Source organism: Mus caroli, unplaced genomic scaffold (assembly GCF_978045245.1).
Source record: "Mus caroli unplaced genomic scaffold, Mus_caroli_1 scaffold_14, whole genome shotgun sequence".
NCBI lineage: Eukaryota > Metazoa > Chordata > Mammalia > Rodentia > Muridae > Mus > Mus caroli.
In genome coordinates, this window is record NW_028227269.1 from 93,393,797 (window position 1) to 93,465,885 (window position 72,089).

At 37.6% G+C, this 72,089-nt stretch overlaps 1 non-coding gene across 1 annotated transcript; it reads right to left on the reverse strand.

Annotated features, from left to right (window-relative positions):
• Window positions 1-70,606: 70,606 nt before the first annotated feature.
• Window positions 70,607-70,713, reverse strand: LOC115032905 (U6 spliceosomal RNA). Its single transcript, XR_003838552.1, has one exon. It is a non-coding gene; the product is annotated as a U6 spliceosomal RNA (small nuclear RNA).
• Between the last annotated feature and the right edge of the window lie 1,376 nt (window positions 70,714-72,089).

Below are 72,089 nucleotides of genomic sequence, written 5' to 3' on the forward strand. Positions count from 1 at the left end.
GTGTAGAAAAATATAGAGACGCATATGTGAACAGAGATCTCATACCATACAACGGAGAGCATAAATTAGCATATATACTTGAGAAAACTTTGGCAAAGACCCCTAAAGTTGAGTATATGCATGCCTTCTGAACTAGGAAATCCCAATTTTTCTGTGTGATAGATATTCTGAACAAGTGTTTCTGTATCTTTATAGAGATATATATGACATGTAGAATTATTTGTAATTAATACCTAAACATTGGAAGTGATAGGTAGAAGTAGTGAAAGTTTCACAGATTTAAAACCACACAAAATAATAAAAATGAATAAACCATATGCAAACCACAGTATGGCAAACTGTGGATTAATCTCAGAAATTACTGAGGTGTAAATGTCTGTACTATATAAACCTATTTAATGTAAAGTCCACCATTTATTAGAATACTGTAAGGAATTGAGAATATAGGCATAGTAATACTGAAACTGTTAGTTATATACCTTCTACCTAGGGCTTCAGATCCCAGTGCCATTCTGTTACCTACTACAGGTACAATCACATAGAAAAATCATTATTTTAAACATCACTTAGGATCCTAAACATATTTAGGATTGCATACCACACTATGATACAGTTTGTATTAAAGAAAATCATGTTTGTATATCTTCAGAAAATTGTAATAAGCATTTTAGTTACTGTCATTATTTTTCAATGTCTCCTTAGGATTTGGGAGGCAAAGTTAAAAAAAAAAGTTGGGCAGCTCTGTATTCTTGGGATTCTATCCCAGAGAAATAAAGAATTATGTTCATACCGAAACCTGCATGAAATGTTTATAACACCATTAACTCTCATAGCATCCCCAGACTGCCAACAATGGATATAACACAGATACTTTTTTTTTCAAACAATGAATAATTAAGTGAACAGCAGAGTCTTTACACCATGGGACACCATCCAGCAGTAAAAATGAATTATTATTAATGCAACAATTGCATGTTTCTTAAGGGAATTATACATAAACAAGTAATAGGAAAAACAAGCCTAATCTTAAAATGTGAGAAGGTTTCTTGTGTAACAAACAGCCTTAATGTGAAAGCATCATACAAGTGAAGATCAGATGAGAGACTTCCATAAACCACAGATGGATGCACAGGGACAAGAATGAGGTAGGTGTGTGAGTGGAAGGGCAACATGAGGCGATTCTGTGATGACAGATGAAACTGTATTTTGTTGGCATGGGGTATGCATGGACCTTCACTTGTGATAAATATGCACAGAGTTGAACATATGTAGATGCATAAGTACAATTGAGACTATATGGACTAACTGTTCTTCTCTATGTCTTTTAACAAAATAAAACTAAAAGCATCAGTATATTAACCTGTCTTCTTTTCATTAAAGGTAGCAATTCATTAGTGTTTTCCATTCTGTTGATTCTATTTTGCGATGTTTTACATTTTAATCTTTCTAAACATGGAGGCTTTTAGCTCTTCACTTTATTTGTAACGAAATTCTATTCTTGAACTTCTACTTGCATTTTTGGTACTTTCTGAAGAACGAGAGACTTAAATTTGAGCAGAGAAATTATTTTGTTATGTTACTTCTGATTACGCAGTCGTCCCTCAGCCTTATTTCAGCTGTTTAGTCCAACTTAGACACAGTTGCTTTGATAGCATTTGTTCCATGTTACATGTAATTTGCCAATGTTTATGTGTGACATTTGGAATGTTTAATTAAAAACTTCAAGAGCCTTAAAAGTGTTATTTATAAATAATGACTTATCATTCTGTATCTACTTCCTGGCTGTTATGCAATGATTTCATTTATTTATTTATTTATTTTTACTTTTGTAAATAGCTAATTTTGTCTATCTATTTTTGTTTAAGTACTGATAAACTTATAATTTCACTGCAAGTATTTGTAACTTATGGCTGTGTGGTCACGTATGCACCAGTTATGATGCATAAAAATGGTTCTCTTGAGTTCTCAATCAACATTTCTCTAAATAAGTCCTAAATTTGTATTGTCAAGTCCAAAAACACCATGTTATGATTTTACTAGATTTGCATAAAATCTAAAAAGGGAAAATTAGTTTATCATATTCAGTTTCCCATCTGTGGACTTGATATGTCTCTCCATTTTAAGTTCTCTTCTGCATGTCTCAGCAAAATAAACCACATTAGTTTAGTTAGAAAATGATTTTTTCCAAGCATTTTTGTTGATGATTCTGAGTGGACCTCTTTACCATGTACGATATTCAGTTTTTATCACTGGTAATATAATTGATGTTTCAGTTCTATAACCTTGCTATCTATGTAGATAAAGCTAAATTAATATCTTAGCTCCAATAGAATTTACTTCTTAGACTTTCAAAGAAGAAATTGTATGATAGACAAACATTTCATATCTTCCTTGAGACTGATCTGCCATATTATGCCAGTTTTCTTATTGTGTTGCTACATAACTTATGTAATAATGATATACATCCCTTGTCTGATTATAATGGAATTTTAGAGATATACTCAAAATTATATATGAGATTATATGCTGACTTTAGTGATTGCATTGAAATTCATCTCGTATTTTTCTCTGCTCTGGTAAGATGATAAATCCTGGAAATCAATATAATGCTCAATCCTAGAAAAACATACCTTAAATGTTCCTTAGTCTTCTACTGTTAAAAAGCCTTTCAGATACTTGGTCCTTAGATAATAGATATATGCTGACCTCTTTGCTTACATAGGTTGGTCTTCATTAGACGCTTTCTGCCTGCCATGCAGACTACACTCTACCAAATATTTTCTAGAAAGCTTTCATAGATAGGTCATGTTCATGGTGTATTCCACAAATCCCTAGATGTTCTTTAATGTAATACATTATGAATAAATCTAACAATGAACTACACTACAGTTCACAATCTTAAATTATTCTGCCCACCTGCTTCAGAAACATTTTCAAAAGAAAGGAACTGCAGGTTATCCACAGTGCCTAGTCAAACATTTTACAACCATTTCAAACAAATTACCATCCTGACACTAATCCATTAGAATTATGGCGATAAATCATCAATGCCATGTCCCATTTGCCATGTGTCTCCTTCATTTACTTATAATTTATCTATTTGTGGACACGTTGTGTTATTACATTATTTCTTACATTTATAAAGTATGCTTATAATAGTTTAATGCAACATATGAAGTGTTTTCGGAACGATAATAATACTCATAATAAAAATGACAACACAGACTTTAATGACTTTAATGTGATAAATACAGAAAGTGAGTAAGATGTTCTGTGTAAGTTAGAAAAGTGACGGTTGAACTCATGACTTTAATGTTATAGATATAGAAATTGACTCATGTTTTGTTGAACTCATACCTTAAAGAATAATTTTTAATTGTGAACTTAAAATAAATTTAAATTACCTGTATAACGTCTAGATTGTGAGCATATCTATGGAAGGATTGTCTTGACTACATTAGTTGGTGTAGGAAGAACCTACCTAAGTCAGAGTGTCAGCATTACTGGGATGGGTCCTAGATTACAAGTAGAACTTTGACCTGTGTCTGTTCTCTCTATGCTCTGAACTTTGGATGTGAATAGTTGCCACATTTCCTTACTGCCTTGTTTTCTCTGCTATGATGTACTATATGGAATTATAAGCTAAAATTAACCCTCTCCCTGCTAAGTTGTTTTGTCTTAATATTTTATCACACAATCATAAATTAAACTAAGACATGGTTCTTTGTGAACTAATGTTGAAGTTTTAACTCCTCTCTGCTGTATCCTCTCCGACTTGAAAGGAACTGTTTTTACTTTACAAGGGACTGTTTCACATTCTACATAATAGGTTAGAGATGTCACCACAGTCTAGCAAAAACTTTTCAAGTATCTGGCCTTTGAAAGTTCACAAGTCATTGACAAAAGGTATTCATGTGGAAGATATTCTTTGGTGTTTTATAGAAATGATCATATCCTTGGCTCCATGAAAAAATATCTGAAATAATGTGAAATAAAGTTTAGTTAGAAATATGCTATACAAACTTTCATCCATGAAGGTAAATATTGCCTCAGATACTTAAAAAAAACAAACAAGTATATGTACATTGACATAAAATTAATTTTAGCATCTTTCTAAAACCTAAATTAGAAAGTCTCACTAGATCCTTCAAGATCACTGTTTCTATTGTGTGAGATTACCTGCTGATTCAGAAATAGTTCAGAATTAACATATGTAATTTGGGTTTGAGACAGACTATATCAATCTGAATAAATCTATCCCAATCTCTTACCTGTAACTAATCTGGGAATGCCTAAATTACCAGTAAGAATGCTTTCTTATTTCCCTTGATCTTCAGACATTAGTAGTCTCAAATAGTCTCATTTATTTTCGATATCCTGAATCTTTTGAGAGCAAGTGGAATTTTCTGTCAATTGGATGATCAACTTAAAATTCCTGAAATACTAATTTTCCAACACGGTACTTTATGCTTCCATTTATAGTTTGATACTGCATTTTTTCCTTTACTGCTTTGCTCTGGCACTTCCAAGGCTTTGGCTGAATTTAGCTGGAATTTCAAATCTTTCTCAGATGTATCATCCTACCTACTATTTTTAAAATGATGAATATACCGATGCTCTTGAGGCCAATTCTCATCATATCTCTCCAATGTGCAGTGCTCTGTTTCACACGAGATACCTTTCCAGCACTTCACTGCTGCACTCAGACTTCATCTAAGATCTCACGACCTGTGTAGTTATTACCCTTGACCCGCCAGAGAAACCTCTGAGGAACAAAAGATGTGTCGTGCTGGAACACACTCATGCTCAACAGCAGTCAGCTTTGTTTCTCTCAGTGGAGCTCAATGATACTTTATGTAGAGAAATGTGAGGCTCTGGCAGTACAGGAGATCTTTAAGTCTATATTTTGAGTATTCTCCTTCATGATTTTTCAGAGATGTTTAGATTGAGAGTTATAAGGAGCCAATTTTTAACAAATAATATAAGCAGAACAAGAACTTTAAAATTTTAGTGTTCTGGAGGCTGGAGAGATGGGTCAGCAGTTAACACTTGTGGCTTTTGCAGGAAATTTGAGCTGAATTTTTAGCATCCGTACTGGGTTTGGTGATTCATAGCTGCCCACTTCTTACCTCCTCAGACACCCACATATAATATGGCATGTGCATACATGTGCATGCGCGCGCGCACACACACACACACACAAGCACAAATAAATAAATCAATTTAAATAAAATGGACATACTAAGTAGTAAACTAAAACAAGTGATTAAAAACATATCACTAATTTTTGGAGACCAGATCTCATCAATGTTTGCATGTAAGTTATGTGGGTATATGAACATGGCCAGGACATCGGCCCAGTTCTCCTTTCTGCTTGTCCATCTTTACCCCATCTCCTCTAATTGCACATCAGATCTCTCCATGCTACAAAGTACATGGTTGCTCCAAGCCCAAGCTCATTTCAGCAGTGAGACACTTTCTTTGTATCCATCTCTAGGTGTCCTTCCAGAAAAAGATCTCAAGATTTTCCTTGTTCTGTAGTTCAGCCCCTGTATCAGTTGGTGCTGGTACTGGTCCATCCCTGTAGCTCTGCAGAAGTGAAACCTGACTGAAAGGCTTCCAAGGTCATGCTTCATACGATGAGAGCTTCACGCACCAATGCAGAGTGATCAGGGTAGTGTCATTTCCACATTTCACCTAGAAAAAAAAATTCTCCAAAACTTCATTTAAATTTGATTACTCTTTCAGGACAGCCACAGTCACTTGGGAGTCCTAACATGATTCTGTATGGCCTACCCTTCATTGCTTAGTACAAGGAAACATATGCATTCCTTGCACACCAGATGCCAGTTGCTACCTGGAATATTCAATACTACTTATTGAAAACATTTTCTCTCCATAAGAATTACCATACTTAATGGATTCAAACTTATCTTGTAGCTCCATTCCATCTCTTCTTCTCTGTGTGTTTTATACAAGCTGAATGATGGCCTGAGATTGAGAGCTTATCTTTAAAACCCTGAGTTTCATTTACCATGTTTATACACACAGACTCTTGGCCAGTAGAGGATCACAAACCCCAGGATTTGATGGCTGTGGTGTTCTCCAACAGGAAATATAGCCTGTTGCTTCCAAATGAGTCAATGATTAATCAAGACATGACACTATTTGTGTCCATTTAAGCATTTTGGCTGTCGTTTCCTGACTAAAGAATTGGAAATGACTCCGTTCAAAAGCTTGACTTAGACATCCAAGCGTTTCTGGTAAGGGGCCAATCTGAATGACTGACAAAATAGTCAGGAGAGCCATAAAGACACCTGCAAAGAGTACTCAGCAATGAAGATTTTGATTGACTGGTTTTGAAAGCACCACTAAAGGGGATATTTTGGAAGAAAATTCCAATTACTTTTTGGTGAAAAGTGCCAAACTTCTGTATTTAAGAAGAACCACAACACGTGTCAAGAGTCTCAAAGGTATCAAGGAGACATTCACTGTATGGAGTGGGGGTGGATTCTTTTATTTTTATGACTGATAAGGGTGTCTGTAAAATCCAAGGAGGTTATGAATATAAAACGTTAATTGCATGGGTATCATGATGTGTTTACTGTTTTAATCCACTTTCTAAATAAAAATTGGTGAATCCATTAAAATCTTACCTTCTAGTCCTAGGCATTGACAAATACATAAATCCTGCTCATTTTTATTCTCAGTATTCACTAATATGTTTGCTGCCAGCATTGGATGGGACAGTCTGGAATAAGTCGAGATTCATGTATGGATTTTTGTTTATTTCTGAGTTTGTTAACTTTTAAAAAGTTTTAATAATTAGCATTTGTCCTTTGGGAAAGGGCACATATCCCAGAGTCAGCATTATTATTGTGTGAAAAGTTTAGCAATATAATTCGGAATGTGATAATGACTATGGACTCTGACTATATAAGGAAGAATTTTTGTTCTTAACATTTTTTAAAGTGTAAACTTAGTATCTTTTAAGAACTGTAATATTCCCCAAGGAGCCTTAGCATTTCACTTATTGTTCATAGTTCTGAGCCTCTGAAAATAACTTTAAAACCCATTGAGAATAGTCATACACAAAATCCGATAAATGATCAGTCTCTTCGAATTTTGCACTGATGTGGCCCAGGTTACCCAAGTCTTCTCCTGTCTATTGTATAGTAACTGGAAAGTCCCAGGAGAGGTGGCTTTTGCAAAGATCGTAACACAGTCGACATCAAAGCTGCCAGATACAGTTTCTGTGATTGTAAGTTTTCACCCTAACAGAATAACAGCTCGATTCACTCTCTCAGATGTGTGGAGGGCTTGAAGGAGCAGTGTGGCTGATGTCAGACCCTCTGGCCTGTGAGTGACTAGAAGCCCCTGTGTAGCCCATGGTTCACCCTCTGCTATTTGAACGATAGTTTTGAATTTTCATATGATGTTGAAAGTCTGATAACCTCTGACACCAAAGGAAGACTCTGAAAGTTTCTATTAACTAACAGTTCCTAAAAACCTAAAGAAAAATTTCTCCACTTTTTAGGATCAACCTAAACTTACATGACTGCTCTCTTCTGATGAAGATATAGCTAACTGAATTCAGATACATAAAATATTGCTGGTAACTGACAAAACTTCTGTGGTCTACAGAAAATAGAACAGTATGTATACATGTTTTGTATATATGAAAATAAGGAACTGATGGTTCATTTATGAAAGTTATCAAAGCCAACACCTACAGAGTGAGTTGGCAAGGAAATTAATTTCAGTATATAGATCAACTGGCTATCGTCATGGTGAAAGTGCTGATTTGTAATTCAATTCAGATTTCAAGGTAGACAAAAGGCAGTGTCTTAATCACAAGAACTCAAGTAGGAGAACATCCCTCATAATTCTATTCAACTCCTCAACTTAATGAATGAGGATCATCCATACTAGGAAAAGCATCTTGCTTTACTCAGATTTAAATATCACATCCAAAATACTTTTATTAAAATACTCAGAATATCTAGATGCTCTATACTCTATTTAAGGTGACACAAAAAATAAGCATTTTACCTTTTCAGTATTCCAGTCTAAATACACACACACACACACACACACACACACACATTCACATACACACACACTCACATACACACACACTCACATACACACACACTCACATACAAACACCACATTTATTGTTTTACTTTCCCTTCTTACTACAGTCACGTGCAGTTTATATTTTCTTCCTTTTTTCCTTGTGCTCTATTGCAATTCATCTTTGTGAGAATTTACCCAAATTGTCATGTCACTTGAATTTTGATGAGAATTTGGGATGTCTAAAATTTTTGCTACCACATTTCTTTTAGCATCCTATAGATGTTTACTAGACATATTCTTAAAAAATGTAATTGCTGGGTTGTAAGATGAACTATAGGTCAGCACTGGCATCTCTTCTGTGTACAGAAGGTCAAAGATATTTCCATATTGGAAGATGAATGGAACTTTCAGTGAGTCTAATGTTTTATGCTTCCCAGCATTTCATCAAAGAAAATATGTACATATGCATAATCTCAAGAGGTATATAACCAAAGTGTTCATCTCTCTGGACTCACTACTTCTTCCTAAAGTCATAAGATTCTGAGAACAATGGACTAACATACTCATTTGGAAGCTACTAGGCAGTGTACTTGTGTATTTATGCAAAAATACTACTGACTTAAGGCTCATTTTCTTTGCTGATTACTGGTTTAGTTGTGACCTATCTCCTGAAAGGTTCCCATGTTGGAGGATTGGTCCCTAGTTGGGTGATATAAGAGATGAATGATACTTAAGTTGGGTACATTAGTAGTGCTCTTTGAGTCCAGATCAGAGAAAAGATTAGGTGACCTAACATACGGATTCAAATTTGTGTGGTGACATGATTGATTTCTCATATATATGCCTACAGGATAATGACATCTCTGTATTTCTCATTAAAAGGCACACCAATGTGTGCAAGGCTTGATTTTTGCTTACATTTAGAAAGGAATCCTTTCTGGAGACAAAGGGATAGAACCCTATAGAGAATGAATGGGGCAGGAGTAGGAGCATGACTAACCACATAGCATCAACAATGATGAAGGAGATAATACTCATCCATGTTATACTCAGTCTACACTCTCTTTTTAGCTCAGTTCAGTACCACTAACCATGAAATGGTGCTGCCTAAATTCACGGTGGGTGTTTCTTCTTCCATTAACCTACTGTAGATAATTCCTCACAGGCAATTTCTCACAGACATATCCAGAAGCTTGTCCCTTCAGTCATCTATACCCTATCAAGTTGAGAACATTAACCATTACTTGAATTGTGAGAAGCTAAGTGTCAAGCAAGATAACAAGAAAAATGTTTAAGTCTAGTGAGCCATGGAAGAGAGAGAAATGGGCCCTTGAGGTAAACTATCAATATTTAAGGAAAATGAGTTTGCTTGAAGCATGACAACAAACAATACAATATATAGTTGGTCCCTGAGTGTAGGTAACTCTTAATTTTTATTTCTGTGACATCAGTTTAATTTCTTTGGTTGATCAGATATCAAACAAGGAGAAGACAAATATGATCCATGTTAGGAGATTATTTCTTAGTTGAAGTTCTGACACAAGATTCTTTGAGCATCTTATTCAGCATATAAGTGTGTCAAGTTTGAGGTGGCATGTACTGGACTCCCTTCACAATTGAATACACAAATCTGGGTAAGATACAGTGTAGCCTCATGGGAGCAGGCACATTGTGGAATCTGAAGTGTGTTTCAAAAATTATGAGCTTTTGTTTTAAGCTGGGTACAATTGTTGCATATGAAAAGTATGTCTATGGTACATAGGCAGGGTTTTGTCTTATATGACAGCTATCCCATACTATAGCATTACACTTCTCCATGGTCATTCGTTGCTTCTGATCACTTAGTAATGTAGAAGGCAGAACCTGTTTGCTCCAATGAGTAACAGTGATTTAATGCTGCCTGAAAACTAGTCCTACCAACCATGCCTTGATTCAAGCAATGAGTAGACATCTCCTAATGACAAGGTGTAATTAAATGCCTCAAATTTGCTTAATAAAATGAATATCTAGATAAGAAGCAACAAAGCAAAATAGTGGATCTTCAGTTTAGGAGGAATATTGAAATCATTACATTAGTTAACAAATGATGGAACTATCATCTTTATACATGAGAAAACCTATTTTTAAAACACTTTTTGTTTTTTAAGTGTTATGTCAAGTGCTATTTCCAACAATACAGTATTATTCTATTATAATCAACTCTATTTTATAACAAGATTGTTTAGTCCAACTTTGTTTCCTAGCCAAATAAAACCAAGGTCGACATAATTTTGAACATTATTTTTACTGATGAAATGAGAACAGTAAGACAAGATGAAAGCAATTCTCAAATTTATATTGAATTGTCTAATTTTCTATGAGTGTTTTTAAGAGCAATTTTAATAAAAATATTTTAAACACATTGTCTTGATATGTAAAGGGTTTAACATCTATTTTATTGTCTATTGGATGAATAACCTACTTCCAGATTTTCAATACAGCACACATTATAGATGTTGTAGGTTTGGTTTCATATCAGCAATAAAGAAGGCATTGCAATAAAGTAAGCCCACATGAATTTTTTAGTTCTTCAGTGTGTATAAAAGTAATGCTTATATTCCAGTGTAGTCTAAAACTGTGCAGTAACATCAGATCTAAAACAGTAATGTACATGCCATAATTCAAGTACTTTATTGTTAAAAACTAGTAATAATAGTCTGAACTTTTTTGTGAGTTACATTGTGGCGGTCAGGGTCTTGATCAGTGTTGGTATCCTTTAAGTAAGGTGGGTCTTATGATATGTTCTCTGTTTATTTGTAAATAAATTCTTCTTTCATACAATACACCCTGGCCACAATTTCCCCTGCCTCCACTCCTTCAAGCTTCCTGTCAACTTACTCTCCCTGAGAGCCACTGCCCCTTTGTTTTTCTTCAGAGAGACCTTCCAAGAGATAACAACTGAAAAGTACAAAACAAGATAAAACAGGACGAAATGAAAGCCCTTACATGGGGCTGGAAAAGGTAATTCAATAGAAGGAAAGGAGAAACAAGAGCAGGCCACAGAGCCAGAGACACACCTGCCCCCACTGTTAGGAGTCCCACAAATGAAACGTAATATCCAGAACATATAACCGAGGACCTAGCATACAATCAAGCCTATCCTGCATGGGTTGCAGGTTTAATCTCAGAGCTTTGGTGAGCCCTGCTTAGTTTATTCAGTGGACCATGTTCTCTTGGTGTCCTTTATCTTCTCTGATGCCCACATTTTTTTTCTCAGATTCTTCTGCTGGGCTCCTGGAGCTCCAGCGGAAGACAAGGGGAAGGACCAGATGGAGACCTCCGATTCCGACTCTCTCTTCATAACATCTGTCTGTGGGTTGCTGCATTCACTTCCATCTTCTACTGGAGGAAGGTATCTTTTTATGAGTATAGCAGACTACCATTTGGAAACATATCCTTGATTTTTTTCCCAGTTGCATTTGGATTTTCCTCAGGTCTCTGAGGCATCCAGTCTCCCTCAGATTCCAGCCTATCTAAGCAATATAAACCATAGGATCCCTCTCAAAACTTTGTGAGCTGAGCTTCTATAATTGTATTGGTGCCTGGATTGCTCTCTTTATACATTGATGAATATCTTCTCAGACAAAAACTACTAGAACGTAGGGTTGAAGGCTCCATGTAGGCATCAGCTAGAGCCCTTTACACTCAAAAGCTGTGAGGATATTGGCCTTAGCAACTGGGCCCCACTGCCAATTTTCAGAAAGCAAATTTCTGTTCTAGTGTCTGTCTGGGTTGTTTAGGGATCTTTAAGGCACCTCCTCAACCAAAAACTCAATCAAACGTCAATCAGTTCCATCACTGGAAACCTTGCCTGGGTACAAAATTTGGCAATACCCATCTCCATAGCCACCATTACTAGGAGTCCCCACTAGAGTCTCCCTCATAGATTCTAGAAGGTTACACAACACTGTTTCCACAGCGCCCACCATCTGGCAACAAAGAAGTTTGTCACAGCATTCTTGAAAGATTCAGTAGTATTTTGTTGTGGTGCTGATTGTGTTGGTGTTAATACTGCTTGTTGGTTTGTTTGGGACAGGCCCTCACTCTGTCACCTGTGCTGACCCCAAACTCATAGTAATCCTCTACTGAATCCTTCCATGTTAGGGTGACATACAGGAGCCATCATAACCAGGACTCTTATTTTGTAGTGTTTCATACTCTGTGTTAGCATTTTGCACAAGTAGAAGTCTCAGAATTAAAATCTGTCCTCTCTAAACACTTGCTGCTGTGTCAGCTGAGCTTCTATAATGCCAAAGACTTTGACACCACCTTCATTGGAAGCCCATGCCATCTGAACATAACTTCCTTTGCTCTTCTGTCAGAATGGATTCCTAGTCTGTAATCCTGTTTCCACACAGGCAGAAGTTCAGTCCCATTTTCAAAATTCAGCTGTAAATTTTGTTCTTCTATTGCCCGCACTCTCTACCTGCTCTTTCTCTAATGAAGTTTTGAACTCCCATTGATTACCCAAAAGAGCTGAAATCTACTTCTGCAAACTCCTGTTCATATTGACTTTTGTCCCTCATGCTGTCAATTACAAACAATCTCAATGACAACAAGAATATGTGCTAAGGATCAAACCCAGGTTGACAGGGTTTGACAGAAAAATCTCTACTCAGAGAACTCTCTCAGCTCCCTTTAAAGCTTTACCATTTAAAGAATACTTGTTACCTGGTTCTGTATTAAGAGTTTTAAACCTAATATCTTTCCCTTCATTCCCATCAATTGTTAGAAAAAGGCTTCAGAATCTCATTTAAGACACTGAACAACAAGGTGTAGTTGTGCACACCTTTAATCTAAGCACTTGAGAAGAATAGGTGGGTGGATGTCTGGGCGTATCAGGCCAGCCTAATGCACTACAGGACAGCCAGGGCTATGCGGAAAGGCCCTTACAAAACTAAATAGACACTGCTCAGAACTTCATACTGTGCTCTAATCAATATAACCTGAGGAATCACAAGGCTCAGACTAACATAGAAGCCTGCACAGTTGCTTTAACAATGAAGTCAAGCTGCAAGGAAGAATGAAATCTCCGTATGCTATAAGTTTTGGAAGACTACTTCAGAATGATTATGTTTAGGCATGATTTCCTGAAAATCAATGGCCAAAACTGAGTCTGGAAGAGTATGTAGCAGCAGATGAGATCTGTAGCAGCTCAGAGTAGGACAGTCAAAAAGTGGGACTGCGGGAAACCAGAATAAACTATCCCAAAACCATGCCTATGTGCCATAAGGATTATTTTGAGCTCATTATTTTAAGAAAGTACAGAAACAGGAAATGTTCTGAATCTAAGTAGAACTTGTCCTTTCTAAATGGACTTGGCAATCTTAGAAAAGAGCTCTCTTTATAAATCTTTCCTCTTGTACTGTGAAACAAGGCTGAGAAATCACTGGAGGAAGCAGAATGGCAGAAGCACTGAAGACTGGAGTTAGCCAAACTAACCACCCCCACCCCTTTTCTGTGCCTTTCCTAGGCAGCTCCCCTCTATTGCCTTCCTAACACCCTTATTCCTTTCAGGAGAAATCTGCATTGAAGCCAAAAATCACCTCCTGTACTAGTTACTCATGCTAGAGTTACATTTCTTCCTGTAGCAACTCAACACAGGAAGGGCTTATTTTGGTTTGCAGGCACTGGTAGGGATACTATCCAAGATAGAAGAGAAGATGGCTTGCAGGAGCTTGATGCAGCTAGTAACATTGCATTCATAGTAAGCATAAAGAAATGGATCTTGTTGTTATTGTTTGTTTCCTGGTCTGTCTTTTTTATTTTTTCTGCTTTAATTCAGTCCAGGGTCACAGCCCATGGAATCAAGACACCCATTTTAAGAGTATATCTTCCCATCTCAGGTAACTTAACTCAGAAACATACAGAGATTCCCAGAAGCTTGTCTTCTAGATGATTATAGACCCTGGTAAATTGACTTTCAACATTAACCACTTAACCTTCCATAACTTTACTCATCTCTCTAAGTATCTACAGAATACACATGAAGTACCAAAGCTTCATACATATGTGTGGTTTTCTCTTGTTATTCCAATGTTCTGTACAAAATTAAATCACCCTGACTAATTCATCTCAGTTAAGAATTAGAAAGTGTATACAGGTAAAATTATTTTCTTGTTCTATCGTTGGCAGCACCTAGCCACAAGTCAAAGAACAAAAGAGTAAGCATTCTGAGGAACCAAATGTTGGTGTAATTTGGCTTATGGTTCAAAAGGATAGAATTCAACATGGTGGAGGAAGCAGGGGAACAGAATAGAGATGCCTCTGGACTTGTTATATACATAGTTGAGAAAACTAAAGAATAAGAAATGGAATCAGGCCTTCATCAGTGTTCCACTTCCTCAAGTGAAAATCCACCTTCTAAATGTTCCACCACCTTGTTAAAAATAGCCATCAGTAGGGATCAAGTATTTCACCCCATCAATCTTGGGAAGAACCTTATATATCCAAACCATAGACTGACCAAAGAAGAAAGACTTGCAAGGGAAAATATCAAGAGAGTAGAATGGTCTCTCAAATGAGAGACTATAAAGGTAAATTCTAAATATAAGAATGATAAGAACCTTCAATAAATTCAGATAGAAGAACCATTAGTTTCAGGGTTATTTTAAAAAAATAGAAACACGGTGCAAATAATTGGATTTTGTATATATTGTCTGTTCCCATAGCAACATACCAGCATTGCTACAAAATTTACAAAAGCCCCCAATGGATTTATGTTGTAAACTTGGAATTCTCTCCTACTACCAAACACTGCTTACCAGCTGTTCCCACTTACTAGCATGTATCAGAATTACTGGGGAGATATTGTGACAGCTTGCTGGCCTTGACTCAAGAATTTCTGGTTGGGTAAATCTGAGGTATTGGCCAGACAATCTTTCTCATTAATCCAGGTAGTAAAGATGCTGCTAGAATAGGAGTCACAGGAACTATATATTAAATAAAATGGAATAAAATCATCATCACTATCAATGAAATGTGGAGAATATGGAGATCTAATAAAAGAATGTTTTTTCTCCCCAAAATTTATTAATTAAGGTGTAGTTTTGTGTTTGCCTGTGTGTGCATGTGTGTGTGTTTGAGAGAGAGAGAGAAGGAGAGAGAGAGCATAAAAGATTAAAATGGTATAAATGTATAACTGTAACACAATTGTGAGGAGGAGATATTACTCCTATAATAATTTTCTGACATATTTATCATTTTCTTTATACATAATATATTCATTTCTAGTATCTCAATAAATATAACTCAATGGAGTCTAAAGTAGTTATTTCTACAATTGATTCAGGATAAACTCTAGGGCTGATGGTATATTTTGTCTGGGAAAGAAAGACAAACATCTGTCATCATCATCATTAGCACGTCAGGAAACAGAAAAGCCATGGTTATTGATAAAGTATTGCCCCAAAGGAGAGATTGCAAATCTATCCTTATTATCTACTACTTTAGGGACACAGAAAGTTCAGAGCCTACCAGTAAATCCTTTGGGGATTATTTGAGCTTTCTTTTTTTAAATTTTTAAAATTTTTATTAGATATTTCCTTTATATACATTTCAAATGCCATCCTGAAAGTTCCCTATACCCTCCCTCTGCCCTGCTTAGCTACCCATCCACTCCTGCTTCTTGGCCCTGGTGTTCCCCTGTACTGGGGCATATAAAGTTTGCAAGACCAAGGGGCCTCTCTGCCCAGTGATGGCCGACTAGGCCATCTTCTGCTATATATGCAGCTACAGATACAAGCTCTGGGGGTATTGATTAGTTCATATTGTTGTTCCACCTATAGAGTTGCAGACCCCTTCAGCTCCTTGGGTGCTATCTCTAGTTTCTCCATTGGGTGAGCTTTCACCTATGCATCAAGATAAAGATACCCTGGGGATTATGAAAGATACTCAAACTAAGTCCATGCTTGTGTTATATAACCATGGAGAAACTCCCTTAATGTCCAGGCAAAAGACACTCAAACACAAGGTATTTCAAACCTGTCTCCATGAAGAGAAAATGGAAGCCTGGGAGGCAGAAGAAGGCAAGGACAAGTTAAAAAGTCCTGTGGGAGATTAAAGGTTCCTGTGACACTTCAAATTATGTTAGCCTTATTTCCACACAGGATTGAAGTTAGCTGAAAAAAAAATGAATCCACTATTGCTTTCTTTCTCTTTTTCCAAAATAACATTAAATTTATTTCAACAGGCTGTTGGAGCTACTCCGGTTTGTTATGAGCAGATGAAAATCCATCATCAGCCAATGACAGACCCTGCCTTTTCCTCACTCCAATTTAAGGTGTGAGTACAAGCAGCTGCAGTATTCCTGTCAAAACTTAGGCATTTCAATGGCAAGTCTCCCTCTACAAAGATTGAAAGTTGGCCCCTGTTCCTATATCTCCAAGTCACCTATCAGAAAACCTGTTTCCTTATCACCTTCCTGAATGCAGAGACATTCATTATATCATAGAGGGACAGCGATACCCTTAAGCCAGATACACTGGGCTTCTGATCTCATCTGTCCCCAGAGGTTAATCAGACCTAGGCTTGAAGTGATTTTTCACTGAAGAGCTATGGGAACCGTCTATTGCTGCCTATGACTCATTATCTGAGTTGAGCACGCCTTTTCATATAATCAGAACTTCAGCACGATTTTTGCAGAATGCTCTGTCTTTTCTCCCATTACCATCACCCTATGGCATTAGGGGATTATGCATTTCTAAATCTGTAGAGAAATGAAGTGTTTGCACCACCAGCTATAGGAATAGGAAATGGATTGATCTGGTAATAGAGCTTCACTCTCTTCTCAGATAGAGTGTATTACACACAGGTATAGTCTCTGAAGATGAACCTGAGCACAGAGAAATTGAACATATCCCATGTAATCCTGAAATGATTTCTAACTCCTGTTGAGAACTGTTTAAGAGTTTGGATGCCCAATACCAATTATTCAGCTTGATGTTTCATATAAATTTGGATTAATTGGCTGTATTGATAGCTTTAGTCCTCATGAATAAAGTCACAGAAATATGTGCTAGGGAAATGACTCAGTTGATAAAGTAGATATCTAGGAACTATAAGGATGTAAGAGTAACTCCCGGGAATGAGTATAGAAGGAGCCACATGTTTTGTTTTAGAGCTAGAACCCTACATCTAGAGACATGGAGTAGGAAGGATTCAGAGGACTGCATGACTAGATAGTGTAATCTAATGGGCGAGCTTCAGGTTTATGGGCACGCTTGAGAGACCCTGTCTCAAAAGAATAAGGTGAGTACCAAGAGAAGAAGACACCTGGCAGCCACCACTGGTTTGTACAATTGTAAATCTGTATCTGTAAATAGATGCATATGCATGCATGCACACACACACACACACACACACACACACACACACATACAGAAACAAAACAACAATAGGGCTAGCAATAGTTCAATTTTAACTAAATAGGTGGCATTTACATATATGTATATTGCTGTAGTACTATTTACTGTTTATTGAGGCAATAATATCATTCATGAAATAAACTATAGAAATGATCCCAGAGTGTATAATTCTTGTGTATATGGTAAGTTGATGAAGAAACTATGAATGCCAGAATAAATATGAAATGAAATAAAGTCTCACATATATACAATTTACAGGTAATATTAATCTTTAATACATTGTTTAAAAAAAAATCTGCCTGATGCTCCCATTGTAAAATGACTCCTTTCTTTCTGTCCAGACTTTATTGTTTCTAAATTCAGAAAACTTTTCTTTAGGCATTTAATGCTGCAAGAAACTTTACTCAATTGCACTCATCTAAAGTTCCACAAAGAATGGGTTAAATACAATCTTATAGGTCAAATTATTGTTGTAAAGATAGTTTCTCACAATACTTTAGTTTCAATGGCATCTTCTCTGCCCTGTCATTGTTAATTTCAGACAAACCACTTCCTGGCCTTGATGAGACTTGCAGAAGTATAAAACATTGTCAATCTTAAGGCTGCCTTACTTCTTACAATCAACTCTTGTAAGATAACAAGTTCTTCCTGTTAAGCCCTTTGTCGAGACACAATCGTGAACCTCCATCACAATACTTGTTGTGGGTGTAATGCTGCCAGACATCACCTGCCTAGGTCATTGAAATAGATTAAGCTGTTAAGGAAGAACTGAAAAACATTCACAGAAACCCAAATCTAAACAATTTCACCATGCATGTGACACAGTCTTAGTCCTAGCCTTGGCACTGAGTTGTGAAGCAAGTTTATCAGCTTTGTGACTTTTCATTTATCATATGCTCAATTTTGTTTTAAAGGTTTTGTACTAAGTCTGTGCTTCTAAAACTTTGGAGTGGCTCAGAACGATGTGGAGGCTTTTTTCAAGCAAATTGCTGGGGCATAAATCCGAACTTTTGATTCAGTTATCGTGGACTGTGCTGCAGTAACTGTAGTAACAGCACTTTCCAAGGTGTTCACTATTTGTGCTACTTGAGGAAAGGCTCCTGTTTATTCATCTTGTTTTTGTTGGACTGTGTTTGTTTTGTATTTTGATAACCATTCTATTAGACAAATCTTATATTATGGCTTTTTATTTGAAAAAACAAAAATGCTTATTTAATTGTTTTTAATCTCTCTGTCTCTCTCTCTGTCTCTCTCTCTGTCTCTCTCCCCCCCTTCTCTCTCCCTCACACACACACACACACACACACACACACACAAACACACACACACACAAACACACACACACACACAAACATACACACACAGTCATACACAAAGGATAAACATTCTCTTTCTATATGTTAATAATGCCTTTGTGTGCATGCTAAAAGTCAGCAGCTCATTATTAACTTGGGACCGCCCTTAGGGCTGATCCAGCCTGAGGTTATTGTGGGATTAGCTTGAACCTTGGTTGCATGTGTTCTGCTTTCCAACCCACACTACTCTTGCTTCTCCTCCTTTCTTCATCATCCACAAACATTGGACTCCACAGGAGATTTTAATAAACAAACTGCTTGAAAATGTTCACCTTAGACTTCTTAGCTGAGGAATAAAACCCAATTACCAATCACCTCTTGAGTTTGTAATAACAGCTTTGTATATGTTTATTGATTTATTTATTTTGCTTGTTTGTTATACAAACAGGATGCTGAGATATTGTCTCCTTGAAAGGCAGTAATTGATTTCCATCAGTTACAGCCTAAATGCTAAAATGAATGCCCCCCCCAAAAGCCTAGTTTCAGCCAAAAGAGACAAAGTCAGACTATTGGGTGGCAAGATTATTCTCACCCATTTTAGACTTTCTTAAAGACATAAATAAGTAAGTTGGTAGATAGATAGATAGATAGATAGATAGATAGATAGATAGATAGATAGATAGATAGATAGCAAAATATGAATTACTCCTTTCTGTTGATTTATTTATAAAAATTAATAGCTTCCATTTTAAAAGAATGTTTTTGGAAAATGCTTAAATAGCAAACTAGGAAAGTATATAATTTTTTAAAAATATAAACAGTATTTTTGATATCTGAAACAACTCAGTATATGAATGCATCCTCTTGGTACATACCAGTAGCAGTTCATCTAGCCGGGAACTTTCAGTGTGTTTTTTAATTGCATTCATATTCATACCTAGACTTGCAAAGTCATCTCAGTCTATTAAATTTCTGCCTTGTACACCAGACACTGTGACCTGTGTGTGACCACACACCTCCTGAGAGAAGAAGCTCCTTGCACTTGTCTTTCATCTTTCCTCATTTGTTTGCTGGAAGCAGGTGTCATGTCTGTCACTTCTTGGCCCATGAGACTGTGCTAATTAACTTATAAATTATGTCCATGTGGCCTTGCTTCTCTCCTGTGAGCCAGTGGTATTTGTTTTTTATGCTGTCTGAACAGGGTTAAAAAGGGCCACCAGTTCTGCATAAACACCGACCTAATTGTTTGAACACTAGAAAGCTTGTATTGTGTTTCTTTTAATTCCCTGCTGTTGGTTTCTATGCTGAGGACCCGTGTGTACTCATTGAATGATCTGAAAAGTCAACGGAGATCTCTCTGAATACATCATCTAGGGCAGTTTGGGAGACAAAGAGGTCAACTTCATGACCATGAGAAACATGAAGATGAAGGAGCTGAGAACAGAAACTTAACTCTGGGTTTCTGTGCCTTTGCCACCAAACTCTGAATACCCTTGGACCTATCTTTCAATATTTTGCTCTCAATTGGGTAACAGGGATCATAGGTAAGATTTCAAGGTTAGCAATTAATATGTGAGAATCATTAATATATTTCCTTCTCAAAGGAACAGATGTAAATCATGGCTATGAGAAAGTCATGAGAACGTGGATTTAATTCTATTTTCTGATCTATTCCGGACAAGATTCATTTATAAGCTTTTATGATGCACTCAAATCAACTCTCTGATAGCAATCCTTAAGTAGTCTATATAGATGGCCACTGACTCTGGGAAGTTGTCCTCCTGGGAAAAAGAAGGTAACACTTACATAAATCCTGATATACATGATAGACTTGCTTTAAAATGTATGAAGCTTGGCTACTTTCTCCAAATTGTTCTCAGTGCTATTACATGGTCAAAAATAGGAATATTGAAATTCCAGTGAAAGACAAATACTGAATCTTCTACAATGTGACTATTTTTTAATATAACTTGAAAGCAGTTCCTAAAAATTGATATCCTAGAGTCTAAGACACATATTGGAAAAACGATATTTAAGTGGAACAAGACGAGATTTTCTGTAGCAGAAAAAAATGGAAACTGGTGATTTTTGTTTCAAATATTTTTCTTGATTATTTCTGAATTTTACCTCATGTAGCCTAACACTCAGTTTCAGCCCTCCCAAATATGCTTCCTCGACCTTTTGCCTACCCCATACCTACAAAGCAGAAGGTGGGGGAGAACAAGAAAGAAGAACAGGACAAAGAAAAAGAGGAGGGGAAGAAGAAGTGAAAGATGAAGAAGAAGGAAGGGGAGTACGAGGAGGGGAGAAAGGTAGAGGAGGAAGAGGGGGAGAATAAGAAGAGAAGAAGGAGAGAAGGAAAAGGAGGAGGATGAAGAGAAGAAGAAGAAGAAGAAGAAGAAGAAGAAGAAGAAGAAGAAGAAGAAGAAGAAGAAGAAGAAGAGGAGGAGGAGGAGGAGGAGGAGGAGGAGGAGGAGGAGGAGGAGGAGGAGGAGGAGGAGGAGGAGGAGGAGGAGGAGGAGGAGGAAGAAGAAGAAGAAGAAGAAGAAGAAGAAGAAGAAGAAGAAGAAGAAGAAGAAGAAGAAGAAGAAGAAGAAGAAAAAGAAGAAGCAGCAGCAGCAGCAGCAGCAGCAGCAGCATGGTGACACTCCCAATAGCCAAGCCCCTTAAAGAAAACTAACAGAAGTGGATGCTCACAGTCAGCTCTTGGATGGATCACTGGGCCCCCAATGGAGGAGCTAGAGAAAGTACCTAAGGAGCTAAAGGGTTCTGCAATCCTATAGGTGGAACAAAAATGTGAACTAACCAGTACCCCCCTGGAGCTCCTGTCTCTAGCTGCATATGAATCAGAAAATGGCCTAGTCGGCCATCAGTGGAAAGAGAGGCCGATTGGTCATGCAAACTTTATATGCCTCAGTACAGGGGAATGACAGGGCCAAGAAGTGGGAGTAGGTGGGTGGGGGAGTGGGTGGGGGAGCGTGTGGGGGACTTTTGGGATAGCATTGGAAATGTAAATGAAATAAATACCCAATTTAAAAAAAAAAAAGAAGAAAACTAACATGTGCTTTGTACTATCCAAAGCATGGCAATGAATATCACAGAAATATCACTGGTAGTTTAAATACAAAGAGTCTAAGATCCTACATAAATATGCAAGGATTTAATTATATTTTAATTGAGAAGCAATTGTTTCTGCTTCTTTGATAATCCCAATGCTAGTTAAATGAACCTTCTTTATACTAACACAAAACAAATAGCACACAGAAAACAGAGAGTCCCTTTTGTGTTGGATATCTACTCTGGCATGTTGTCGAATCTGGAGCATGGTTGATATATCCAGTGACATTGTATTGGAGAAAATTAATTTTAAATAAAAATTTTAATTTTTAAAAATTTATAATATCTATCTCTATCTCTATCTCTACCATCTCTATCTCTATCATCTCTATATCTATATCCCCAAATACAAACAATGTAAATGTAATGGAAATTTCACTAAGGAAATTTCACTAGAGTAAAATCTGAGTTTGATCAGAAATATGGTTTAAGAATTATGGAAAACTCAAAGAGATAAAGGTTTATTTTCTTTTCAAATTGGGAATAATAATAGCTGTACATTCATTTATTTATTCTGAGAAGTTAATATAATACATTATTTTACATTTAAGGACTATATGTACGAAATAATGACAAATCACTGCTAACCAATCAATGCTGTAGAATTTTCTTCAAATTAGATAATTTAACCTCTAACATATACACCTTCTGAGAACTTCTCATTTTTAGACACTTAAAAGGCACAGTATTTTTATTCCTGTTTCTGTACTGTAAACACTGTCCATCCTTTTGAATAAATGACTTCATAATTGTGATGAATTAATAGTAAACAAGGCTATCAGGTTTGATTGCCAATAATAACTAAATAGCTTTATATTAATCTCATTGAAAAAACTATGTAAATCTAAGTGCTCTAAATATTTTAATACACTGATGACACTGAAAGCATGGTATTGAATCTATTTAAATTATTTGACTTTATAGTATGTCCCAATGATGATACTTATGATAAAATGTGAAATGTTAGTATGGGTTTCAGATTATAAGCACTTCAAAATGGACAGTTTATAAAATTAAGCAAAATCTCAAACATCTTAAACACATTTACATTGTGAAAATATCAGTACAAACTGGAAGGAGATCATAAATCATTAAATATGTGTGCAAAGTAACACTATACTGTGAAAGGGAGAATTCATTGACTTAAAGATGTTCTTAAGTAGACTTTTGCAACAACCATTATTTATCATTTAGAAGTGATGCTGCATTTACCAGATTATCAAAGGAAGCTACCCGTGATGAGAGAACAAACAATCACACTTATTCTGTTATTTAAAACATGTGTTTCTGCTGTGGAAAGCAAGCAGGTGGTGGAATGATAAGAGAGAAAGAGGAATGGAAATTGGAGGACAGATGAAAGATGAAAGGAAGGTATGTAATCTGTGGTTTATGTGCTATGAGAAAAGGTTGAACTGGAGATAGGTAGTCAGTTGCTGTTCTTGCTCTTGGGGAATGGTGAATTACACTGTCCATCAAGTGAGGCAGTAACTAAAACATATAAGTGCCATTGGGCCTATGCCTTCTTCCTTGAAAAATCTTAACACTGTGTGAGTTGCTGTGAATCACAGATCTGCATCTTAACCCAGGAAGAAGAGTGGTCCCAGCAGAGTAGAGACTCACAATGACTGGATATGTCCTCCTTGTTTAATTCTCATCACTGGCTTATTTGCTAATCTCTCTAATTGGTTGTGGTGATGGTTCAACCATGAGACTGGACAACTCTATGATAAATTACAGTTTGTCTGTGCTGTGCTTAAATTTGGCCAGAGATTTATCTTCTTTGGAAACTTTCGGTTAGACAAACATTTAAACACCATACCTTTCAAAAGAAGAGACATATAGTGGCACTATAACGAGTAAGTGCATGATGGAGAGATGAGAGAAAGAGAGAAACAGAATAGCTTGTGCATCATGAAGAGAGGCAGAACTGGAGACATGAGACTGGTGAGGAGAAGCCTTATGCAAATAGCCTGCACTGCTGCCTGAGACTATTGTCCATCTTCAGGCAAAGATGCAGCCAATGGTCATGTCTTTGTCTGGGTTCATGACCCTGAAGCAGCAGGGATCAATGTTGATGTCTTTGGTCCAAGATAGTTTCAAAAGCCATGAGCAGTCCTGATTTGTGTTGTGCCCTGGGACCCTGTAGATGTCTAAGGTTAAGCAAATGGGGCTCCACTCCTCACGTGGGAATACTATTCTGGAAAGCAGAAGAGCTGCCTCTGAGCATTGCTGCCTTCAGCATTGAGTATCTGCACTGTACCTGGGCAGCACTGTAGAGCTGTCCCTGGTGGCATGAGTGGTGAGTGGTCTGAGTAATCCACAAATGCTAGAGAATAAGAGAGCTGTCCCTAATGACCTGGGTATGGGAGAGCTGTCCCCACTCTTGCAGACTACTAGAAACAGGAATGCTGGCCCTTCCTATCATTAAGCAAAGAGGGAGAACTGACCCTGATTCTGTGGGTGCAGGATTGCTGATGAGCAAAGTAATTTACCACCAAGATCCAGATCCAGGACTTTGAGCTTGCCCACCCCAACAAATAACCAATCTATGAATTTCTGGAGTAGGTGAAGGGGCCAGTTCTATTAAACTAAAGCTACAGAATCTCCATGACATAGGGTAAGAAGAGAATATCAGAGAGGAGTCCCAGTGGGGAACCAGTACTGAAAGTGTAGCAGAAGCCATTGAGCCAGACAAGTGACTCACAGCAATGAACTTTTGCTAGTGAAGCTGCTTGGACAAAAGGGTATATTAGGTAACACTCTGTGACATGCATCTCCACAGTGAGATGTTTGTTTGTGGTTTTGTTTTGTATTTTTGGAGAGTGGATGTAACAGTGGAGGGTGAATATGTGGGGATGGGGAAATGAGTGGGATTAGGGTGCATAATGTGAAATTCACAAAGAATCAATAAAATTATTTAAAAATATGCTTCTTGACAAAAGCAAATGGAAAAAATGTAGATAAAATTGAACAGGGGAGGTATTAAAAATAATATAAGATTAGATAGTTGACTAACAAATTTCTTGTAGTAAATGATTGAGATTTGAACACAGGTGAGACAGGGACTCTTTATTTATTTATTTTTTGTCTTTCACTTTATCCACTCTTGTTCTGGCTTCTTTTCTTTGCTCAAACAGTGATGATAATGAAAATCTTTTGCCATCATCCTAATGACTGAAAGTGGCACTTACAGTATGGGGGAATGGAATTATGGTCCAGGGAACAAGTCATGGCCCAGTCCCTATTGATGTTCTATACAGTGATCCTTACTGCTTGGTACTAGAAAGTTGACTTGGACAGACACGGTAAGGGAAGGATGAAAGGACACATGCCAGGTTGGTTGTTCACACCAACTACACAAAAAAGAACCTCAGTGTGCTTATTATGTATAACATAAAGCAGGAGTGTCTAGCTAGTCTCTGTAAAACATCTCTGTAGGCAAGAAGTCCCATTCTGTGAATATTCAGAAAGGAGACTTAGTTGCTAGTTTTGTACATGCAGATCAATTACTTGCAAACACTCATACTTTCCCACGTTGTCAACATTCCCATTCTACCAGAAGAAAGCGTTAACATCCTTCCGAGCCTCACCCCAGTGAGGTGGGAGGAATTGGTGCTTGATGTGACCATGCCCATGTCAGAAGAAGAAGGAGGAGGAGGAGGAGGAGGAGGAGGAGGAGGAGGAGGGGAGGAGGAGGAGGAGGGGGGTAAGGGAAAGAGGAGAGAAGAGGAAGAAGAACAACAAAAACAAGGAAGGAAGGAAGGAAGGAAGGAAGGAAGGAAGGAAGGAAGGAAGGAAGGAAGGAAGGAAGGAAGATGTTTGTTGGTAACTTCATCCTCTCTTTAAAAATGCATCAAGGGTTTTTCCACTCCTTATACTAGCATACACTTTTTTTTTTTAGATAACTGTCTGGAAAACAAAAACTATAAAAACCCAATTTATTATTCATTCTATAAGCAGATGCCACCTATCTAAGAACTGGAGATGAATTTTCTTTGTGGAGAGGAGTGAAAAGGAGAGTGAAGTAGATCTCAATCCTTGGAAGAAGTCTAGATGGTATAAAGGTAACCAGTGAAGCTAATGAGATCCCTTGTGCTAATCCAGGTAATACTGTTCCTTGTTTTTGGAGGGCTTGTTCAAAGATACCCAGAGAGAACTGAATATGAACAATCTCCAAGTGAAAATGTAAAGCTACATAGAACACAGGAAGGACAATTACATTGTGGCCCATTTTAGAGGATTTTCTTTCTCTTGGGCTGGGTTCAGCAAAATGCTAAGAATCCTGGAAAGATAAACATCTATTCAGGACACAAAAAGGTGCATGTTTTTTCCATTATATCCTTGATAATATCTTGATATTGGCTATGGATGGGCTAATGCTGCTCTGGGCTTCTCAAGAAGATGACAAGCTTGTCACCTAGACCTCAGAAAAACCATGGTGGCCTAATCAGTGAAAGCTACATTTAAAAATATAAATTGAATATTCTTATAAAGATACAGCAATGTGCAGGGCTGTGGTGGCGCACGCCTTTAATCCCAGCACTTGGGAGGCAGAGGCAGGCGGATTTCTGAGTTCGAGGCCAGCCTGGTCTACAAAGTGAATTCCAGGACAGCCAGAGCTATACATAGAAGCCCTGTCTCGAAAACAAAACAAAACAAAACAAAACAAAACAAAACAAAACAAAACAAAACAAAACAAAACAAAAACAACAAGAAAGATACAGCAATGCGTTACACAACTTGAATTCATTTTCCCAACTCAATTTCCCCAGATTACTAAGCAAGTGAGATCTATCTGCAGGATGTCTTTGCACATGTCTCTGATGGTCTCAGCTCTGAGGATGCTTGCGAATGCTTCGAGTGCTGCTCATATGAGGTTTTTATTGTACTCAAAATGAACCCCTGCATTGAAGGGTGGGAATCCCATCATTTGTATGGAGCATTGCTGCTTAAGTCTTTATGAGAAATGAAACACAAAGCTCAATTGTAATTGCTTCACATTATTTCCTATTGCCTCCCATAGTACACAAAATGTCCAAAATGCCCCCTGAAATCTTTTGTAATGCAAGATCATCCTCTTAATCATAAGCAGTCTTTTTGTTGTTGATGTTCTTCCCACTGCTTCCCACCGAACCGTCTCTCTTTCTCCACTAAATGCCCATTTTAATACCCCTTAAAATAAAAATTAAATCAGAAGACATAGGAAGTAAGTTCTTGATTGATTTCAGTTTTCTGTGTCTTTTTCTACCTGTAGAATGAAATGAGCCACATGACATTCATTTCCGTTATTAAAAGGATCGTCTGTAATTGAGAGCTCAATTCAATCTAAATCCAGTAGAATAATGTGAGTGTGTGCCTTAGGTCGGTCATATGCCTTTCCCTCAAAATCACTTAAATCACTTCTGTACTTTTAGGGCCGTTTGTAGTAAGGATAATTTTAAAGGTATTCTCCTCACCCTAATGTGGTTCTGGAAAGCCACACCCAGAAGTTACCTTTGGAACCAAAGGGGTTGTACTGATGAATAATATCTGCTCCAATGTTTGGAATAGTACCATGTGTATGGTGTGTAGGGCTTTCATGTGGTTACCTCCATACAAGTGTTGGAATGCATTGCTTTTGTTTATTGGGAGAATTGACATGGAGACACTTAAGCACAAACTGGACAGGGATTATACAGAGAACCATGAGATGTCTTGAGACTCAGGTATTGCTTTGACTTGTGGACATAATAAGTATGCCAATTGTTGTTTACTTTTCCTTTGTAGGATGATATATAGTGGATTAATACAGTGACCTGACCTCAGCAATTGTGAGTTTGTTAGAGCATAGTGGGTACCAAGAGACACTTTATGATATATTCAGCCCCTTTGCACTTGATATTGCTCAAGTCCTTTAGGTTTTCTTTTCTGAATTTTAATCTCTTTAGTGGGTTCATGTCTGAGAGACAGGAAAAGCTGAAACCTGAAACCCTACCCTGTGCACTGTGTTCCCTCCTTTCTTTAACTAGGAGAGGAAGCTGGAAACTTCAGTAACACCATGTTTCAATTATTTTTATTTCTGACCACATGGGTAGAGAGCAGTTACCACTGTTAGACAGGATGTCATTGTATCTCCTTGGTAGGAGCCCAGTGATCTTCAAAGAGAAAGACTTCCATTCTTTCACTATTCAGCAAACCTTAGCCCCACACATGCAGGGAACGCCACAGAGCGATTCATACCAGCTGACTACTTTTAAATGAACCTTCACATTGAAGAATAAAAACATCACACTCTGTGAATTCACAGAGCTCTTCCTCCTCATATGATGAAAGTTGTTGATCCACTAGTCGGTGCTTTAAAATGCCTATGGTCAAAAGTAATTTAGAATTCAGAATGTTTAGATATCATGTATTATAGACTATCCCAAAGAGATCTTGCCAGACTACAGTTAAAGACATTAATCATTCCATAGCAGGATGCATATTCATATTAAGGTATACAGCCACAGTTTTTAAAACAGTGATATCAATTGCAGCAGTCTACATAATTAGTTCAAGCTATATAAGATTTTCAGATTTTGCTCTTACCTATACTGTATAGTGTGTGTGTGTGTGTGTATGTGTGTGTGTATATATATATATATATATGTATATATATACATACATACATATACATAACATTAAATTGACAAGTTAATGATTGCCTGTTTTTTCCATTATAGAGTAGAAAACCAGGAAGATGTAATATATTTTGACTGCCAAAATGGGAACAATTAATCTTTTCCTGGTAAGAGTTTCCTAATTTGTAAGGAGCCGCCTTCACATTCGCCATTACAAGATGGCGCTGATGGCACTGACACCCGTGTTCTAAGTAGTAAACAAGCAAGCTGCGCATGTGCCGGGGTAGCTTTCCACGCCATGTGCTCTGCCTTTCCCGTGACGACAACTCTGGCTGATGGGCTGCAGCCAATCAGGGAGTGACACGTCCGAGGCGGAGGACAGTCCTCCATAAAAGGGAGGGGGCTCCGCCATCTCTCTCTCTCTGGCTCTCTCTCTGGCTCTCTTCTCCACTGGCTCCTGATGGGGTAAGCAATAAAGTTTGTGCTGCAGAAGATTCCGGTTGCCCTGAGCGTGTTCTTACCAGGGGAACAAAAGCGCGGGCAATAAATGGTGCTGAAACCCGGGAATGAACCAGGGCAATAAATGATGGGCTGCAGCCAATCAGGGAGTGACACGTCCGAGGCGGAGGACAGTCCTCCATAAAAGGGAGGGGGCTCCGCCATCTCTCTCTCTCTCTGGCTCTCTCTCTGGCTCTCTTCTCCACTGGCTCCTGATGGGGTAAGCAATAAAGTTTGTGCTGCAGAAGATTCCGGTTGCCCTGAGCGTGTTCTTACCAGGGGAACAAAAGCGCGGGCAATACTAATTGGCTATCTAATAAGAAGGAATCTGACTTAGATGCATATATACACACAAGGCACACTAAACAGAGATAGCAGGCTGCAGTTATATATTTATGTATTACATATAAAAAATACAAACATTGACCTTCAAGGTGAGAAGTAGTGATGAGTTAAAGAAGGGGCTTAAAGAAGACAGGGAAGAGAGGAGGTAGCATAATTGTATAGCAACTAATATATCTAATTTAAAAAAAATAAACAGGATACCTGCATGTATCAGCTGACAGGCAGTAAGCCCAAATGTTGCAACCCAATTTCCTATCCTGTTGCTTTGTTCAGTAATTGGGCCCAGGGTACTTTCTTATCTCCAAGTTTTATATTAGAGCTTATATATTCTCTATTAGATGATCGCTTTCTCTTACAGATTTGATAACTCCTGAATGCTTATTACTTTTGCAGCAAGGTCTACTAGACTTATAAGACAGCAAGTCTGAATAAGTGCAGGCTAATCTTCTGTAGGAGTAAGTGTCTCGGACTTCAGAGGCAGGTGGATTTCTGAGTTTGAGGCCAGCCTGGTCTACAAAGTGAGTTCCAGGAGAACCAGGATTATACAGAGAAACCCTGTCTCAAAAAAACAAACAAAGAAACAAACAAAAAAAACAAAAAAACACCCGAAAAATTTCAGTATTTATTTTTTAGAAATGTCTTTGATTTACAAAGCCTGAATGTTTTGCATTTTCTTAGCAAATGAAGTATACATCTTGTATAATTAAGTATTTGTTATATTCTGGACATTTATTTTATTTTATATTTCATATTTTTTGAGAAAGACTCAAATAAGAAGACCATAGCATGGCCAAAGACCTTTCAGTATGATATCTTCATCTTGAAAAACTACCTCATGCTGTAAAACTACCATTTAAGCGATCACCTGCAAAGAGAAGAACCAACCCATCAACGGGCATCACTTTCCAGGTTCACTCTACCTCCTGCTATATCAGCACATTTATTCATAAAGCCCCCTTCCATTCTCAAAAAAATCCCTCTTTGGATAAAAACCATATGAATAATTTAATTGATGCAATTTTTCATGATTTTAGTTTAAATTCTTCCACTTTCTAGGCCAGGCCTAGAACCCACACCCTTAATCTAATAACTTAGGAAGGAAAAACAGGTGGATCTTCATGTTTTCAACAGCAGCCTAGTCTACATATCAACTTCCAGGCCAACTAGGACTCCATCGGGATCCTCCTACTCAAGAATCAACCAACCAAAATCAAACCCATATCATACTTTCTGAAAATTTCATGCCTTATCTCAACCATAGTCTTTTGATACATATTGACTATTCCTATTTTGTCTAACAATATTAAATGGAACTGTGTAGACAGTTACTATACATGTGGAAGGCAGGTTTTTAATCCTTTTATTAAAATATATCAACTCAACATGGGGAAATTTGTGATGGAAAAGGCAGGGAACAGGTGTGCGTGGAGGGGGAGTACTTAATGTGAGGACTGGAATTGGGGACACATTTCGAGGGATGATGTGGAAAGCTAGTAGAATGAAAACCCAGGGTGAGCCTAGGGAAGACTCGGTAATGGGGGAGACAGAACCACAACTGACCATCTCCTGTATCCAGGCATGACTTCCAGTGAAGGAATCAGGACACCAATCCAAACCTTTTGAGCTACAATTTACTACCTGCAAGATGTGCTGGGGTAAATGTGGTGCCGAACTTGTGGGAGTGGCCAACCAATGACTGGTCCACCTTGAGAGCTAAGAGGGAGCCCATCCTGACACTGCCTGTATGGACAAGGAACAAAGGATAGAACAAAGTGGACTCACTAAAAGAAAAAAAAAATCAATGAAATGGTTCCTAATGATACTTGTAGAGAGGATCCTAGCATGTTTAGCATCAGAGAGAATTCAACCAGAGACCGACAACCAAACATCAGATGGGTCTTGGGGAATCCTATGGAAGTGGGAAAGAAAGGATTGTATGAGTTAGATGAAGGAAAACCCACATAATCAACTAATCAGGGCTCACAAATACTGAACTGGTGATCAGGGAGTTTGTATGGGTCTGACATAGATCCTCTGCATATATATTATGGTTGTGTAGCTTGGTGTTCTTGTGGGATTTCCAACAGTGGGATCTGGAGCTGTCTGAGACTTTTGCCTGATTAGGGAATACTTTTCCTCCTACTTGTTTGTCTTGTCTAGCATTATTTTGAGGAGATGTGCCTGGTCTTATTGGCAACATGATACATGTTTGGTTGATATCCCTGGAGCTGTGCCATTTTTGAAGAGAAAAAAGGTGGATCTGGGGGAGAGCAGACATTGGCTCTGAGGGACTGAGAAGAGAAGTAAGGGAAAGAGCAGTAGGAATTTAATATATGAAAAAAGACTACATTAAAAAATTGAACCTGAAAAATATTCACATCTCTTAGAAAAAATAACATTTTTTTCACTTATAGAACATCTTAAAATATGCTTTTACCATTTTGTGGGGGGCTGCACTAAAGCATTGTCTTTCTTTTACAGTATATGAAGCCATAGGCACTCAATGTATGTAAGTTCTATGGAAAAGAAGTTAACTCTCTCCAGTGTTTGCATTGCCAAGCCACATGAAAGGCATCTCCTTTCTCACCAGCCAGCATGGCTCAGCATTCCCCTGCCTGCCAAGATTAACAGAAGTGCAAAAGGCATGCTTAACACTGGGCTTATTTATTAAGGAGGAAGGTGGAGAAAGACATGTTTTGGGAAGATCCTCAAGAGGAGGAAAGAATGAAATATGTGGGGTTTTTGTTGTTTTTTTTTCTTTTAGTTTTTGTTTTTTTTGTTCTTGGTTTTGGTTTTGGGTTTGTTTAGTTTTTGGTTTTTTTTGTTTTGTTTTGTTTTGTTTTTTGTTTTTTTTTTTCTACAGGGAAGAATACAAAGATTAGGTAAAATGATTGTAGATGTTAACATAATTATTTGTAGATCTTATTGATATGGTTACTAATGAGATACATGAATAAAATATTCATGAGGACTGGAGAGATCAGTAGCAAGGATATTCATATTTAAGTTTCAAACGTGCAGCTAGATGGCTTAATCACAGTAAACATATTTCATCCTTAAAGTCTGAAAATGAATCCATTGGCTAAACTTGTCTTCAAGAAACACACCAATTTATTACTATATAGACTAATCCCCTTGGGTATGGATTAGGAAAGAGAGATTAACTGTATGTAATTTACCTTGATAACCTGCAAAGTAAAGCTTTATTCCGAAGGAACTTTCCTCAAGGACACATAGCCTCTAGACCTTAGACCTTACGTTTGACTCTACTAGGATCTGTAGTTAGGTGCTGATTAATAATTACTATAATCGGCCCAGGCGGTGGTGGCACACGTCTTTAATCCCAGCATTTGGGAGGCAGAGGCAGGCGGATTTCTGAGTTTGAGGCCAGCTTGGTCTACAGAGTGAGTTCTAGGACAGCCAGGACTATACAGAGAAACCCTGTCTCGAAAAAAACAAACAAAAAAATTACTATAATCATATTAGCTATGGTAGGCTAATGGTCAGTATACCATAACTCTACCTAGTTTCTGGTACATTGTTATGAATATAAGAATATCAGAGCTAACAATGCACAAAGGGAACGGTCAAAAGTAAAAAGCCGACCTCCACAAAACAAGAGCAAAGCATGTGTCTTTGTTTTGTTTTGTTTTGTTTTTCTGTGACTAAATGGTTAAATATGAGGTATAAAGATCGAGGGCTTTCAAGAGCCTCATACCTTTAGATGTGCACAATAGAGTTAATTGATGATACATTGACTATTTGTTAGTAATTCAGAACTAGGAAAGATGGTGTTGCTAAAAATAAATTCAGAAGAACTGAAAATACAGTACAGTGGTATAGGGCTTGGCTGCTGCACACCAGGGCTATGAGTTTAATCTCCAGCTCTTAAAAGACAAATTCATGCTTAGAAGAAAGCATGAATGTCTAGGCAAGTAAGAATAGTCCAGACATATATTCATTGCAGATTGGGTTCTTTTGGGTCCTACTATTTTAAAGTTGAGAAAAGGCTACTTACAGATAGAGCTAGCTTCCCATTCTATTAAAGAACAATTGTTACTCTGTCTACTTTCCACTTTATTCTTGACAGAAAGAGAGGTCCTAGTGCTAACTTCTTGACTATGTCAAGCAATCAGATCATCAAGGAGATGAAAATAGCCCTCACAGTCAGGAAAAAAAACGCATAGGTAGCTCCTTGCCACAAATACAGGCCATGGAAACGAGAATAGGATGATTTTCTCCTCAGACTCAGCAGGGAAATTATCTAAGAGGGGAGTCAAAATGATGCAAATGTGATTGGCTGCTGAATGAAAAAAGACTTACAGGGAGTCTTCACAGGAGCTAGGGACCTGGGTCTTAATCAACTCCTTGTAGATTCTGCAGGGCAGATGAGAAAAAGAAAAGAAAAAAGAAAAAAAAATAGCAATCCTGCTGCTCCAGTATTTACCTGAGCTGGTAAGGCCCACAAACCCAAAGGAGTGTGTAATTTTGTACAATACTCTTCCAGTTCTTCACTACAGACTGGAAACACCTCCCCTGGCATGCAGATTCATGTTGAAATTCTCCATTCCTGTTTTCATTGCTTCTGAGGACCAGTAATAGCCTGTTCTTGCATCCTGAAAGAGAAACAGCTACTGGGCGCGGGTCTTGAGAGCAGGTGTGCTGAAGATTTAAAATAAAGGAAACATTGAGCCAAGAGGTAGATTGAGGACTCTTTTTTATTAGATATTTTCTTCATTTACATTTCAAATGCTATTCTAAAAGTCCCCTATATCCTTCCCGCCAGCACCCCCACCCCCAGTCCTGTTCCCCAACCCACCCACTCTCACTTCTTGGCCCTGGCATTCCCCTGTCCTGGGGCATATGATCTTCGCAGGATCAAGGGTCTCTCCCATTCATGGCCGACTAGGCCGTCCTCTGCTACATATGCAACTAGAGACACAGATCTGGGGGGGACTGGTTAGTTCATATGGTTGTTCCCCCTAATGCAGGAGCTAGAGAAAGTACCCAAGGAGCTAAAGGGGTCTGCAACTCTATAGATTGAGGCCTCTTAACCAAGCCATTCTGGCCAAAAGCAGTATGGTGTGCCTTCCACTGAGAAGCTATGGTCAAACTGAAAGGAGCCACTGAATATGAGTAACATTCCTTTAGTAGAGTCAGGGGGTGCCATCTAAGATCCTGCAATGCAAAGGAGAGCCCCTCCCAGCACAGACTTACTATTAGGCTTTCAGCATGTTACAAAATGGACAAACTTGTGAATAGTTTTATTTTATATGTGAGTGTATGGAATCTCCCTGATGTCAAGTCATAGGCTATGTGAAGCATAGTATGAGTACTTGGCCACCCAGCCCCTCTTCTAGCAACAGCCCTAGTAATTAGGCCTCTTATATTTGTTGACAATATTTAAGAGAGATTCAGATCTTTAATTCAGAGTTTTCAGTATTTTTAAGAGCTGTAGATTCGTTTTTATGGCAGTTTAAACATCTCCATATATTTAGCCATGTGTTCTTTTATAAGGAGCATGCAGGGTGAATTCAAGGGCTTGGATAAGGCACTGCATCAGTCTGGATGCTTGTGAACATCCAGGGAAGGTGGATTCGAATGGGATTTCTGAGTTTTTTTATTTTTTTTTTTACAGGAGAGTAGCAAATAATATATTCACATGTTACAGAGTGAACTTTTCTCAAACTCAACAAAAATTAATGGAGAGAAATAAATCCCACTATCTCCACATGATAAGAGTATGGAATGTTGACTCGAAGTCAATTCTGTAGATTTTTTTTTTCCTATGAAAACTCAGAAGGCATCCTATCACTCCCTCCTTATCACTTTTCATTTGGCACTCTGTGCAGAAAAGATAAATTTACCAGCAGTTCCCATCATCCGAACTTGCATGGTTGTTCTTCCTTGGGCTGTGTGTACCCCAAACTGCACAAATCATCACTTCTTGAAATGTTGTGTTTTCACAAAATTGTACTATTAGAAATTTCAGAAGATTTTTACTCCTGAGATAAATTCTCTGATTTGGGGTGATACTGCACTTTCTGTTACGTTAAAATCATTACATCTGAAACCATTCCTTCTTCAAGGCACGAGCAATATGTAGGGAACATATGTGCATATATTTTCCTATTTCCTGGCCTTTCATGCCCCAAGCCCCCTCTGAAATAGCTATAGTTGAATTAAGGACAGTGAGTGACTCTTCTTTCATGTTCTGAGGTAGTTCCTAAATATTCTCAAGGCTTCTTGCTTTGAAGAAGATAAGCGAACTATATTTTATAGCTTTAGTTCAGCTTTTATATTATTCATTCATTTAAAGCACATCTCTAAGATAACTATTAATATATGACTTTCTGATAAGTTATTCTATATCTGCATTGCTACTGTACATTTCAATACAAACAGACAAAGCATAATATGTGAAAAGAGAAATAGTGATAATTACCTATTTAAAATGCAAACATAGATTTTAAAACATGTTTCTATTTATGTGCTATCTACAAAAGTATTAAAGTCTCTTAAATGAATGTCATTATGTATTAAGAGTGTAAAATTTGCAAGTGCATGTAAGATTTATAAATCTAAATTGCTATTTTATTAGACTTACCAGAAGCTGTATCAATAATATAGTTAAATTTTTATAAAGCAAATTATGATTGTTCTGACTACAAATTCTATTACACATTTGATATGTATGGTTATATGTATACAAATGTTAATAAACTTGGTAGTACTTGATTGACTATCTCAGCTCTAATTCAATACAATAAAAAAAACCTGTTTTTTTCCCATTTTATATGTAATATATTCCTATCTCTTCCACCTCCAACTTTTTCTAAGGTCATCATTATCCTAACTAATATTCTTTCTAGTGTTTCTAGGCCTAGATACCTAATAGATCATTGCAACTATTTGAGGTTAACATCTAGTATCATTAAAGTATTAGTTTTTACATAAAAGAAGATAAAGAGACATTCAGTGTTGGGATTCAAATGCTAAAACGGATATTTGTTTTTTGTACAAATCTTGAAAGTAGAACAAAATGTTCAGCAAATATTTAGAACACAATGAAATAATTTGTGAAACGTGTTTTGCTACTTGAAAAGCAAAGTTAATTCTGAGTTTCTCCACTCTATTAATTATTCCTTGTTTATAAAATAATGAACAGTGAACTGTATTATTATTTTATGGTTTAGAAGCATACAAATGTCACCTTGAAAATGGCATTCGTAGTCACTTGCTAGCCCTTTATTTTATCACTGTAGCATCCAGTTGATCACTAAACTCCTTGACTTTAATGTAGGTCTTTTTCAAGGCAAATGCTAGATCTGTCTCTGAGGTATTATTTCATCACACAAAAGTCACGATTTCACTTGTAAGTCTTTAGTTGTTAAGATAGCTAAGGAAACACATGACATACATTTTACAGGGTTAATCAATATTTTCAAAACATTCTGAACACCAGTGACTCTTGGTCAGTGTCAGTAACATTTCATTGAGATACAATATGTTCTGTTGTTCAGATTCAAAATAAATATAGTAAATGGGAAAGCAATTGCTTCAAGCTAATGACAAGGCAAATGTTTTGGATAAAGTCTTCTCTGAAACAAGATAGAGTACTGTAATTAGGTATCACAAATTATGTGACTTCAATAACAAAAATATATTCTTTTTTACAAGTGAATGAGAAATGAGATAAAAACATTAGCCTGGGCCACCTGCTTCGATGGTGGTGCCCTATTTGGCAAAGATATGAGACAGAGAGCTCATTCCTCTTCTAGTGAATATGACAATCCCATTTATGAACACCTTACCTCAAGGATCTATCCTCCATCTCTGAGATACTACCACTTACATGGTCATCCTTTAATGATTGGGCTTCAGCATTAATTTGAGGAAGAAAGAAACATTAAACTTATAGCAAATGTAGGATGAAGAACTCCAAATAACTTACCATAGTACTAACAGAGATATGAGCTACAATGCCAATTTCTATCATAGGCTTTGGGAGGCAGGTGTGGCCGCATGGGCCAAGATGGTTACTGCCTTGCCTGAGCATGCGCATTGAGGCTGCATGCATGGGCTGCCTGCCAGGCTGGACTGTTCCTTGTGATCTGGACCTGTCAGCCTGTTGGTGACCGATCTGAGCTCATGCCTGGATCGTGTGTGAATTCTGATTGGATGAGGTGGGGTGGAGCTAGATGAGGTCAGTGGGCTCTAGGATAGGAGTTTAGCCCTTGCTGCGAGAAGGACATAGGTAATAGAAGAAGCTGCTGGGGAAGAGAGCTGTAAAGGAAAAAGCCCTAAGTAAAAGAAGTTGCTGTGTGAACCCGCCTTGGTGTCCATGTCTTTCGTATCGCCGCAGGCTCGAAGGACCTCATATCATTGACAGTGATATCTAAGAGATGGGTTAGAATACAAAATGAACAAGAAGGGAAGCAGAGGGCTTTAACACAACTAACACAGGTGACATCAAGGTAAACTCTATCACTGCATATGAGGAGGAAAAAAGAAAGCAATAAATGGAGTATTTTAGGTACTTTGGAGATGAGAATTTGAGGAAGGACCCTTTGCAAGATGGTCTAGACAGCAGGTTACAAACCAAACCAGAGTTAAGGAAGAAAATGGCTTATCTCAAAATCCAATTTCTTTTCTCCAAACCAGCATAACTTGCCAATCTCCTAGAAGCAATATTAAAAGTGGACTTATGCATTCATATTTTTCATATTCCTAGTGAAATTTCATATGTATATATACTGTAGTTTGATCCTATTTTTATCCCTTTACATTCTCCCCTGCCCCCACCTCCACTTTCCCCCACCCCCAACTTCATATGCTCTCTTTATAGCTATTGGGGGTAAGAGGGTATGTTATCTTCAGATGAGAACTGGCCCCTGAAAGGGACCCTGTACTCCAGTGATGCGGCTAGACCCATGCAAGCACAGGAAGCACTAAGTAACATCAGTAATTTTTTTTCCTTAAGAAAGCTCAGGCTTCTTTCTTAAAAGAGCTATAACTTTTATATATCCATTCAATAATTTGTCACTTCATTTACTATAACTGACATGTGAGTCTATAATTTCAGTATATTTATAGCCTAAACATTATTTTAGAAGTTATGGGCTGTCCAGGTTCTAATGATTAGAAATTATTTTTCATAATTGTTGTTTAGGATCCCAATATCTTCAACACATATTAGACTGAGTGGATATTATAGAGAAATATGAAAACACTACTGATTGTTCTATTTTTGCTTGCTAGAATAAATATATGCATTGCTAAGTGTAATTACTCACCTGTGCAGGTTTCTCTTGAATTCAGGTAAAACCTATATACACATAGCTATTGAACATATGAACATATTGAACATATGAGTGATAAACTCTCAAAGCTTATGTATCATAGTCTCCTTTCAATACTGCAAAAATTATTATTTACTTAAGATTTTATTTTGTTAAATGCATAGCTTCACTTGTGATAAGGCAATTTTTACCCTCTGCTGTTTAATCTTTTGGAGGGATTTTACTCAATTAGAAAGTATCTGCATTTGAAGTATAATTCAACTGAGTAATTTATTCTGTCAATCATGATTTAGATAGGAACTGTACTATAACCTTAACAGAAAAGCTTGTGTGTAAAATATTATTAACTATAACAATAGAGTAATTATAAATTTTATGGAAAATATTAAAAAAACAATATGTAGGTAGTAAGAAGTCTACCCAGATGTGAACAAACTGGAAGGTGCACACAGCACAAATGAGTGTCTTCTACATTGTGATTAAAATTTGGAGGTAGGGTTTCAGTTCTTGGAATAGTGGGAATGCCAGCAAGGTCAAAACTTACTGAAGAAAATTACTCAGTTAAATTATACTTCAAATGCAGATACTTTCTAGGAAAGTAAAATGCAGTCTTTGAAAATGCAAGCAGCCAAAGGACAGAGTTGCAAACTCAGAATTCTGCGTGCCAGCAGGATGTTATTCAGTTCTGGTACAGTTTACTTTACAGCAGAGATGCAATCAGCAGACTTTGGTACAGAGTCAAGCTAGTTGAAACAGTCATGATTTAAAGAACAATGTTAGCTTAATATAAAAAAAAAACAAAGAAATCAAAACTCTACAAGTATACGTGTAATGTAATCTAAAAGTTATCTATAGTCATGGATCTTTCTCACATATTTTTGTGATGATGCTAAAGCACACTCACAAATATAGTGACTACAATAGGCCTCCTGGTATTCAGTTAAGGTAATAATAAAAAGGATGAATGAATGAGAGTGGCCAGGGCAGTGCAGCTGCCCCCATGGATAACTAGAAATAACTATAGATGACTTGTCATGCTTCTCTAGCCACATTCTCTATAGCCAACATTAAACTTAATATTTAATGGTTGTTCAAAACCACAGTGTTTTAGCATAAACACTAGCTTGCTATCTATCAATATTATTATTGAAAGATAGAATTAATAAAGTTCTTTTCAAATTACCAAGGAGATACATATATCTGGGAAGGGAATCCCCCCCCCAAAAGAACCTACTCCATAAGAGGTGGGAAACTATTATCAGTATTAATAGTCTTCATATCAAAAGACATACTTAAGAAATACCTTGCTGCCATGGGATACTTATTGCTTATTAAAACAATGACTTTGTTGATTCATTGTGAAAATAGTAGAGGCCCACACACCCTGTGTTACTATTGCATTACCATGACGAAATCACTGAGAGAACAGGGATGTTAAACAAGGACAGATTGACTTTGGCTCAAGCCTTTAGTGTTCAGTCCAACAGCGTATAGTCATATGTCTTTGGGCAGAGCCTGATGGTTGCAAAAGTTTTGATGCAATTATGGAGCAGAGACGCAGACACATACCTAATGATCTACTTCCTTCAGAACGGTCTCACCTCAGAAATTTCCAGAATCTTTCAACATGATTCCAGAAGCTGAGAAACAAAATTACAGCACATTAGGGGTTTGCAGATACAAGTCAGACATTCCTAGATTATAATACATATGCATATACATTCCTTAAATAACAAATTGTGTTGTTTTACAGGAAAATCCTCCAGAGTCCACTCAAGAGAATGTGCAGAAGTCAATTCCACATGTTAGTGGCCTTTTGACAGCCCAAGTGTAGCATCTCCTGTACAAAACATAACTCAAACTGAAAAACCACAGTAATTGCTCATCCTTTCATGGAAGTATGCTAAACTATCCCCTTCTCATCGTCAAATAAGCATATGGTTTATACTTTCTTCCCTCTCATAAACAGTTATGATTTCACTGGTCAGGAAGCATATTTAAATTTAGCACTCTAAGTCTCTGCCTGTTTACTGTACAGTAAAGTTAGTTATATTTGCAAAACAGAATAACTTAGTATTGGGCTTCTTTGTACATTGTGTAGGGAGCCTGTACTCAAAATCACTTATATAAACTATTCATTATTTGCATACACTTATGGCTATTTCATTATCATTTCTTTTTTTTTTTATCCATTACTTGGTTTTCCCTTTTATCTAATTCTCTCCACTGTAAATTAGGACCCTGAACCACAACTTCAAGTATACTTACCATTAGCATTAGGTTTTTAAATAAAATATCAATATTAACTGTAGGAATTTACCTAATATAACATGAAAAATAACTGAAGTATAGAGGAGTCATTAATAAACTCAAGTCATAAAATATTTAAGTTGTTTAAGTCGAATTTTATTTTGAGTTCAGATGACTTTGGGTATAGAATGAAGCTACCTAATCACAGAATTTTCCTCCTTTGAGATAAAATAAAGCAAAAATAATATATATTATGGTTCTCAAAAGGAACAGAACTAATAGACAGTATTTGTGCATTTTAAATCGAGATAATCCTCTGACTAAAGTAGTTTCCTGTGAGAAGGTGTCCCTTAGGAATCTCAGAATCTACATCTATGAAGTGCTTACACACAAGCTGATCAAAGACAGGAGCAATGGTCTTATTAACTTTGACAGGGAATGCTCAGGAATCCTCGAACTTACACCAAAAATTACAGACCACCATTAGAAATAATATTCTGGGAAGAGTACCCTGAAAACATACATACAAGTAACATTATACAGACTAATTTGGTTGTATCTATATATTTCTCTATAACTATCTATCTAATCAATCTATCGATCTATCACACACACACATATATTCATTTTACATATTTAATTTCATTTAAAATTAATGAAAAAGTAGGCCATACATTTGAAAAGGATCAAGGAGTGGTGTGGGTGAATTTAGAGAGAGGTGGAGGGAACAGGAAGAGGCCCAATTATATTATAAACTCAAATTTTAAAAATTAATTAAAATGGGGATATATGAGTTGGCTTATACAATAGGAGCCTGTAATCCAATAATGGTTAACTGCATGTGAGGGGAGTTAGAACCTGGCTGGCCCAATGTAACAAGCTGAATTCTGTGGCAGTCTAAATATCATTCTTTAAGTTCCCAACAGTTACTGATATTGTGTCTATGCTTAAATGTTAGGTATCTGGAGTCTGATGTCAGCATATAGTAAATCAATTACCAACACACAATGAGAGAAATTTGTCACATGTGCACAGAGACACTGCCTTGCTCCAGGGCTGCCAGATATTGGGAAGACCCCACTTCATATATTGGGCTGGCCTTCAGCTAGTCATTCTAATATATATGAGTACCTCTGGAAATCATCGTAGACTATATACTTGCCTATTTCATCAGGATTAGACATCTCTTAATTTAGTTAATGTGACAACCATGATTCAATATTGCCATGTAATATCATGAAATCTAGGGGAGAAAAGTCTGTATTTAAACATTGTACTTAAAATTTCATAGTTATTAAATAGCATTACTTAAAAATAGCTCTACATTCATAATTTGGAATATAATTTCTCTAACATATATCTCAACCATTGCCTACCAAATCAGCCTCAGAGGAGCTAGAAATAAAGCCCAACACAAAATTGTAAGATTAATTAAAGCACTACAAGTGTTTTTTGTTATTTTACTCTTATGTTAATAGCTTCATCAGGCATTTCTTAAACATGGGCTCCAGAGAAGACAAAGACAAAGCACACTTAATATTTTATTGAAATTATGAATTTGGTAATTTAAAAATTGATTTCTCTCAAATTATTCAGTTAGACTATCCAGTGAAATTGTTTCTCCAAAATGGTAGTAATCAAAATAAGAATTTTCTGATTATAGAATTATCCATGAAAACATTTTGTGTTTATAAATATGTATCTCTAAAACCAAAGATGGAAAAGGGAATAAAAGTCTACATGTATATACACACAAAAGTAAACAATTGTAAAGCTTAAATAGTATAAACAAACAAACAAACAATGAGACTCTGTTCAGGGAAACAAGTACAATAACTACTGATCTTCTACTCTCCCCACATCCTTCAATTATTTTTAAGATATTTTTTGTTGAATATATGGAAGTTTAACATCATGAATCCCAAACATCCTCATGCCAAGTCTTCCCAACTCTGCTCCCCAACACCTAGGACATCCATTCCCCAACCCACTCTACCCACAAACAAAAGAGAAAGATGGGAAAGGAGGAAGAGGGAGAGGAGGAGGAAGAAGAAGCAAGAGAACAAGTCCAAATTTCCTATTAGAGCTGCACATATACTCAGTAGAACATGATCAAACATGGGAAACAGCCCCTTAAGGAAATCCAAGCCCTTCCTCACCTGCAACCCTACCAGAAGTCATTAATTCTGGAGAGCTGCACTTCGGCATTCTTATGACAAGTTTTAAGACTTTACTTCAGTGGATTTATATCTAGGCTGTTACTTATTTTGGTGCAGGTGGGGAGTAAGGGTTGTCATAGAAGCCTTTCTTTTTCTATTAACAACTGTGAGTCTATCGTCATCAATACCATTACAAAAATAGCTTCTTTGTCATTGGTACTCAGCAGGAGAATGGATCATGAACTTACACGTTGTTTTAGGTGGCAGTTTATTCCATAGACATCTACATGGTACCCTACATCGGCACCTGCCACTGACCTTGGCATGGTTTCTTGTAGTAATACAGATTATGGCTATTATCCTGGCCCTTTGGTACTGCATAGATCCTGGACAGTATCATAGTTCCTTGCAGCAGCACAGGCCAATGACATTTACATGGCTTCAGGTATTAATACAAACAACAGATATCAACATGGGGTCAGGCTGTCTGTGATCTGTGCTACATCATGAAGTCATGTTGTTATACATGGACCCTGCTGCCACTAGGGTCCATATTAATCTGAGTGGCCTGCACTGACACCAGGGTATATGGTAATGTCCAGGTCCATTCTAAGGGCCATGTTTGAACTGGAGGTCCTACTTTAGCCAGGGAATGTGTTGATATTCATGGCTTGGGGTACCAGTGAAAGGCTATGGGGATGTCTGTGGTGTGTGCTCACTCCTTAAATTGTAATACCCAGGACTTATCCCAAGCTCTGTGACAGACAACAAACAATAGCCTCCTTTCCACTCTGCCCTCATCTTAGATCTTACCTTTCAAACTCACACCCAAGCTCCACTCACAATGGCCATTACCTGAAAACCCATAGACCATTACAACTGGGAGAGCTAGTAGGCTAACTGCAGATCTTCACCTCTACTTCGCCCACAGAATACAAAACATGAAAAAGAGAATATCAGACTCTGGAGACAAGATAGAAGAAATGTAAATCTTGCCCAAAGTAAAAGTTTAATTAATTAAACTTTAATTAATTAATTAATTAATTAATTGTTAAAAACTTCTAAGAACAAAACATCCTGAAAGTCTTTGACAATATGAAAAGACTAAATATAAAAATAATGGTAAGACATGAAGGAGAAGAAACCTTGGTCAAAACCTGAAAGATATTTTCAACAAAATCACAGAAGCAAATTTCCCAAACCTAAAGAAGTAAATGTCTATGTCAGCTCAGACTACTACACCTGACAATACTTCCTATCACACTAGATGGATAAAATAAGACATTTCATGGTAAATCCAAATATATGCAGTATCTATTTACAAATCCAGATCTACAAAAGGTGTTAGAAGGAAAATTTCAATGTAAAGTCTTTATCCAAAGCCAAGAATCCTTAAGAAATAAGTAAGCCTTGACCAGTACACCAAAAGTGGGTAAACACAAAACAGCAACAACAACACTGCTGCTGGCACAACAATAACAACAGAGTCAACAAGAATGATAACAGGAATCAATGAAAACAGTTCATTGATATCTCACCTCATCTGTGGTATCAATTGCCCAATAAAAAGACACAGACTAACAAAATGTAAGTGAAAACAAGATCCATTGTTTTTAACATCAAGGAAACAAAAAATTTCAGGGTAAAAGTTCAAAGCAAATAAATCTGAAAGGTAAACTATGGTAACAATGTTAATATCTGACCAAACATACTTCAAACCAAAATGAGTAAGAAGATATAGGAAAGGATACTACAGACTCATCAAAGGAAAAAGCCACCAAAAATCCACCCATTATAGTTTTTAGCATCTACAAACCAAACGCAAGGGCACCCTACTTCATAAAGGTTGACTCTCAGATCATGATAGTGGAAGGATTTATTGCTTTATTGCATCACTCTTACCAATAAAGAGATCCTCTACAAAGAAAAGCTAACCAGAGAAATGCTGGAGGTAACTAATATTATAAACCATAAGGATCTAACAGATCTTTACATAACATTTCACTCAAACATAAAAGAATATACATTCTTCTCAGTGCCTCAAGGAACTTTCAGCAAAATTAACCATGTAGTTAAATACAAACCAAGTCTTAAAAGATACAATAAGTATTAAATAACACACTGGATCCTATGTGACCCACTATGGAATAAAGCTTGATATCAACAACAGCAGAATCCACAAAAATATTACCGTCTCATGGAAACTAAATAGCTCCCTTCTGAGTGAAAAATGGGTCAAGACAGGAAATCAGAAAGAAGTTAAAAATTTTGTAGAATTGAAAGAAAATAAACACCATACTCAATCTTAGGAGATACAATAAAGGAAGTTCCAAGATGCAAGTTCATTGCTTTAACTGCCTAATTAAATTAGATAAATGTCATACTAGTAACATAGCAACACATCTAAAAACTCTAGAATAAAAAGAATTCTCACTCAAAAGGAGTAAATGTCAAAAAAGACCTTAAACTCATCACTGAAATCAATAAGAGCAAGAAAAACAATACAAAGAATCAATGGAACAAAGAATTAGTTCTTTGAAAAAAATTAATAAGATTGACAAAACTTTACCCAAATTAATTAAAAGGATGAGGCAAGTGATCCAATTTAACATAATTAGAGATGAAGGGGAAACATAACAACAGACATTAAGGAATTCTGGAGAATCATAAAAATATACTCTAAAAACCTGCAATCCACCAAATTGGAAAATCTATTCAATAATTTTATCAATAAATTTAATTTACCAAAGTTAAGTCAAGATCAAATAAGCAATTTAACCAAATATATAAACTCTGCAATTAAGTGCAGTCATTAAAACTCTCCCTATAAAACAAACAAACAAGCAAACAACAAAACAGAATTCAACTGAACAACCAAAGATGAGTTAATGAATTATTCTACAAAATATAAACTGAAGGAACTTTACCCAATTTATTTCACAAAGCCACAGTTACCTTGATTCTAAACCCACATGAAAAAAACTATAAAGAAAGGGAAGTATAGACCAGTTTCCTGTATGACTATAGGTACAAATTTCTCACTAAAATACTTAGCAAACAGTATTGAAGAACATATCAAAAGGTTCATTCCCCCAAATCAAGTCCACTTCAATCCCGAGATGCAGGAGTAGTTCAACACACATATAAACACACAGACACTTGTGCAGCATGCACAAGGCCAATGCTGGTCTTTACAAGATGAGGTCCTAGAGATCAAAGAAGTAGCCACATGACCCCATCCTTAATCTAGAAACAATCTCTAATTGATAAGCACTTGCAAATGAAAGCTTAGTTTGCTGTAAGGGAGCCTCTCTGGGGAGACCTGCTCCTCTTAAAAATAGGCCCCATACCAAGCAGTAAATGAGCAACAGAAAACAAAATCAAGGACATCTTTGAAGGTTCCTTTTCTTACCCTGTTATGTGAGGGCTTTTCCTTTTTTATATAAAATTTGTTTTCTTCTTTTCTTTTACCTTTTGTAATTCTGTACATTTATTAAGTTTTATTTTATTATATTTTTTCTCTCCTATAATATTTGTGTATATATTATAGATTACAGTTTAATTGTGTTTATGAGGTTACTGAGTATACAGATGAGTGGATCATCTTTGCATTTGTATCTTTATCTTGTGTCTTCTCTTGCACTCCTTTCCCTGTGTTTGTTTGTTTAGAGTTCAATTCCAAGGTGGTAAATTTTACTTTATTTTATTTTATTATCAATTAGAACTGTGACTTTTTTCTAAAGAGAGACAAAAAAAAAGATCCAGATGAGAGGGAGGTCAAGAGAAACTGGGAGAAATAGACAGAGGAGGAACTGTAATGACAATATATTAAGCAATACAAAAACAATTTTCAATAAAAGGGAAAAAAGAAAAAGTAAAACAAAGCAAAGAATGATTATAATCTTTCTTGGCATGGCATATTCTATAGAGAACCGAAGCTACTCTTTGTTTATAAATAGTTTATAAATTAAACTATTTCCCTTCTGTTTTAAATTTGCATTTTGACCCTGGGATAATCCGATTCCTGCTAAGTTGACATGCATCAATTGCTAATTCCATAATTAACAGGGGTGAATGGAACACTAAGCCGAATCTTTCCTATTATAGGAAACAATGTTCACTGAGATCTCTAACTTGATTGCTTTTAAGCAAGGGAATAATCACTAAATAAGCATGGCTTAAAGAAAATATAAGCTGTAGAATGGACAGATATTACTGAATAGACTGTCATTTCCTTCCTAAAATGAGTAATTGTGGGTTTCATGATTTACTTCTCATCTGGTATAGAACTCTTCCTGCTTCTTTTGGTGGGTTTGTTTGTTTTAAAGACCAGCACTGCAGGGACAGCAGCCGAACACAACTTTCCTGAAAAGTCTTTTGTGTCTGTTCATTCTGGCCAGAGAATTAATCCCAGACCAGCCTGTTTATATGACAATGTTGATATCTGATTCTGTCATTCAAAAGAAAATAGGATACTTTTGCCTGACAGCCATAATTCTACTTTTCCTGGCTTGGGTAAGACACAGGCTTTCTTCTAAATTCTTTTCTTTCAGATGAAGAATGGTTACCGTGGATGATTTAAAATTCATACATCACTAGCATAGTTGTTGTTATTTACATTTTTAAACATTTCAAGTCTACATGGAACTGAGCCCAAAGCTTTTGAATCTGCTCATCTAACTGACCTTTAGAATTCCAAACTATGCTGTCGGTTATCACACTTTTTACTTCCCTGTGTGCTTCCTTCTACATTTCTCAAATTCTGATTCTTCATCTGCACCACCTATAATTTGTTTATTTTAAAACCAGCCTACTTTAAACAACACTTATGAGCACTGTTGTAAAGAATAAGTTACACAAAGAGACTATGATAATTCATCCTGAAGAAACTTTGCTTAACAGTTGCATTAATCATCTTTAAATGTATTACATCAGGTTTTAAGACTAGATAATTTAATTGTCAAAATGTTATTATAACGACCAAAGCTATAACTAAGCTCAGCAATCCTTCGGAACATCTATGTTTACCGAAAATAGTATGAGCTGGTGAGAGTCACTATTTAGCCTTTCATATTTATTTTACAGACATTCGGAGCTCAGTCCCAGGCATCCACGTTATGCAGCTCACAACAACCTGCTGTTTTAGCCACAGCGATTCCAATTTCCTTTTCTGCCTTCCACAGACATCTGTCCTCATGTTCAGACAAAGATATACAAAATGAAAAAACAAAACAGTTATTTAAAAAAGAAGATGCTAGAAGACACCAAGTTGTATTCGAACTATTTCTACCAAGTCTTGGCACTTTGCCCTTCATAATGCTTGTTCTCCACCTTGCTCTTACTAAAGGTCTAGCTGCAGGAATTTTTAATTCTTGACTTTAAATTTTTGTTTGTTTGGTTTTTTGTTTTATTAGATATTTTCTTTTCTTTTTTTTTCCTTTTTTTCTTTTTTTACATTTCAAATGTTATCCCCTTTCCTACTTTCCCCTCCGAAAAACCCCATCCTCTCCTCCTCCACCTGCTTAACAACCCATCCACTCTCACTTCCTGGCCCTGGTATTCCCCTATACTGGAGCATAGAGCATTCAAAGTACCAAGGGCCTCTCCTCCCATTGATGACCAACTAGGCCATCCTCTGCTACATATGCAGCTAAAGCCATGAGTACCACCATTTTTCTTTGGTTGATGATTTAGGACCAGGGAGCTATGGGGGTACTGGTTAGTTCATATTGTTGTTTCTCTTATGGGGTTACAAACCCCTTCAGCTCCTTTCCTTGAGATTCTACCTCACACCAGTCAGAATGGCTAAGATCAAAAACTCAGGTGACAGCAGAAGCTGGCAAGGATGTGGAGAAAGAGGCACATTTCTCCGTTGCTGGTGGGATGGCAAGCTGGTACAAGCACTCTGGCAAATCAGTTTGGCAAATCCTCAGAAAATTGGATAGAATACTATGAGAGGACCCAGCAATACCACTCCTGGGTGCTGGGGCAGTGGGCATGGGGGAATAAATGGAGTGAGAGAAAACCCACATTCCGCCAGAGTCCCAGTGCTCTGTACTGGCTGACGAGAGAGGACTGCTGCACACTTTCCACGCTGTCCTGAGTGGGTGTCTGGCTGTGGGAATCCATGGAACTCCACCTTACCGGAGGGGTGGGCAAGGGACAGTTTGAGGTCTCTTGGCCTCACAGAGGCCAGAGATAACAGGCTCTCAGTCTCGGGCATCCCACACACCGCTGGACACTGCAGAAGAACTGAGAACAAAGTGGGGGCCCCAGGGGCGGCTAGGTTATCCTGGGGGACAAAAGGGGAGAGAAGGCACACAGGAACACAGGAAGGCCTTCTAGTGGGAGGTTAGATGTGGCTCTTTAGGGGAAAGTCTATCCCATCGTTTAAGCAAGACAGGCCTTGATGAGCAGAGACAGTCTATGGTTTTAGAGCTTTATTGTAGAAAGGCAGGGAGAAAGAGAGAAGGTAGAAAGAGGGAGAGAAGCCAGGCAAGGCCATGTGGAGAGAAGGGGGAAGGGAGAGAGAACAGGAGGGCTAGAGATAAGAGTAAGAAAGGTGAAAGCTTAAAAAGAGCTAGGAGGAGCCAAGGAGCTCATTCTATAGTCAGCTGGGCTACCTTGTTGCCATGTAACTGTGGGGAAGAGTCTAGCCAGAATGCCAGGAGCTTGGGACTTTATCTGCTTGACTGATAGTCACAGAATTACGCAATTGGGGGCTCTGTGGTGTCAGGCACCTGTCTCTGGGAATATGGCTTGCTGTTCCCTCCCTTGTAGAGTTTTCTACTGGGTCTCCAAAGCAAGCCTCATTCAACCAAATAGGCTGCCTTTCATGGCTCCACACATGGGCATATATCCAGAAGATGCTTCAACTGGTAATAAGGACACATGCTCCTCTATGTTCATAGCAGCCTTATTTATAATAGCCAGAAGGTCGAAAGAACCCAGATGCCCCTCAACAGAGGAATGGATACAGAAAACATGATATATTTACGCAATGGAGTACTACTCAGCTATTAAAAACAATGATTTTTTTAAATTTTTAGACAAATGGATGGATCTGGAGGATATCATCCTGAGTGAGATAACCCAATCACAAAAGAGCACACATGATATGCACTCACTGATAAGTGGATATTAGCCCAGAAGCTTGGAATGCTCAGGATACAATTCAAATTTAAATTCTTAAACTATTGAAAAATAATGGAAAAGATACTCTAATCGGCCAAATATTACATGAAGTAAAAAAAAGTTTTAAGAAATTTCCAGTGTGTGCTTTGTGTGTATGTGTATGTATATATACATATATATGTGTGCATGTTTGATTGTGTATGTGTTTGTTTCTGTGTGTTTTTAAATGAATCTATTTTAAATGAATATGAATTTATTTTATGTAAATTTATTTAAATTTAAAATACATTTAAATAAAAACATTAAAAAAAAATAAACCGTACCAATATTTTTTCTAATTTCCATTATGTTCAATTACTAAAGTATTCAGCCAATGAATTAGCCATATCTACCTAATATAGATTATTGTTTTTATTAGATGAATGAGTATGACTTAATCCAGAGAATGGAATGGTATAGAAAGAAGATGATATAATTATATGTACTTCAACTGAGTTTGTTTTTCTAAACAAAGAGCCCTCCATGTGGCAGGCAGCATGAAACCAGAAGATTTCATTGGAGGCTACTCTATGCATTTACAGCTAGCACTGAAGGGCTGAGAACAAAAACCCAAGAAAAGAAACTACTCACATCCAGGCACTTGCCGAATTTGCCAAACTTTGGTAAGATGCAGTGGAAAGTACCTTGAGGTTATGTGGTATTTTATGATTGATTAAGATTAGATTATGCTTAATTGGTAGTTACTCTGCTTTCTTAGGAAGCCAAGATGTGGGCATCATACTAGCCTAAAGCCTTACAATTAACTGCTTTTAATAGTATACAATGGGTATTTAACAATGCTAGCTAGTAGTTATGTATAGTTTAGTAGTATATTTTTAATAAATATTTGATCGTTTTGCCAGGTGTGTTGAAGCAGAGGCAGGCAGATTTCTGAGTTCAAGGCCAGCCTGGTCTACAAAGTGAGTTCCAGGACAGTCAGGGCTATACAGAGAAACCCTGTCTCGAAAAACCAAAAATTAATTAATTAATTAATTAATTAATTAATACTTGATCATTTTGACACTGTATCCCAAATAAATAAATAAATAAGTAAATAAATAAATAAATATTTGATCATTTTGACACTGTATCCTGAACATATTTACCCTCCCTTCCAGGCAGAAAAGAGTTGTTGGCTGAGTCAAGACCAAATAGACTTCTGGGCAGAATCTTGATTGGTTCCCAGTGAATGCCAAGAGTCACCCCCTTCCTTCCTGGCACTTTGGGGATATTTGGACCATCTTTCTAAACTCTTCATGGTCCCCAACTGCATCTAGGTGAACAAGAGAATGAGTAACTCAGCATCAGTCTCAGACCTTACTGTTTTTATCCGGAAAAACGTGAGCTGAGACCCCTGGCACAGACTCTGCCTTCTGTCTCTTCTCAGTGGCTTGTCAATGGCACTCCAGTACCCCAGCATCAAGGCAAACATGCAACCCCTAACATTTATCTGTGAGCTTCAAGAATGTAGAATCATCTAGAGATTAAACTCATTTATTCCAGAAGCAATAGTAAGTCCTCCTCTAGAGCCTATGGCCTCACCAGGTTTTAAAACTCTGGGCAATTGCACTTACACTTTTTTCCCATCTGCTCCACACTTGATAAACTTAGGGGGTTGATAAATATATAGATGGTATATATAGGAAATCCTAAAGATTTGATACAAGAAATGAAGGAATGTGGCTGAAGAGATTGGTGAGCTGATAAAATGCTTGCTGAGCAAGCATGAAGGCCCTGGGGTCACCCATGTGAGAAAGGCCAAGTGTGTAGGTTGTAAGTGGATGGAATGACACCAGAAGTTGACCTGTCAACTCAACATGTTTCTTTGAACAGGTGTATACACACACACAACACACACACACACACACACACACACACACACACACACATGATAGATTCAATATTATTCTAAAAAGCTCTTTTTAAAAACCAGGTTAGTTCTTATTATGCCATATATCTTATAATTTCTGGACTTCTTGTGGTGGTTGGGTAGCTAGCTTGGCACCCACTCATACAGTCTTTCTCATTGCCTGTGCTCCTTCAGTCTGGGCAGCTATCACAAATTATTGTCTGATCTTGCCCCATAACAGTGGTTCTCAATCTTCCTAATGCTGCAACCATTTAATACAGTTCTTCAAGTTGTGGTGACCATTCCCCACCCTTCACCCATTAAAAAAAAATTGTTGCTTCTTTGTAACTGTAATGTTTCAACTGCTATGAATTGTAATGTATATATCTTTGGAAATAGAGATTTGTCAAAGGGCATCTCCACCCATAGGTTAAGAAGCACTCTATAAGGTTATCTATTAAAGCTGGCTTTCTAAAATTAATAATTCTTCTTAGACTGGCAATACAAAAACTGCATGATTCTGATATAGGAACATTCTGTTCCCATCTGGCCTTGATAAAGTCACTTTGATAGTCTCTCTACTTTTCTCAAACTAGGTCTCCTCTTTCCAAGGATAGTTCTACTAGGACTGTGCTTTACTGTATTGGCTTTATTGGGAATTTAAGTATGTGTAGAACCTACCCAGAAATAACTCTGAGACTTGAATTTGCCTCATATATTAGGTGCAAGCACCCCTTCAGAGTCCAAAGGACACTTTCCAGAATAAGGGTAATGAGAAAGGTTAAAGAACAGAGATTACTTAGCCTGGGAATGAGACATCTGAGAGACAATTTAATGGTGGTCTCCAATTATGTAGAAGGTTCTTTTTAACATCTTTCCACAAAAATTGCAACCACCTGTTTTTTTTAACTTCTTCCAAGACAGAAATCATGGATATGAGCATCCGTTACAGAAAAAGTGGTCTAACAGGATGCAAGTTAGGGATAAAGGAGAATTTCCTGATGGGATTTGCTTAGAGCAGACACAACACACATATACCATGGGACAAAACCAAGCTATGGTCTACATTAACATTGGGAGAATTAGATTATTAATATCTGAATGATTCAGCTCTTTAACAACTCATTACAATAATTGCTTTCCAGGTAATAAGGTGCACATGCTGAACGTTCCCTTTACTGTTTAACACTCTCCATCCTTGCAACAGACCTCTCGAGTTGCCTCACATTTCCCTTCTGTTTCCAGTAACTGACATGGGGCTGAGGATAAAAGGGTTGGATATGACAAGATATCTGTTGTCAGCACAAAGGCAACATGGATGTACATTGTTCTATATCATATCGCAAGGACATCTGTTTAAGAGGAAAACATGGTGCACTTGTTTTTTTGAGCTTTCACTCAGTCCTTCAGAGGCATGCTTCCAACAAAACCCAGGTGCAAATAACTGTGTAATCCATAGGTAACAATTAACAGCTACATGTAACCATGCTAGGGGTTGTGTCACTCACCAATGTAGTTGAAATAATTTACTATGAAAGTTCATGCGACATAAATGTATGAGCTTTTGTTAGGAGCTTAGAGCCACAGTGAAAGAATATTTACATTTACACATATTGGGTACATTAGTTAAGATCTCAGAAGTAAGATGGATGATAGAGAAATTATTCAGAGAAAAGCAGGAAATTTACCTAATATAAGCTTTACACAGTATAAAAACCTCTGCAAGACCACTAATGGGCCAAAGTGTTTTTATTTAACATTCAACGGAGGGGCAAAGTTTATGGGAAAATGCAATACTTGGGAAAGGTGGGACTAGAGGGAGTAAACTTAGAGAACTCGATGGGCTAGGGACTTCAAGTTTTTTGACATCCTCCCTTTCTTAAAGATATGAGTGTTCCTTTTTTCCCTCTATAGGAAAGAGACATTTTTAGATTTTTGTTTGTTTGTTTGTTTGTTTGTTTGTTTGTTTGTTTTTGCAGGGGTGGTAGTAGTGGTGGATACTTTGTTTGCTGAGTTTTTTTTAATAAGTTTCTTTTTTTTTAGATATTTTCTTTATTTACATTTCAAATGCTATCCCCAAAGTTTCCTATACCCTCCCCCCAACCCTGTTCCCCTACCCACCCACTCCCACTTCTTGGCCTTGGTGTTCCCCTGTACTGGGGCATATAAAGTTTGCAAGACATAGGAGCCTCTCTTCCCAGTGATGGCTGACTAGGCATATAAAGTTTGTAAGACCTAGAAGCCTCTCTTCCCAATGATGGCCGACTAGGCCATCTTCTGCTACATATGCAGCTAGAGACAGAGCTCCGGGGTACTGGTTAGTTCATATAGTTGTTGTTCCACCTATAGGGTTGCAGACCCCTTCAGCTCCTTGGGTACTTTCTCTAGCTCCTCCATTGGGGGTCCTGTGTTCCATCCTATAGATGACTGTGAGCATCTACTTCTGTATTTGCCAGGCACTGGCATAGCCTCCCTCAAGACAGTTATATCAGGGTCCTTTCAGCAAAATCTTGCTGGCATATGCAATAGTGTCTGGGTTTGGTGACTGATTATGGGATGGATCCCCGGGTGGGGTCGTCTCTGGATGGTCAAAACTTTGTCTCTGTAACTCCTTCCATGGGTGTTTTGCTCCCTATTCTAAGGAGGAATAAAGTATCCACAATTTGGTCTTCATTCTTCTTGATTTTCTTGTGTTTTGCAAATTGTATCTTGGGTATTCTAAGTTTCTGAGCTAATATCCACTTATGAGTGAGTGCATATCAAGTGACTTCTTTTGTGAGTGGCTTACCTCACTAAGGATAATATTCTCTAGATACATCCATTGCCCAAGAATTTCATAAATTCATTGTTTTTAATAGTTGAGTAGTACTCCGTTGTGTAAATGTATCACATTTTCTGTATCCATTCCTCTGTTGAGGGACATCTGCATTCTTTCCAGCTTCTGGCTATTATATATAAGGCTGCTGTTGTTGTTGTTGTTGTTGTTGTTGTTATTGTTTATTCAAATTTTAAGTAGTCAAATAGCTCCCGGGTTTTAATTTTTAATATTTAAGAAGAAAATACAGTCAGCCAAATTTAAGAATTTAGAGTCCTTTATCTCCCCCATAAATAAACCACTCAAAATAACAGATCCTTTATTTAGGGTCAAGGACAACAGTGATTCTCAGTTAAACTGCAGGATGCTTTGATCTATATTTGATGGCACAAACATACAGAAAGGGCTCTTACGACCTGCTTCATAGCAGAAGGGGCAGTCCATTAAGTCCTGTTTACACCTGCTATTCCTAAAAATTCCCCAGCTTAAATAAAATGCTCTCTTCCAGAAAGCACTCTGTTCTCATGCCAATCTTATAGTTCACTTGATGCCCGGTCTCTAAGGAAGAAATTTTCTGCTCACATTTCAGCTTTTTTCCCTCAATTCTTGGAAATTCAGAAAAAAAAAAACCCTACTTTTAAGAATTTCCCATGAATCTACTAGCTAGCACCTACAGCACCTGAGAAATAGTCTCATTATCAGGCTATTTTCCTTTTCAAAATTACCCATAAATATTACATACCCAGCATTCAGAAAGCCGGAAAACATATTCTCCTAGGCAACCAAAAGATTATCAACCTGAAGCCAGGCTGGGCTATTAGGCTAATGCTCTTCCTAGGTCTCCCAAGGCAGATCAAGTCCCCTCTCTAGGATCAGGCAAAGCACTGAACGTCTCATTACCATATAAAGAGGCTTTGCTTCTGTTTCCTATTCCAATCCAAGCCTTGCAATGGTTTTAGCAAAATCCTGCTGAAATCTAGCATTATTAGAAATCTTTCTCCAGCTCTTCCTCTTATACATATTTATATAAACGGAGAGTGCTACAGTGTGAATATGTTCCCTAGATTCATATGTTAAAAGTTACGTGCCAATGTGATTACATTACATGGTGGTATGTTTTTGGAAGTGTGGGAATCAGAAGGGTATGGTTCTCATGAATAGGATTGCTGATCTTAAAATAGAGGTTGGTACAAGTGCCCTAGTATCTTTTGCGCCTTTACCTTTCCTCATAGAAGGTTAATCTCCTCTGGAAGCCTGATCTTGGGGCCAGAGACTGAGCTTTCCTCACACACTGTACCTGCTCTAGGTTTGACGTTAGGCTTTCTGTCCTCCAAAACCATGAGAAAAGGTTTTCCATCATTTCCAAAAAATTCAATCTCTGGTAGTTTGTCCAGAGTACCACAGACAGAATAAGATGGATTTCTGTTTTCAAACAGCCCTCAGTTGCTGGAAAGGGGATCATTAGGATGTGGACACACCCTCCTTCCTCTTGCCAGAGTGAACACTCTTTATGGCTCATTGGGGCTGAAGATGGATCTTCTTCTACATCTGGGGAAAAAAAAAAAACTTCTTCAGAGTTCTTCTTTTCTTAGGGTAAATCCTTTTTACCCTTTTCTTTCATAGCTATAATATTTGTCTTTGGGGAATCACCATCAGTCATTCCTTGTTAAGATCTATTCTGAGCCTTCTGAAAGAGTTTAGCTTAGCCATAAGGCAGTACTGATTCTCTTTTAAATATCTCTAAATCATATCACCTTTATAGTGTTTCTCATCCTGAAGAATCCCTGAACTATACTTCTTGAAATCTGGCAGTGCCTAAAGTTTAGCAAGTTTTCTAGATGATCTTAACCAGTGCAAGACTCACACAGCCAACCATTGGACTGAGCCTGCGGACCCCAGTGGATGGAAGAGGTAGGGGAAGAAATGAAGGAGCTGAAGGGGATTGCAGCCTCACAGGAAGAACAACATCAACTAACCGGATCACCCAGAGCTCCCAGGGACTAAACCAACAACCAAAGAGTGTATGCACATGGAGGCAGCCAGGACTCCAGATATGTGTCTATCTTGACCTTCTGTCTGTGCGTTATAGGGAATGCAGGACTTCTCTTCACCTTGTTGAGTTTATGCACATGTCAGTCTTCCTGAGCAGCACACTTTGCTGCATTTCATTTGTGCCAATTGATAGACTCCTACAAGTCATACAATACACAAAATGTACTAAAAATTGTACTTCTGTAGGATGGTGAAAGGTAGCCTTGTTCCCAGTTGAGCTAAGGCTCAGAAACCCCTGTTCCTGGCCACAAGGCCCTGTCACTAACTGGAGCCCCCCACACACACAAACACACACACACTTCCCAATGGTTTGTGGCCATAAGTCAAGTAAGGGTAATGCCCCAAGCCCCACCACATATAGAGGATGTGAACTACGGTTGGTCGGTCATGTAGGCTCAAGACAGATCTCCATTTTAATGAGGTACCTAAAGGCCTGGAAGCTTAGCCAATAAGCTTTCCTTCCCACACACTCCTCCCTGCAAAAAGTATTTAACCTCACACCCACCCTGAAAAGTAGGATACTGTTTCACTCATCCACTTTCTACTATGGCAATAAATGCCTTAAAACCATGGGCTGTCTCTTTTCATTGGGATCCACAGTGGGGAGCCATGGAGAAGGCCTCTCTGTGCTCCCAGCCATGGCCACCAAGCCAAGCAAAGCCCAAACCCAAGCCTGCAGCCAAGAACCCTCCCCATGGGACCAGCCTGAACTCCCCTTATTTTCCCACTCAGCTCCAGACTAGACCCAGCCCATGGGCCCCAACTACATTCTCAGCTCTTCCTCAGCCTGGGTGTCTTAAAGCCTTAGAACCAGACGGCCCCAACCTCATCACAGGCCTGGGGATGCCCGAGCCAGCTCCTGCTGTCCCCTGCATCAGACTGTGCTTTCCCACCTAAGGAGGGCTGTCTCAGGGCTTCTTTACAGCCAGATACCTGTCCTGCGACACTATGGGGTAAGTGTAGTCAACTTCCTGCATCTTACCTCCCTCAGCAGCTGAGTCCTGTGGCAGAGCAGACACAGGATCCATAACCCTACTACATCTTTCCTTATAAAATGGTCTGGGTGTATTCATTTGAATGACTGAAAGAATATGTTTTGTATTGGAGACTTGGTGACTTTAAGAGTTAAATGTCAAACGCATTCAGTGATTATTGCTTACCTGTAGTTGCTTGAACATGAAATGCCTTGCACTTGATCCCCAGCACTTGTGTGCCTTAATAAGAGGCCTGGAAGAAAAGAGAGAGTCCATGGCAATGGGCCTTGAAATTCCACAAACTGAGCCCTGTTTTTAAGTCATTCTCTGCTTCCTGACTGCAGATATAATGTGACTCATACCATCATGGTTTCCCAACCTGGATGGACATATCCCTTTATAATCCAAAACAACAACAACAGAACATTCTCCTCTGAACTTTCTTTTTGTCAGGCATTTGCCATAGTGAAAATAAAAGTAACTAATATGTATATACTATGTGAGGCCTCAACCCTTACGTCTAGAATGCTATGTATAATATGGTAATTAGCCTTTCCACACAAAACAACTTGAAGAAACAACTTACTATATAGAACACTATATAAAACACATCTGGCATCAGAAATAACATAGAGATGTTATCAATAGTGAATACGTGTATAATCAAATGAATAAATCAAAATAATTCGTAAGTGTAGGTGATAATATAGAATTATTTTTTTATTATAAAACAGAGTAATATGACCTTAACGGCTGTGTGTGTTTCTGTCTCTGTCTCTCTGTCTCTCTCTGTGTGTCTCTGTCTCTCTCTGTCTCTCTCTGTCTCTCTGACTCTGTCTCTCTCTGTCTCTGTGTCTCTGCCTCTCTCTGTCTCTGTCTCTCTGTCTCTGTCTCTCTCTGTCTCTCTCTCTCTCCCTCCCTCTCTCTCTCTCTCTGTTTGTTTGAAAGTCAAAGGACAGCTTGCTGCTATAAGTTTTCTTCTCCTTCCAGGTGAGTCCTGGGATTGAACTCATGTTGTCACTCTCTGAAACTGTCGACTTTTCCCACTGAAGCATTTTACTGTCACCAGAAGTCTTTTAAGAGAATGAAACCCAATAGATAAAACACAATCAGCAGGATAAATAAAATATAATCAACCCAATTAATCTTAGGCACTAGGGAAAATGTAGCTAATTTTCTATAGTGTGTACTTTTATAATGAATAGAAATTAATCTATCATTTAAATTAATCTATCATTTTACGATAACATAATGTGTTCAGAGAGCTACAAATCTACAAAGAGAAGGGTTTGGATTTATTTACTGTGTTCTGTCTTCAATTGGACCTCATTTTCTTTTCTTATTCTTGCTGGCTGGGCTAACATATTCTGACAGAGTGAATATTTTCAAAACATCACTGGTCAAAGTTCATAACAACACACTGACTACCTAATCCAATTGACAGAGGCATCAGGGCAATAATGGGTTCATTTTTTTGTTTGTTTGTTTGAGCTTCACTAAAAGTCGGGTATCCCATGGAAAGAAAGACACTCTGCACTGCTTAACTGACGACAACAAAATAAGATCTTCAGTCACTTTCACTTTAGTGCACTTCTGAATATGAGATTGCAACAGAAATGTTACAGTTCCAAACTGTTATTTTTTTAACTGCTGAAAACACCCTGAACACACATATATACAGTAATGAATAACTACTCAGACACTAGAAAATGAAATCTTAGGTGGTAGGCAGCTGGCGCAGCTCTCCCTCTAATGGGTCTGTTTGGAAGAAAAGAGGCAATTCTTCTACATAAACTCCGCACTCATGTGTGAAGGACAGATAACAGTGGCAGAATCCAGGAAAACCTGTGTTATGCTTCTCCACCTGTTTAGTGTAAAGATGTATTTTTCCTCCCACCTAGCTCCTGAAAAATAAAGCAACCTGTGTAGGGAAGGTGGGATTTCCACTCCTACACTGAGCACCTTGCTTTTCTGGCCAGCACAGAGGAGCTTTGATGATTTACTATGTATTACACATTTCCATTGCATAAAACAGCACTCATAGCAGTAATGTGATTACCTAATTAAGTTATTAGACACAAAGGTGCTTATCATAGGATAATTACATCCCAGGGAAATAAAGCAAAGTAGCAGAGCCCAGCTTGAAACAGGAGTGCTTCCCATTAAAAAGGCTCCTTCATCACAGAAATTATATCCAAGTGAGCAGGTAGAAGAGGTGGCAACTGTTTTCTTTGCGGAGAGACTTGAGGCTGGAGGTCAGCCTGAAAATCCCTTGCTGTCCAGACTTGACTTGACTGAGCAGACTTCATTAATTAGTGCCAGGATACCCACAGGAATGCGCACATCACATTCTTCATACAGAAGCATGGAATAGGCTCCAGAAAGATGTGAGCAACCATCAGCCACAGATCGGAACACAAATGCTGCCACTCTCATAAGGGCCAAGCGCCAATAAGGTTAGACAAACAACCTCCACAGCAGCTTAACTGTTTAAGCAGTTTAACACTTGGAAATTGCTACTAGTTACTGAAAAATAACCTTATCTATTATACTAACTACACTTAAAAAAAAAAAAAAAGAGTTTGTGCCGGGCATGGTGGCACATGCCTTTAATGCCAACACTTGGGAGATAGAGGCAGGGGAATCTCTGAGTTTGAGGCCAGCCTGATCTACACAGAGCAACCCTTTCTCAAAAAAATTTAAAAAAAAAAAAGAGTTTGTAATTACAAATCCCAGCACTACCACACTAGGTAGACACATACCCAGGTGCTCACAAACATGCAAACACTAAACTGGGCTTGGAGAAGGTAAGATGGTTTTCCTTTTTTTTTTTTTTAAACACTTCCAATATGTATAGTTTTATTGACCAAAAAAAAATGTTCTGGAGACAATCATAAAAAATATATTATGTAAAAAGGTACTGAGGCACGATAGAAAGCCAGGGAAGATGAGGGGCTGATGTGGTTGATCAGGTCACCCCCAGGTTAATACTACTTCCTGTTCTTTCTGAAGATCTAAGAAGTTCCCAGTCCCCACTTGTGGGTCTTTACCACCATCTGTAACCTAAGTTCCAGGGGTAGATTAATTTGTAATTGTACATTCTCTCTCTCTCTCTCTCTCTCTCTCTCTCTCTCTCTCTCTCTCTCTCTCTCCTCTCTCTCTCTCTCTCTCTCTGTCTCTCTCTCTCTGTCTCTCTCTTTCTCTCTCTTTCTTCTCTCTCTCTCTCTCTCTCTCTCTCTCTCTCTCTCTCACACACACACACACACACACACCCATGAATATTAAAAAGAAAAAAATACAGGAATAATTAGGAGGAAATGAGAAATAAGAATGCCCTTATTCTAAAATCTGTGTAGGAGTCAGAAACTTCCTACAGAGGCCTTCTTTTTTCAATAAAATCTCAAAGCTGGTGAAAATCAACATACTATGCATATTTAGATGGATCTGTTGCTGATCTGAGCCTTGTAGCCACTGATGGAAAATAAGAACATGACAGTCTGAAGCTATACTCACTATGCTTTCAAATGAGAATCAGGGTTTCTTTTTTCATTGTTTTTCTTTTAAAGTAAGGTCATTTATTATTTTTCTGAGAATTTTATATAACATTATTTGAACATATCAACCCTACCTACCAATCTTTCCACATCCATATTCTCCACCTTCATCTCAGAACACACCCAATATTGACTTTTCTTTTTTATCTCTTCTTTATGCCATTTCCCCTCCCTGCCTCCCTCCCTCCCTCCCTCCCTCCCTCCCTCCCTCCCTCCCTCCCTCCCTCCCTCCCTCCCTCCCTTTCTTCCTTCCTTCCTTCCTTCCTTCCTTCCTTCCTTCCTTCCTTCCTTTCTTCCTTCCTTCCTTCCTTCCTTCCTTTTATACTTTCCTTCTTCTCTGACTCTCATGGAGTCCATTTTGTGTTACTCTTGGGAGTACGGAATGCCCTGGAGAGCGAGTAGAGTCAACCAGGAATCAAATCCTTAAGAAAGCTGCCTGTTGACCAGAAGCTGTCATGGAGATTGGTGCTCACCCGTCCCCTCCAATGCTGGAATTTTCTGCTTGAGCTTGTGCAAGTCCTATGCATACTGTATATTTGCTTTCACTTTATATGTGTAAGTGTCATACTGTGTCTGTCTGGTAACTGAATTTTTTTTGAGACCATCTACCATCCCCACTTTTAAGAATTTTCTGCCCCCTTTTCTGTGAACCGAGATCACATTCCTACTTGAAATTAACTATAGCAAAGAGAACTATTCCAGGAACAACCAATATGGATGTTTATAAGTGTCTTTTTTCTCAAGTAATAAAAAATTAGAAATAAAATGAAAGGAAGTGTCCTTATTCATTTATTTATTTATTCATTCATTTTTTTCATCATTGAGGATTACATGAATATTTCTACACAGGCTTGAAATTAATTTGTAGATTTCAAACGTATTTCCTTTTGTGTTGTAAGCATTTGACTATAATCTTTTTTTCACACTAACCAACACCTCTGATGATTTATATAATATGGGGTACATTGTGATCATGCCCCTCTTATCCCTCTCAGACATCCATTACCTCCCTTCTTGTCACCTAGTCTGCTTCTACCTTCATAACCTTTTGTTGTTCTTATAAAAGTCATGTGCAGGTAGGCACATGTGCGATATAATTGTAATTACAAAGACCATGTCATAACTAGCAGAATGTTTCATGAATAGTGCTATTCTGCATCCTCTCTTTCTTATAATCTTTCTGTTCTTTTTCTCAGAATGGTGACTGGGCTTTGAAAAGAGTGATACTGGCTGTTCTGTATGCTTTTGTGTGTCAAACTGACAAAAGTTAGAGTCACCACAGAGAAAGGAATCTCAGTTGAGGAAATGCTTTCATGAAATTCAGCTATAAAGCATTTTATTTTCCAATTAGTGATCAGTGAGGTTGTGCCCAGTCCATGGTGGGTCATGGGTTCTGTAAGAAGGCAGGCTGATCAAGCCATGAAGAGCAAGCCTGTAAGCTACATCCCTCCATGACCTCTGCATCAGCTTCTGCCTCCAGAATCCTTCCCTGTTAGAGTTTCAGTCCTGACTTCTTTCAATAATAAATAGCAATGTGGAAGTGTGTTAAATAAACATTTTCCTTCCCAACTTGCCTTTGGGCCATAGTGTTTCACTATAGCAATAGAAACCCTGACTAAGAAACAGATATTCTCTATTAGACTGATCCTTCAACAGTTGTATATTCTCAGCACTTTGATAGGTGGTAGGTCTGTATTAATTGTTGTGCTGTGTGAAAAAGAAGATTCATAAACCCAGAATAAAAACAGCAGTGTGTGTGAATAAACATAATTATTTAGGAAACAATTTGGCTACAAGTTCATTTAACAAAACATCAGAAGACCATTCTACCCAAAGCTTGTTATATCCCCAGTTATAGATTTTAACCAATTCTATAACAGTCATGCATTACCTCCCACAGGCCCCATATACAATTAGAAACTCAGATGGAGGAGGGTATGGGGATTCTATGGGGGTGACTCAGGCTGGGATTCCTACCAGCAGATGATATAGAAAATGAAATGATCAGCTTCTGTTGCCAGATAGGACTTCTAGTGGAGAGAGGGGGACAAAACCTTCAACCCAAATGTGTTCCTGCCTACAAAATGCACAGAGTAAAGATAGAACAGAGAACGAGTGGACAGCCAAACAATGAATGACACAACCTGAGACCCATTTCATGTGTACTGGCTGGTTTTGTGTGTCAACTTGACACAAGCTTGAGTTATCACAGAGAAAGGAGCCTCCCTTGAGGAAATGTCTCCATGAGATCCAGCTGTAAAGCATTTTCTCAATTAGTGATCAAGGGAGGGAGGGCCCATTGTGGGGGGTGCTATCCCTGGGCTGGTAGTCTTGGGTTCTATAAGAAAGCAAACTGAGCAAGCCAGGGGAAGCAAGTCAGTTTATAACATCCCTCTGTGGCCTCTGCATCAGCTCCTGCTTCCTGAACTGCTTGAGTTTCAGTCCTGACTTCCTCTAGTGAAGAATAACAATGTGGAAGTGTAAGATGAATAAAACTTTTCCTCCCCAACTTGCTTCTTAGTCATAATATTTTGTGCAGGAACACAAACCCTGACTAAGATATCAAGTGAAAGAACCCACATCTGAGGCTATTAAAGATACTCTCCTATGCTTGCAAGCAGGAGCCTAGCATAACTGTCTCCTGATAGTCTTTATCCAACAGCTGATGGAAACAGATATAGAGACCTACAGGCAAACCTCAGACAGCTCAGAGTCTTATGGAAGAGTGAGGGACAGAACTGATTAATCTGGAGGGGTTAAGGACACCATAAGAAGACCTACAGAGCCAACTAACATGGTCCTGGGGCAGGGGGGAGGGGGCTTACAGAGACTAAAGCAACAACCAAAGATAATCCAGGGGCTGAACCTAGGACCCCTACATATTTGTTGCAGATGTGCAGCTTGGTGTTCATGTGGGTTTTCTAACAATTTGAGCTGGGGCTGTTGTTGTCTCTGTTGACTAGCATTGGATACATTTCCTCTACCTGGACTGCCTGGTATGGCCTCACCAGAAGAGGATACACCTAGTCCACACATCCCAATGTGGAGTGGTATCCAAAAGGAGTCTTATCCTTCTCTGAGGAGACGGGGAGGGGTAATATTGGGATGGATTTGTAAGGACAGGAATAGGAGGAGAGGATGGAGGGGGTTTCAATCAATCGGGATGTAAAAGGAATAAAAAATAAATTATTGAAAAAAAAAGAAAAGAAAGAATGCTTCCTGTTTCATCCCTGAGTAGCATGGGAGAAAGGTATAAAGAATTACTTATATGCAAAAATGATAACAATCTACTTCTTTCCTTCTTAAGACTTTGCACAATTTCATTCTCAAGACTCTACACAATCCCACGACATACACACGTATAATATATCACAACTATTACTTCACAAAATCATTCATTAAAATGTTCAGTTTGATTAAAATTGTCTTCAGGAAAGCCAGAATTGTGTGCAATGAATATACACCAACAGAAATAACAATCAGTTAAAATAAAATCATCTATAAATTTTTTCAAATAAGTATTTTTAATAGATAATTCAAGTCTTTGGGGTTTGTGATATTGATTATTATAATTAATTATTATCCAGTGTCATGCAAAGTTGTTTTCACAGATGATAGACTGAGAGTAGCTAAATGACTCTCTATTATTCCTGAAGACCTTCTGACACTAGTTAGAATATTATTGGGCACACTACCAAGAAAATATGTAACTCAATGTTGCATTGTTAGAATGTTCATTTCTATGGACATTTAGCAGTGAACTTTTCAAAATGATACAATAGGAAAGAAGAATGGAATGGAAACTTTGATTGCAAGTATTACATTCATAGATTTGAACAGAATTACAGAAGGTGGGAAAAGATTTGAGAAAAATCTCACTCAGTAACAAAGGCTGAATACTGGGTTCGTGAGAATCAATTCTGGTCTAATATTTTGTTTATAATAAGATTTAGAGTTACTGGGCATAAAAACTGCTTTTCCATTATAGGTGAAACATCTATGGAGACTAGTTTAAAATATAGATAAAGTGGGAACAGTCCACAGTGATGAGTTCCCAGGGAAATGAGAAGTTTTATAGGGTGATGAAATTTTAATAAAATCTATATTTCTGGAAAGCATGCTGTAAAATCTATGAAGATTCTTAAACTTATTTATCCTTAACTAAGTTAATTTGGTACTTTTAAGAAAAAACTTCAGTTAATATATGAAGGCCCAAAGTACTTAGATTCTTAAGATGAAGTTTTCTAAATGAATATTATCAGAAGCCTAGTATAGCCAGTGAATTTCACATATTGTAATTAAAATATTTCTTGGGTAATATAGTATATTTTCTAAGGATAGAGAATGAAAGCATTGATTTAGATGTAGATATACATCCGCATACATGAAAATACTGGAACACATACACAGGCACACATGCGCGCGTGTGCACACACACACACATACACACACAGGACATGAAGTACTAACTCTAGAAAACAGTACAGAAAGTATTTTGTGTCACCTATTTATGTATATTTTTATCATTATTCCAAATTCTTTGCTCTATAAATTAAAATTTTTTAAAAGAGAAAATATTAATCAAGATATTTATAATGCTGTTGTAATGTGAAAATATATTATTTTTTAATTTTAGACAAAAATTTAAAATGGTGTAATCTCATTCATATTATTCATTTTCAATCTTGTTTTGCTTGGTGATTTTATTTCCTGGTCTGTGTGCTTTGGACTTTTCTCTATGATTCATTCCTCTATTGCCAGTAATTACCCTTGAATCTATCTGATCCTTCCAGTGTGAAGGTAAGTTCTAGTTAGTTCTGGCTTATGCATATTGTTTACTGTTCCTCACCATTTTTCTTAGTGTGGTTACTCTGCTAATTTCTACATATCAGTGATATGCTACATGTTATCTGTAGCCAGACCTGTAAACCATATCCATATGAATGTCACTCATTAGCTAATATTTCATGTTTGGACCCTAGGCTAAATATATAACCAAAGAGTTCAGACCTTCTCTATGATTCCCATCTTTTAGCCATGATCCCATAATTCCAATACTGAACTACAAGCCTATGGACTAAAATTGCAATCTCTCTCTCTCTCTCTCTCTTTCAGATTTTCTTATTTTTAAACCATCACTAGCCCTACTTATTCTATCTTTTAAATATTACAGGAATCAGGCCACTCCTTCCTCGTCTTAAACACAAGGGTTCCAAATCTGTTGATACCATAATTCCCATGAGCCTGGAAAGCATCTAGCTGCCTTTATGATTTTCTTGTGTATACTGTTACTATGTGTCTTCTTTTAACAAATACTGTCCAGGAAATCTTGCCTCTCATATAAATAGGAGTAATTCACTGCACAGCTGAATTACTCAGGACCTGCCCATGGTGGCGGGGAGAACAAGTTATCCTTATGCTTCTTGGTACATTTTTCAGCATCTCCCCCATTATGCTTTCCTTTTCTGAGTCCATCACCTCATGTTCAAATGCAAAAACATATGCATTTCCATATACATACATCCCCATCTCCATTATCTGGCAATTTTGGCTTGGTATGCTTAATTTCTATTTCCAATTCTAAGTTCATTATGGAGTTTGTTTCTAATTACATTATATGACTGACACATTAAGATTTTACCTTCCAAAATGCAAACAGATCTGGATCTATCAGCCTGCATAAAACTCAATTTCAACTGGATCAAAAACCTCAACATAAAACCTGATACACTGAACCTGATAGAAGAGAAAACGAGAAATAACCTTGAACTCAACTGGCACAGGATACAATTTCCTGAACAAAACAACAATATTACATGTACTAAGATAAAGAACTAATAAATGGGACCTCATGAAACTGAAAACCTTTGGTAAGCCAAACACTGTCAATAGTACAAAATGTCAGCCTACAAAATGAGAAAAGATTTTCAACAACCTCACATGTGACAGAGGGCTAATACCCTAAATATTTAAAGATCTCAAAAAAACTAGACACCAACAAACTAAATAATTCAATTAAAATGGATACAGAGGTAAACATAGAATTCTCAACAGGAGAATCTCAAATGGCCAAGAAGTACTTAAAGAAATGTTCAACATCTTAGTCATCAGAGAAATGAAAATCAAAATACCTCTGAGATTCTATCTTATACCAGTCAGAATTGTTAAGAGCAAATACACAAGTGACAGTTGATGCTTGTGAGGATGTGAAACAAAGGTAACACTCTTCCTTTGCTGATGAGTGTACATACTTGTACGGCCACTTGGAAATCAATATGGCAGTTTCTCAAAATCTTTGAGATCCAGCTATACCAGTCCTGGACATATACTCAAAGGATGCTCAATCCTACCACAAGGACACTTGCTCAACTATGTGCATAGCAGCTTTATTTGTAATAGCCAATTACTGTAAACAATGTAGATGTCCCTCAACCAAGGGATGGATACAGAAGGTGTGGTACATTTACACAAGGAAGTATAACTTGGCTGCTAAAAACACAAAAACAAAAACATGAATATTTCAGAAAAATGGATAGAATTAGAAAGTTTTTCTGAGTAAGGAAACCCAGACCAAGAAAGACAAAACATGGTATTTGCTCACATATGAGTGGATATTAGCTGGAAAGTGAAAGATAACTATGCTATAATCCACAGACCCAACGAAGCTATGTCACAAGGAAGGCTCAAGGAGCAGGGAGTACACATGAATGTTTCTGAGAAGGGAAAAATGCACAGATTTCACTGGTGGACTGGGAGCAGGTAGAGTTGGGAAGAGGAAGAACTAGATTCCAGAAGGAGATAGAGTACTGAGGGGTGGGGAGAGGAATTGGGAGAATTTGGGCAGCATTGCGGGGTGGGGGATAGAAATCTAGTGTATTGGTGTAGAGGAATTTTAATCCAGCAGCATGGCTTTCTCTGGTGAGGGATCATATGTAAAGACCTTCAAGGTCTGTGTGATCCATCTGGAATGCAAACACACAAAACACTACTAATCCCTCTGACTTGGTTTGTTCTTAGCTATTCTGACATGAATAAAATGAAATATGTTCACCCTTAGTGCATAACATTAAATTCTCTGGTTTGAATACAGTCATGCCCTTACTATATACCTTTAATCCCAAATAATGAAGGTAAACTTAGTTTGTAAGAGGAAGCAGCCATGTTTGAAAGTGCGGTATAATTGATGAGCAGAAAAAAAGTGACAAATCAGGGAAAAATCTGACAGAATGAGTCAGAGATAGGATACACCCAACTCTCAAGAAGACACTTAAGAGAGGCAATTTAAGAGAGCAATACCAACAGAAAGAGGGGCAATTTTACTGGGACAGTTTTTGAGAGACAGGCTACAAGTGAAAACAGAACCACCAAAGAGTCTGAAGAAGCCAGAAGATTAGAACAGATTGCCAGAGTTAGATTGAGGCCAAGCAGAGCCAGTCAGTCCAAAGCCAATAGAAGTCAGTTTGAATCAGTTAGCTTGGAAGATTAGATTGTATGGAGGTTAGAAACTTCCAAGCCTGGTCTAGGGATAGTTAGAATAGAGAAGGAAATGCTATAGGCTCAGCCCAGGCAGTGTATTCACATAGCTTTGATACAGGTCTCATCTCAACCCTCCATCTGAGGAAATAACAGTGACATTTACACAATGAAAACTCTCAGAAATCTACAAGAGTGACCCTAGCTAACACTCCTTCTAATGGGGAATACAGAGTTTAAGTCAGCAGTATCTATAACCAGGCAAGACTTCCAGTAAAGGGATGAGGGCACCAACCCAGCACAAGTAACCTTAGACCAACATTTCGTTGTGCCAATAAACTGTGTGGCAGAGAACTTCTTTAGGAGTGGCCAAGCAATGTCTGGTCCAGCTTGAGACCAATGCCACAAGATGGAACCAACAAGTGACACTTCCTGCAGGGGCAGGTATTGGAAGCTAAATAGTCCAGAGACCTAGAATAAAACCAAACATGACCTGCCCCAAAAGGTCAACTATATGATTCCTAATGATACGCTGCTATGCACATAGACCAGAATCTAGCATAATCATCGTTACAGAGGCTTCAACCAGCAACTGATAGAAGCAGATTGAGAGACTCACAGGCAAACATTAGGTGGATTTTGGGGCATCCTGTGTAAGTGGGGAAAGAAGGATTGTAGGTGCCAAAGGGGACAACCAGTGCTCACTATGGCTCACAGAGACTAAACTGACTATCAGCCTGCTTGGGTTTTACCTAGGTCCTCTGCAGATATGTTATGGTTGTGGAGCTTGGTATTCTTGTGAGACTCGTAACTCTCTTGCCTCTGACTCTTTTGCCTGGTTTGGGATCACGTTCTTCTCTACTTGGTTGCCTCTCAAGCCTTAACATGTGGGGATGTGAGTCTTCTTGCAATTTGATATGCCATGTTTGGTTGATACCACTGGGTAGTCTGCCATGTTCTGAAGGGGAAGGAGAAGGAATGGTTCTGGGTGAGATAAGTGGGGTACTTGGAGGGGGAGAGGAGGTGGAAACAGCAAATGGAACATAATATATGAGAGGATAATAAGTTAGAAAATGATTTTACCTTCTCTCAGAAGTGTAACTTACTCATTCAATAAGCAGTTTTGTGTTAGCATTACCTTTTCTAAGCTCATAAGAAACAAATTTTAATATGTAAAAGATTGTATGAAACAGTGATCATACTCAATCAGTAATAAAATAAATTCATATAGATTCATAATTAAATAAATATATTATATCAAAGGAAAAAGTACATTTTTCTTAAGTATATCACTCCCTAATAATCTCCTTTATTGAAGAATTTATCCTCTGATTGATACTTTGTATCCTTATCTTTCTGTGGCTGGAAGACTATATACAGATGTTTCTATATAACTCTACAAACAATTGCTTCATTTTGGAAGTATAAATGAATAGATTAAAGTAAAAAAAAAATCATACCATTGAAGTTGTCAGGTACTATAAATCAGTTTGATCTGTGTTTATATTGATTATGTAGGTTAAAGGAAGGACTCAAGGAAACTAAGATATAACAGTTGTATTTTTTCTATGAACTATACAGCTTTAATAATGGAAACATTGCTTGATGCAAACTATATTTGCATGAGAAATTGTGTATTTATTATGCATGTCTTTTTGGTTCTGTTTTAAAAATATGGAATGCTTCACGGATTTGCATGTCATCCTTGCGCAGGGGTCATGCTAATCTTCTCTGTATCATTCCAATTTTAGTATATGTGCTACCGAAGTGAGCACGATATACCAGCTTTAAAGTTTAAAACTACATTGTGTCCAAAGCCAGTATATGGTAACTAGCAGAATAAGTGAGGAAATATTAATGCTAAATTTAGGGTATTTTTTGCAATAAAATAATCACTCATAAAATAATGACCCAAGAAGTAAGTAGCAATATGCAATTTCTGAGTTCTTTTTTCACTTAATGGCAATATTAATCATAGTATTTGAACTTTTAGTTGCAAGTAATTATAACCACTCTATCTATATATAGGCATTGTTTCTCTCTGAGGTGATTTTATGTGGCTCATTTATTCATTCCACATGTACTGCCAACTACCTCCTATGTGCCAATCATTTGTTGTGTCCTGGAGACAAACAAGAGCAACATGTTTCAACCTCAAAGGAATTATAGGGCGTGGGACATCTTAGTGCATGACAGATACCAGACGAGTTCATACAGTACTTTTGGAAACAAAGACAATAAAAACTATTTGATAACAAGAGGAGCCAACCAGACCAAGAAGCTAAAGGATGGCCATTCTGAGTCAGGGTTAAGGATGCTGAGCATGTCCTGGCACATGGTTGTTAGAGGAAGATAGAAGTATATATTCATGACTCTATTTGCTGGAAATGTTCCTAATACATAAGATGGATACCTCATAGTAAATACATAAGTACATCTATAATAATTCATTGTAAGTTCTATAAAAGATACATATTAGAACATATGGCATAAATCTTGGTTAATATTAGCTAATAATAGTTTTAAACTTTAAAGCTGTTATACCTTTGTTTTCCTGAGTCCTTCCTTTAACCTACATAATCAATATAAACACAGATCAAACTGACTTTTAGTATCTGACAACTTCAATGGTATATATTTTTTTATTTTGTTCATTTTTACATCCTAAATGAAACAATTGTTTATAGAGTTATATAGAAACATCTGTATATAGTGTTTCAGCCACAGAAATATAAGGGTTCAAAATTGTTTGTGGATCCAGGAATGATGGATTATGTTTGCAGTCCTGCGACTCAGGGGGCTTACAGAGGTTGAGCACTATGAAGTAAAAGCTATTCTTGTCTGTATCGTAAGATACTATCACAAACAAGCAAGCAAACAAGCAAAAAAAAATATATGAGAAGGAAATGAAGGAGCAAAGGGGAAGGAAAGAGAGAGGAGAAGAAGGAAGGAGGGAGCACTAATCCTGCACTTGAAGCAGAAGCTTATGGGAAAGACTCAAGTTCAATTCTTCCCAAATCCACACCGTAGCTCCAACAGTTGTTTCATCTAGTATTTCCTTCCATCATTCTGAACATAAAGCCCATTTTGTCATTATCCTACCATTTCTTCATAATTTTTCTATTACTTAAAAACTATTTCTACTTATAAG